The sequence below is a fragment of the Vigna unguiculata genome, chromosome 4 (genome assembly GCF_004118075.2).
Source record: "Vigna unguiculata cultivar IT97K-499-35 chromosome 4, ASM411807v1, whole genome shotgun sequence".
NCBI lineage: Eukaryota > Viridiplantae > Streptophyta > Magnoliopsida > Fabales > Fabaceae > Vigna > Vigna unguiculata.
This window is the reverse complement of record NC_040282.1, coordinates 12,734,048-12,806,136: the sequence shown is the minus strand read 5'-3', so window position 1 is coordinate 12,806,136 and position 72,089 is coordinate 12,734,048. Positions and strand designations below refer to the sequence as shown.

The 72,089-nt window shown below is 36.2% G+C and overlaps 2 protein-coding genes and 1 long non-coding RNA gene across 3 annotated transcripts; 1 reads left to right on the top strand and 2 right to left on the bottom strand.

The window, feature by feature from the left end:
- Nucleotides 1-1,858: 1,858 nt before the first annotated feature.
- Nucleotides 1,859-2,839, bottom strand: LOC114180510. The gene is made up of 3 exons (XM_028066823.1): nt 2,660-2,839; nt 2,188-2,548; nt 1,859-2,124 (listed from the first exon to the last, which is right to left on the bottom strand). Exons 1-3 carry the CDS (start codon nt 2,837-2,839, stop codon nt 1,859-1,861), a joined length of 807 nt encoding a protein of 268 aa, XP_027922624.1.
- A 39,696-nt stretch (nt 2,840-42,535) lies between these two features.
- Nucleotides 42,536-44,751, bottom strand: LOC114181560 (basic endochitinase-like). The gene is made up of 2 exons (XM_028068040.1): nt 44,216-44,751; nt 42,536-43,291 (listed from the first exon to the last, which is right to left on the bottom strand). Exons 1-2 carry the CDS (start codon nt 44,510-44,512, stop codon nt 42,692-42,694), a joined length of 897 nt encoding a protein of 298 aa, XP_027923841.1. The 5' UTR covers nt 44,513-44,751; the 3' UTR covers nt 42,536-42,691.
- A 2,335-nt stretch (nt 44,752-47,086) lies between these two features.
- Nucleotides 47,087-50,119, top strand: LOC114182501. Its single transcript, XR_003604101.1, has 4 exons — nt 47,087-47,259; nt 48,102-48,391; nt 48,804-49,802; nt 49,875-50,119. It is a non-coding gene; the product is annotated as an uncharacterized LOC114182501 (long non-coding RNA).
- Nucleotides 50,120-72,089: the final 21,970 nt, after the last annotated feature.

Sequence of the window (72,089 nt, the reverse complement as noted above, 5' to 3'; positions counted from 1 at the left end):
ATACCCGTCCACCTGAAAGTAGCTTTCTAATCTTTATACATCTTAGTCATACTAGGGCGTATGCTAAGACGACTCTTATGCCCCTCATCTAGGAGCATCTTCCTCAGAACTCTGCTGCTAGGAACACACACTCTCTCCCTGAACCGTAGAATCCCATCTCTGCCCATCCGAAAATCATTCCTCTTCTCAATGCCCAACTCACCAATGATCTGTTATAGCTCCTGATCCTTACCCTGTTCCCCTCGAAGCTCATATAGGAACTCATTCGTGATCCTCAACATGCTACATCGTATCTGTCCAGGCCCCATATCCAACCCCAGATTCATGTCCCTTAACTATTCTATCAGATCTAACTCTCTAATCATCATGGTTGACACATGAATTCTCTTCCTACTCAGGGCATCTGCTACGACGTTAGCTTTACCAGGGTGGTACAATAGCTCAAAGTCGTAGTCCTTTAAATATTCCATCCAACGCCTATTCCTCATATTCAGCTCCTTCTGATCAAACAAGTATTTTAACCTTTTATGATCGTTGAATACTTGAAACTGCGCCCCATACAAGTAATGCCTCCATGTCTTGAGAGCAAACATGACTGCTGCTAACTCCAAGTCGTGGGTCGGATAATTTTTCTCATGCACCTTCAACTGTCTCGATGCATACGCCACAGGTCGTTTATCCTACATCAGCACACAACCCAACCCCTGCTATGAGGTGTCACAGTACACCTCAAATGTTTTAGCCGTGTAAGGGATTGCTAGTATCGGTGCGGTAGTCAATCTCCTATTCATATCTTCAAAGCAGGCTTCACACACATATGTCCATGAGAAAGGCTGGTCCTTTCGGGTAAGCTGTGTCAGGGGACTCACCATCTTGGAGAAACCCTCCACAAATCGTCGGTAATACCCTGCCAAACCCAAGAAACTCCGCACCTCTGAAACTGTTTGGGGCCTCTCCCACTTCACCACGGTCTCGATCTTAGCCGGATCAACTGCTATTCCTTGGGCTGAGATCACATGGCCCAGGAATTGTACCTCCTCCAACCAGAATTCACATTTCGATAACTTCCCATACAACTGGTGCTTTCTGAGAATCCCCAACACCAGTCTTAGATGCTCTGCATGTTCTTCCCTGCTCTCGGAGTAGATCAGAATATCGTCGATAAACACTACCACAAATTGATCTAGATATGGCCGGAAAATCCTATTCATGTAATCCATGAATATGGTCGGCGCATTGGTCACCCCGAATGGCATCACTACATACTCGTAGTGGCCATAACGTGACCTAAAAGCAGTCTTCTGTACGTCCTCCGGCCTGACTAGGATCTGATGGTATCTAGATCTCAAGTCTATTTTCGAGAACACCGCAGCTCCCCTCAGCTGATCCAACAGATGATCAATCCTCGGCAGTGGGTACTTATTCTTTATTGTTAACTTGTTCAGCTGCCGGTAATCAACACAAAACCTGGAGCTACCATATTTCTTTTTCACTAACAGAACCGGTGCTCCCCACGGTGATGCACTCGGTCGGATGAACTTCTTCTCAAGTAGATCCTCAATCTGTTTCTTTAATTTGGCTAACTCAGCAGGCGTCATCCTGTACGGTGCCATAGAATCTGGCCCAACGCCAGGGATGAGATCAATGGAGAAATCCACATCCCTGCTAGGCAGCAACTCTAGAATCTCATCCGGAAATACATCTTCGTATTCATCCACTATCGGAATCCTGTTGATCTTCTCGGTCGTGCTCATCTTCTCCGCCTGAGCCACAATCATGTAACACGTAGCTCCAGCCTCAATCTCCCTCACCGCCTAATTAGACGAGATAAGCTCCAACCCTACCGTATCTGGAAACACTATCCTGCGTTGTCCGCAATCAATAACAACATGGTTGCTCGATAACCAGTCCATGCCAGTATCACATCCAAACCCTCCATTGGCAGGCAAATAAGATTCAGCGTGAACCTACGACCTTCCACCTCCATAGGGCATCCCACGCACATAGAAGTGGTGGATACCTCTCCAGATGCTGGAGTCGCAACTATCAGCTCGCACCCCAGCTCTCGCATTATAAGCCTAAGCCTCCCCACACATTCATTAGACACGAATGAATGGGTGGCGCCTGAGTCAAATAACACCACCACCTCGTGGTCACACAACAAACACATGAACTACAATAAATTACCTGACTGGGTTGCCTCTGTAGTCGTCAAGGCGAACACACGCCCTGGTGCTCTAGGCCGATCTCCTACAGGTTTCTTGGCTGGCGCACCTCCAGCTGGTTTTCTGTTAGAACACTGTCGTGCAAAGTGTCTAGTCTGATCACACACGTAGCACTTACCAGTGCTACTGTCTTCACCTGTACTACTGGCAGGTCTAGTACAATCTCTCCTCAAGTGCTCCCCGCCACAGTTATAGCACTGTAGCCTCTTGGAGGTAGTCGGCGGTCTGCTATAAGGTTTCTTCTGTGATCTGACATCTAGAGCAGTCTTTTGATGTCTCCCTCCCCTGCTAGACCCCGTCTCCAACTGCTCCACAGTCTTGGCCTGCTCGACCAAAACTAGAAACTCTCTAATCCGTAGCGGCACAATGAAGCGACACAGTTCATGTTTCAACCCGCCCTCGAACTTTCTGCACCTCTACTCCTCGGTAACTACAGGTGAGTAGAAACGAGCCAAGTACTCGAACCACTCTATGTATACTTGCACGGTCATAGTTCCCTGTTGGAGGGTAAGGAACTCTGCCTCCCGCTCGTGCCTCGCACTATCGGGGAAATACTTCTCCAGGAACCTCGTCCTGAAGGTAGTCCATGTTACCTGCTCTTCACGGGTCTGCATCAACTACTACATCCCCTGCCACCAGTACTTCGTGTCTGCCACCAGAAGAAATGTGACAAACGACAACTTTTGCTCATTCATGCATTCCAACACTCGACAAATCTTCTCACACTCATGCATCCAAGCATCTTCCTCGTCAAGAGTGGCCTTGCCAGAGAACTTAGCTGACCGATGTTTCATGAAGTCCTCCATAGATACTAGTCTAGCGGGTGCCACTATGGCTCTAGGTGGTGCAGCTATGGGCTGCATCGCGTTCACCATGCGATGAATCGCCTGGGCTATGTCGTCAGCTCCAGCAGCGTTCCTCCTCCTCCTGTTAGCCATAGCTTGCGCGCGCCACATGTTATAGCTATTCATACACACAACTCAAATTAGGATTTCGCATCCAAAATAGTACAATAATACAAATAAACAGTCACGCAAGCGTGACGCTATAAGCTCACTCCCCATAGACCTTGTACCGTACCTAGCCAAACTCGACCAAGTAAACAGTGTGCATTTCGAGACCGCCAAGTACCCAGGCTAGGCCGAGTTAGCACTTCATATCACCAACATAAGCCATCTAGGCAAGTAGTCGGTCTAGACCGACTACTCGAGCATATCTGGTAAGGTTAAAGCCCAGGTCGACTACTCCAATAAACTTAAGCGAAAATCGAAGCCCCCGCATTCAATAGGTCTCAAGGGCCTGGGTTGGGGCCCAGGCCCACTCATGGCCCAAACTAGAGCCCAGGTCAAGACCCAGCCCATGAAATGGTCAACGTCATTAATGTTCTATAAATACACGTGGACCCCATCATTTAAAGGTACGCATTCATTAATCACTGATTTGACTCTCTCAGAGCTTTGACTTACTTGAGCTTCAGAGACTCTTCTGCAGGTAACCCCCCCTGGGTCTAAGCCGACATGTATCGACTGGGAAGAGGCCAACTGAAGAGATAGCGGACTACGTGGTAAGGTGACGCTTGTGCCTAACCTATCTTGTTTGTTCTCTGCAGGAACAATTGGCGCCCACCGTGGGGCACGAGACGAACACCTTTAGTATCCGTTTTTTCTCTGAAGATGGTTTCTACCCGCAGTAGAGCTGGAGCGAACAAGCCAGCGGACGCTGGTCCCTCTGGACCTCCCGGCATCACCCCTGACTTGGCCGCCATCCTAGACGGCCAGGCAAAGATGCAACAAGAACTCGCAGACCTAAAGAAGCGCAGTGCTGAGGAAATGGAAGCGCTAAAACAAGAAAACTCTCGCCTCAGGAGAAGGATCGAGGCAGACGCCAACCTGAAGGGAAACGCCAAAGAAACCTCTGAAGCTGTGAAGTCTCCGGCCTTCCAGCCTACAGAGGAAGAAAGTGAATACAATCCCACCCCCCACACCTTCACCACCACCCAACAGACACCCGTTACCTCTACCCATCCCCATCACTTTCCATCCGGTCAACCAGAGCTCACCGCACCCCCAACTCCCGCCCCCACCATCCCAACCACCCACGCCCCCTACAACATACCCACCGCCCTTCATACCACACATATCCCACCCTACAACCCATAATATCTTCCCACAACCCACATCCCTCCTCACAACATCACCTCCACCTTTCCTGCTATAATCAACCACCCACCCCCACCCCACATGCCCCCCCCTCACCAGCCCAGACGCCGCCACCCATTCACGGATTTTATCGCCAACACCCCTCTCCCGGCCCAGTGGGAACCATTCAACCTGGATCGCTATACCGGCGAAACCGACCCTGACGAACACCTAAAAGTCTACATCACCCACGTCGCCCTGTACACATCCCAGGATGCAGTCTTTTGCAAAGCTTTCCCCACGACCCTCAAAGGCCCTGCCCTAGAATGGTTCACCACCCTCCCGCCCTACTCAATTGATAGTTTCGACATCCTTTCCCACATGTTTTCCACCCATTTCGCTGGAAGCCGCCCACATCAAACCACCACCATATCCCTATTGGGTATCAGACAGGAACCCAATGAACCACTCAGAACGTTCATCGATCGCTTCAGTAAAGCCGCCCTTCGTACACCACACCTCAACCAGGAGATGATACTCCAATGTATGACTCTCACCCTACAGCCCGGCCCCTTCGCCAACAATGTCTACCTCTACCCATCCACCTCCATGCACGAACTCAAGCTACGCGCAGCCGACTACGTCCGCATGGAGGAAATGCAAACTCTTCACACCAAATTCTGCAACGACTACACCGCCAACACCATTAACACCATTACCCTGCCGACCCCCCCCTTACGAGGCACCATTAACACCATCTCTGGTGGCTTCGCAAGTGGAGGCTCCACCTCGTCCGCCAGAAAGAGACACCTCCGCCATATACAATCCATCAACCATATCACTCATTCCCACCACAGACGTCGTATGCCCCCCATCGTATTCACGGATGACGACTTCCACGGCCTCGACCACCAGCAGGACGACCCCATGGTCATCACCGTTGAAATCGAAAATTATGCCGTTAAGAAAGTACTCGTGGATCAAGGCAGCTCAGTTGACATCCTCTACTGGGCCACCTACCAAAAGTTACAACTTCCTGACACCGCCATGATACCATATGATGAGCCCATATACGGCTTTTCCGGCGAACAAGTATCCACCCGGGGCTACATAGACCTTCATACCGTCTTTCGGGAAGGAACCCAAACCAAAACCATCCCAATCCGCTTCCTTATAGTCGATGCGCCAACATCCTACAACATACTCCTGGGTCGTCCTTCCCTCAATACACTTGGTGCAGTCGTCTCTACCCCTCACTTGGCCATGAAGTTCCCAGCCCCATCCGGCGACATCCTGACCATCCACTATGACCAACGCCTGGCACGCGATTGCTATATGGCAAGCTTAAGACCACAACTCCAAATCCAAGAAACAAACCATATCGAACGACCACCTAATTCCTGCATAGCCCTATCCGGCGAGGACCTTGACCCCAGAATAGGCCGGGATGTCCGCCTCGAACCAGTCGAGGACACCACTCCCCTAGAACTCCCCAATGGCCACTCCATCAATTTAGGCACCGGTTTAAACTTTGACGAGCGTGCCACAATCACACCCATCCTCATCAATAACACAGATCTTTTCGCTTGGTCAGCCGCCGACCTCCCTGGAGTAGACCCCTAGGTGGCATCCCACAAGCTTTCGATATATAAAAAAGCTCGCTACGTATCCCAGAAAAAGCGCAAGCTTGGGGAAAAGCGCAAACAAGCGGCCAAAGTAGAGGCCGACAAGTTATTGAGCGCAGGGTTTATAGAAGAAGCTCAATATACCACTTGGCTTTCTAACGTTGTCTTGGTAAAGAAAGCCAATGGCAAATGGCGGATGTCGTAGACTACACAGACCTGAATAAGGCATGCCCTCGCGACGCCTACCCCTTACCCAACATCGATCGACTCGTAGACGGCGCGGCAGGAAACAAGGTGCTTAGCTTTTTAGATGCATATTCAGGTTATAACCAAATCCCCATGGCCACAACAGATATGCACAAAACCGCCTTCATCACAGACGATGCCAACTACTTCTATAGAGTCATGCCCTTCGGCCTTAAAAACGCTGGGGCAACTTACCAACGACTAATGGACAAAGTCTTCAACCATCTAGCAGGACACTGTGTCGAAGTCTACATCGATGACATGGTCGTCAAGTCCCCAAGCCATCATCAACACGCTAAAGACTTAGAGGCAGTGTTCTCCGCCCTGCGCCAATACAACCTCCGCCTAAATCCCGATAAATGTGTATTCGGCGTGGACCGGGGTAAATTCCTTGGTTTCATGCTAACCCAACGCGGCATAGAGGCTAACCCTGAAAAATGCAGGGCTATCATCGAAATGCGCAGCCCCACTACTGTCAAAGAAGTCCAACGCCTAATCGGCCGCCTCACGGCCATTTCTCGCTTCCTACCCAAACTAGCGGAACAAACTCAACCCATAATCCAGCTCCTAAAGAAATCCGTCCGGTTCACGTGGACTGATGATTGTGAACAGATCTTCCAGAAACTCAAAACAACCCTAACCTCACCCCCCATCCTCCACAAACCAGACATCAGCCAACCCCTGTTGGTATATATCACGGCCACCGACCATACCGTCAACGCAGCCCTTGTCCAAGAAGTAGAAGGCACGCAACATCTTGTATATTTCGTGAGCGGAACACTACAAGATCCTGAAACCAGGTACCAAATGGTAGAAAAACTAGCCCTATCCTTGGTCCACACCGCACGCCGTCTACGCCCATATTTCCAAAACCACACCATAACCGTCAAGACCGATTACCCAATCCAAAAAATATTACAAAAGCCGGATCTAGCCGGACGCATGTCATCATAGGCCATTGAGCTGTCAGAATTCAACATTCGCTATGAACCCCATGGCCCCATCAAAGCCCAGTGTCTCTTAGACTTCGTCAATGACCTACAACAAACACCCGTTGAGGACCAGTGGACACTTCATGTAGATGGCTCCTCAAACCCAAGGGGTGCCGGCGTTGGCATCGTATTAGAAGGCCCCAACGACATCCTCATCGAGAAATCTCTTCACTTTGCTTTCAAAACATCGAATAACCAAGCCGAGTACGAAGCTATCCTCGCTGGCCTTTCCCTAGCCCGTGAAGTCGGCGTCAAGAAGTTAACATGCAAAACCGACTCCAAACTCACTGTAGGTCATCTAAACGACGAATTCCAAATCAAAGACCCCATCCTTCAACAATATTACCATCTAGTCCGCGCGATTATTCAATCCGCCTTTGAACAAGTCCGCGTCGAACACATCCCCAGAACCGATAACGTCAGGGCCGACATCCTTTCCAAATTAGCCAGTACCAAACTCAAAAACCATAATCAATCCCTACTACAACAAACACTATCCACACCTTCCATCACACACACTTGCCAAACGTTAACCCACACCCCATCAAACAACATCACCCCCACCCAAACCCAAAACTGGACCACCCCTTACATTCAATACCTCAAAACCGGCAACCCCCCCCCTCGACGTGGACAAAACTTGGCTGGCCAAGGCCGCCAGGTATACTATGGTAGGTGATGACCTCTACAAACGCGGATACGGCCAACCCCTACTTAAGTGTGTCACGGCAGAGCAAGCCCAATATATCATCAAAGAACTACACGAAGGAATTTATGGTTATCATTCAGGCGCACGCACCATGGCCACAAGAGTTCTCAGAGCCGGATACTTCTGGCCCACGATAGAAGCGGACTGCCAGGATCATGTCAGGAAGTCCAAGCCATGCCAGAAGCACGGCAACCTTATCCATCAGAAACAAGAACAACTACACCACATACTGTCCCCCTGGCCATTCGCTAAGTGTGGAATGGACATCCTCGGCCCCTTCTCACTCGGCAAGGGGCAAGTAAAATTCCTAATCGTAGCCGTTGATTATTTTACCAAATGGATCGAAGCTAAGCCATTGACCACCATCACGGCCCAGCAAGTCCAGCAGTTCGTGTGGAAGGACATTATATGCAAATATGGTGTACCACATACCATCATAACAGACAATGGCCGACAATTTATCGACAAGGAGTTAGCCAAATTCTACACCAGCTTAAGCATCAAACACATCACAAGCTCTGTAGAACATCCACAAACCAATGGGCAAGCGGAAGCAGTAAACAAAGTTATTCTCATAGAGCTACGCAAGAGGTTGGATACCGCCAAAGGCCGATGGCCTGAAGAGTTAATAGAAGTACTATGGGCTTACAGATGCACCCCTCAATCATCAACAAACGAATCCCCATTCAGCCTAGTCTACGGCGCAGACGCCATGATACCGGTAGAAATTGGCGAACCATCCCTGCGCCAAGAACTATACGACCCAACTCACAACCACCAAAACATGGCCTTACATCTCGACCTCCTTCCCGAACTCAGAGAAAAAGCCCAAATACGCAATCTAGCCGCCAAACACGAGCTGCCAGGAAATATAATGCAAACCTACACCCACGATCATTTGTCGTCGGGGACCTAGTATGGAGAATGGCCAGCAGTGCTAGAAAGAAGGATGGCAAGTTCTCCGCCAATTGGGACGGCCCGTACCGCATACGAGAAGACGCAGGAGGAGGGGCTTATCGCCTGGAACAATTATCTGGGGAAGAGATTCCCAACACATGGAATGTATCCCACCTCAAGTTCTACTTCAGCTAAATATGTATCATAGTTGAACCAATACTTGTAACCACGGGTGTACTCTTTTTCCTCACTTGGTCTTTTTTCCCTAAGGAGGGTTTTGGCCAAGGAGGTTTTAACGAGGCACCCCTATTCAATAAATCAAAAGAAGGGTTCCCTACTTTATGACTCTATGCCTTTAATCTTGGTTCATTCGTTTAAGTTCCCCACCCTTACCCCAAGTAAGCGGCCTGGGTCGAACACCCTTTAATCTTGGTTCATTCGTTTAAGTTCCCCACCCTTACCCCAAGTAAGCGGCCTGGGTCGAACACCCTTTAATCTTGGTTCATTCGTTTAAGTTCCCCACCCTTACCCCAAGTAAGCGGCCTGGGTCGAACACCCTTTAATCCTGGTTCATTCGTTTAAGTTCAAATAAAACGGTCAGAGTCGAACACCCTCAATAATAAAACGAATTCGCCAAACATCACATACATCAAAACACCCCCTCATAATCATACAATACTGCTAACGCAACACTATCATACAAGTTATCGGCATCTAATAACAAACATAGCATACACAAGGCATTCATCATATTAAGGGCAAAGTAAAATAATGTACGCATTATTACAAACAGAATTCAAGTTCCTACATCCCCTTGTTCTCATCACCCCCCATGGCAGCTCCCGCATCCTTCTCCTCCTCTGCCGCCTTCTCCTCCACCTCCTCAACATCCCCCTCATCCTCCCTCACCAACTTCCCACCAACTACGTCCTTATCTACGTCAAATTTAGAATCCAAGACATCCACATCCGGATGGAAGAAGGCCGCCTGGCGCAACCCCTTCTCGAAACCATTAATATGCTCTTGGATGACGCTGTTCTTCAAATCGTCAAGCTCGCCAACAACCCCATCATACTTATCCTTCAAATCTTCATAGTCTTCTTCCAACTCCCCTATACGCTTGTTTAGATTTTCCTCAGAGTCCAAGCAATGCACCTTCCATGTTGCCAACCTTTTTCTTTCCGCTTCCCAACCTTCTTTCTCCTTTTCTAAAGCCGCCTTCTCCTCCTCAAGCTTATCCACCTTACCCTGCAACTCCCCCACCTCATTTACTTCCCTTCTGTAAAGAGACCCTACACGGCGACTCAGGACTAAGGCCTTGCTCCCAAACTCTACCATTGTTCTCACAATATGATCCACCTCCATGTTATCAATAGAGTTAACAACGGTATCCGGAAGGTCGATCGAGATATCCTTCCTAACGGATATCTCTGGCAACTCGATAAACCCGGCCTCAGGCAACTTCTCTCCACTAGCCGACCCCGCCCCGCTAGCCGTCCCAAGAAGAGCTGCCCTTATCTTCTTCACGTCTTTGCCCTTCTCGGGTCGAGGCGGAAGCTCAGCTTTCCTTTTCGTCCCGCCGTGTACATGCACCTCCACAACCGATTCCTGCAGGTTGGGAACGTCAGCTTTCCCAGCCGCCTTGGCCTTAGCGGCCATTTCCTTCCTCAGTGATTGAAAGAGCGCCAAATTCTTCTTGCCAGATTGCGCCATATGCCCTGCAATAACATATCACGACTCGGATCAAAACAACTTAGCATTATTAACACAGCTTAAGTAATAAACAGATACCTTCAATATCTATTATCGGATGCACCGAATTATAAACCCTAACTAGACCCTTAGTGGGCAACTTATCCACAAACTTCAACAACACCCCCACCACCTCCCTATCACTAGCCGACAACTCCTCCACTCCCATGTCTTTATATCGAGAAGGATTGTTGGTCCAGCTAAAGGGAAGCTTGGTACTCCCATCCACATTCAAAAAATGAGATTTACCCCCTTCCTTGACGACAACTTTGAAGTACCCGTCCTTGAAATGCTTGAATGACTGGGAGAAAGCATCCAGTCTGCTGATGCTGGGGCGACTGATTAAAGAGAGCCAAGTAGCCGGTCTCCGGGGTCTGGTGTCATAAAAATATAAGAAAGCATAGGGAGTAGGCTCCAAATATAAGGACTTGCACAGAATGCGGAAGGCCTGCAAGTAGGCCCAACTATTAGGATGTAGCGGGGTAGATGCCACATTCAACGCCCGCAGCACACCCATAATGAAATCGTCTAAAGGCAGTCGCACGTGAAGCTGAGAGAAGTGGCACATATACATGTAGAAGAATTTTTCGGTAGCCCCCTCCTGCCCGTGGCATACCCGGTCGACGGCACTCACCCTCTCCAGCGAAACAATGTCTCCACTGACACCCCTAGACGTGACGGGTGTGCAGTTTAGCCAAGAGTTCAACAGACGAGACCACCTGAATAAAGATGATTGATCACGGACATCAGCAGCAACCCACCCATAACCGCCTTTCGCCGGCTAGTTACTCTCCTCCAACTCTTCGGGAGGATCCTCTCGAACCTCCCTCACTACCTCCATTGGCATCCCGCTCGTAACAACTCCAGAACTTGTACCCTCTCCGCCAAGTCGTCCATCCTTACTTCTATCTGACTCAGTACTTTCACTACTACTAGACGAAGACACGCTACACCTACTGGACATACCTGATTTCGTTTTTTACGAGAAGATGTCGGTCGAAATAGAGGACTAGTCGGACACTTTTACGCGCACAAGGTCTTTAAATTCAGAATTCACGAATGAAACAAGTAACCCCTCATCTGTTTGCAAACACATATTTATAGCCCACAATCCCAAACGACGAACCTCTTCCCGCCAAAACCAAAACCATACCCCAGACCAATCGACACCATCATTGCAAAAGATATGACACTTCAAAACGACGGCGCCAAAACTTTTTCGATTTGACCAACTGACACCCTTTCACCTACCTTCTGACGATTACAAATTCTAAGCCTTAACACTGTTCACCACACTTAAAGGCTGGGGGACTGGTGTATCACACCTAGCCGATTCTGCTAGCTTATCAACACATATCATCCTTGACCGACAACCCATATCGGACAAGGTTGGGGGACTGGTGTACCGTACCTAGCCAAACTCGACCAAGTAAACAGTGTGCATATCGAGACCGCCAAATACCCAGGCTAGGCCGAGTTAGCACTTCATATCACCAACATAAGCCATCTAGGCAAGTAGTCGACCTAGACCGACTACTCGAGCATATCTGGTAAGGTTAAAGCCCAGGCCGACTACTCCAGTAAACTTAAGCGAAAATCGAAGCCCCCGCATTCAATAGGTCTCAAGGGCCTGGGTTGGGGCCCAGGCCCACTCATGGCCCAAACTAGAGCCCAGGTCAAGACCCAGCCCATGAAATGGTCAAACGTCATTAATGTTCTATAAATACACGTGGACCCCATCATTTAAAGGTACGCATTCATTAATCACTGATTTGACTCTCTGAGAGCTTTGACTTACTTGAGCTTCGGAGACTCTTCTGCAGGTAACCCCCCTGGGTCCAAGCCGACATGTATCGACTGGGAAGAGGCCAACTGAAGAGATAGCGGACTACGTGGTAAGGTGACGCTTGTGCCTAACCTATCTTGTTTGTTCTCTGCAGGAACAGACCCCAAAAATCATTTTGAAAACCATTGCTCTGATACCAAATGTAACATCCCGTCAGGATATTACGGATTTATAAATAAAATAAAAGAATAAATTAAATACAGCGCATTTAATAATACCTCATTTTCCCAAAACGCGGGAAAATTTAAAATTTATTAAATGAACAAGTAAAGTTCATAATCATCTGTTCCAAAAAATAAAAGAGCAATGTTATAAAATCACCCATCAAGGTTTACAACTGTTTTCAAAAGCAATAAAGAAACATAAGAAATTCCCCAAGTCGAACCCCTCTTCGCGACTACGCTTCACCTGAGCCACCTGCATCAACAACATCTGCTCCCGTGTACCGCGTACACGATCATCGCGAAACACACGCAGATAGGGTGAGCTTAACAGATAAAACATACACATAAAGTTACAGATATATATAAGCATATAACCATATGTAACTATACATAACTTAAACATCTCACATTGTTCCATTCTTTAATTCCTATCATCTGACCCCCAATTAGATTATTCGTGTTCTACATCGTCTAATGAATTACTTCAAGGTGACTTGTTGCCATACCTATCGACCACAATTCATAGAGCACGTGCGGGAAAACATGCTACGGATCATACACCGTAATGCCAGGTAGAGTTCCCATATACAAACATAGTCCGTATCGTCCCAAGACTACCAAACTCGTCAGCCAACAACTGAGTAGGGCAATCTATCTGAACCCATCCGTAATGGCCACAACCAGTACACTCACACTGGCAACACTCTCCAACCCGAGCCACAACTCAAGGAATACCACGTGCTTAACCCCTATCCCGAGCCACAACTCAAGGGATACGTTCCGAGCCACAACTCAAGGAACACCAGCAATCCCACCTTTAAAGCACCACTAGATGCCTTGTAGATGACAAGTACGAAACCATAATTCCAAGTTGCAGCAGTATAAATCGCCTGGCGGGGGACACGTGCCGCCAGGCGCTGCCAGCTCCCAGACCGCCTGGCGGGTGCCGCGTACAGCCAGGCGCACAGCGCCTCAAAAACTCCCCTCGCTGTAGGTACCGCCTGGCGGTATTACTCTCACCGCCAGGCACATACGTAACAGTGCCTCACTGTTTGCACAGATATCGCCTGGCGCCACAGACCCGACCGCCAGGCGCTGCACTATCAGGTTCTCTCTGATTTCCTCTCTACCGCCTGGCGGAGTCGTTCCCTCCCACCAGGCGCTATACCAGAACAGCTTGTTTCTGGTTTAACATGTTTTAGTGCCTATAATGATCCTTCATTCCCTTCCACGGACCTCTCCATCCCTTACTCCACACTGAGGCTTAAGATTAAGGTCAATATTACCTGTTATCATCATATTTAATCCACTCCTACCCACACAAAACAGAAATTGTACCTCATAATATACTATTGGTCATGTTGTGCATGTGATTAATCATCTCAATCTACTATCTTAGACTCTGACTGGTTTATGTTCGATACCCATCCAACCTTAGTTGTGCTTTATACTTCATTCCGAATTAAAACCTATTTTCAAACCTCACGACCCACTCGTGATTTTCCATTCTTTATCCTTCACAACGTGTTATCCCACTCAAAATATATCAAAGAGAAGCCTTTTTCATTGAATTACCCTTTATTATTTCATGACCAAATTATCATCGCATCTAACCCAACTTAACGCACTCCAAACTCTCCCACATGCCCCTGATTTCCACGTTGTCACCTAGCGGTATCCTCTAGCCCGCCAGGCGGTACATCAGACCTGGGAAATTCCAGGTTTTGTTACAACCTATCACATTTTCTCTCATTCCCTTGCTGCGTTTCTTGTCAAATATTCTCTGAGTTCACACTCTCACTCACTCGCAGGTAGACACATGTGTAATTCCCCACTCAATCTTTACCACTTTCTCCCTTACAATTTCAACGTCAATTGGTCTAATAGCAAGGTCTACTTTCTTTCCAACCCTAACACTGTTCCATTACTTATGCATATCACTCAAGCCGGAAATCAACAAAATACCACCTCAATTATGTTATAACCACAAATCCCCAAATTTTCCCCCGATTAGAATCCTCCTAGGAAGAACAGAATCAAAAATCGCGTCAACAAACTCGCGGCGCTTGGCGGAAATTCATCACCGCCAGGCAGATCATGAAATAAGCCCAAAATTTAGCCATCCATTTGCATCGCCTGGCGGTACAGGGTTTCACCGCCAGGCGCTACCCCAGAAACACCTCAAAACTCATATAATAGGCATGAGCCGCCTAGCGGCTATGTATGGCCCGCTAGGCGGATTTTGGAAAATTTCCAGAAATCAGAATTTCACAATCAAAACGATATTCATGCATTCATATCATCATATCATTCATGGAGTTTAATATAAGAAAAAAGATAAACGGAGTCCAGCTCCCCTAACCTGGATCCTTTTGGTAAAATTTGGTTTGCTTTGAAGGAGTCCAATGATCACCACGTTTCCCCTTTCTTGATGTGCTCCCTCAACCCTCACCAGAATCTCACTCAAACCTCACCAATCTCTCTGATTTTCGTGCTCTAATTCAGGTTGCTATTCCAGCTTGCAAAACCTTCCCTATGACCACTTTTTACGCTTTTAAACTTGGCTTTTAGTAGGGTTTAATTACCCAACCGAAAATTTACCTAATGGTACTGTTAATTACCATTAAATTGACCTTTAGGATCTGTTTTTCAGCTACCCAAGGCTGCCTCTCAACTATCTAGGGTTTGTCCCAACCTTTCATATTGAATTCAAAGCCAAAATGCCAAAAATAAAGTTTTTAGTTTGGTTCTCCAAGGTTTGAACCCATACTCATTCATTCACCAAACAATTGCACAACCAATTCAAGCAATCATGTTTCATGCTTAACAAATCCAATTCAGACATCATATCATACCAGGACATGATTACATAGATTTAAAAAATAAAACAACCACAAAAGTTAGCATACCTAGGACTCGAACCCAAGTCCTCTCACACAATCAAAGTACTCTAAACCACTTGAGCTAGTACTTTTTCACGTCATATCAACCATAATTTAATGTCATAATCATTTCCCCACGCGCATTTATTAATTAATTAATTATTTAATTAATTAAATTCTACGGGTCTTACAGTAGTTACTGTATGTTGCAGAAGTAATCAAGTAGGATAACAATTACTATTGCTTTGTCTTCCTCTTGCTCTAAACTTCTTCATCTTCCACTGAGGCTCGTTCATTTCACCTCAGATGAAACCCCATTTTCTCGTTTCATTCCTTTCATTCCATTGTTGGCGACGGTGTAGTTGGTGGAGGAGGTGTGGGTTGATGGAGTCATGGAAGTTTCTCGCGGGTAGTTCTCCTTCTCAATCTTGTTCGAAAGGAGGCATTTGTGTCTTCGGTTGCCATGGTGGGTTATGTTGTAGTTAGATTTTTTTTTTGTGAATGGGGATTTTTTTTTTCGTTTAGGGTTGATTTTAATTCCATGTTCGAGTTTTATATTTTTTGTTTTGGAAGAAAGAAATGAGGTTACTTGTTGGGCTTTATTTTTCGTTGGTGAATGCATTTTGGTTTTGGGTGCAAGTTATATGTTACTGATTTGGTTTTTCTTCAAAGCGAAAAGGCTGGGAAACGAAAAAGAAATTCCTCATCATAGAAATTGAAGAAGGATGCAAATAAAGGAAAGGCAACTGGGAGCTGGGGTTGAGACTATTAACTCGCATCCCAGATCACGAGTCGACAATCCCAAATTCTTCAAGCAGTCATGAGATATAAAGGAGTGTGAAGCTCCTGAATCAAATAACACTAACACCCGGTTACCCAATAATAAGCAAAGGTCGAGTATAAGACTACCTGACTGAGTGGCCTCCGTACTGGTCAAAGCAAAGACTCGGCCTGCTGCTCTAGGCCTATCTAATGAAGATGGTGGCGGTCGTGCTCTTGTGGTAGTCTTCTTATTAGGGCACCTATTAGCAAAGTGCCCCGGCTGATCACAAGCATAGCACTTGCGAGTGCTAACACTGTTTCCCCCACTGCCCGTAGGCTGTGTACAATCTCTCCTCAGGTGTTCTCCTCCACAATTATAGCACCTCAATTTCTGTGAGGATGATGGCGATCGACTATAGGGCTTCTTCTATTGTCTGCCTTCAACACTAGTCTTCTGGGATCTGCTGACCCTGCTGGGTCTCGTCTCCAACTGCTCCACACTCTTGGCCTGCTCGACCAAGACAGGAAACTCCCTGACCCTCAGTGGTACAATGAAGCACCTCAATTCATGCTTTAGGCCACCTTCAAATTTCTTGCAACGCCACTCCTCTGTCACAGTCTGAGAGTAAAACCTTGCTAAATACTTAAATCTCTCCACACATGCCTACACTGACATCGACCCTTGCTGCAGGGTAAGGAACTCAACTTCCTGCTCATGCTTAGCGCTGTCGGGAAAGTACTTCTCTAGAAACCTCTTTCTGAAGTTAACCCAATTCACCTCCTCCTCGCGTGTCTGCATCTGTTGCTGCATCTCCATCCACCAGTACTCTGCCTCTGTCACCAACAGAAAAGTGGCAAAAGTACGTTTCTGAGCCTCCGATCACTCTATCACCCCGAAGATTTTCTCACATTCACACAGCCATGCATCTGCCTCATCCGGGGTGGCCTTGCCAGTAAACTTCACCGGTTTGCGGCGCATGAAATCCTCCATCGTCGCAGGCCTAATAGGTGGAATCATCGCTCTCAGCTGCGCTGCAACAGGCTGCATCGCGTCCACCATCCTGTGGATTGCGTTCGCATTCTCATCTGCCCTAACATTGTTTCTGCGCCTCCTATTAGCCATTGCTTGTGCACGCCACATAATTCAGCTGTTTACATTAACCAGCTCAGATTATAACCAAAACAACAATTATTATCATTCAACACCATAACATAAAATCACACACAAACGCAGTAAGCTCACTTCCTATGTTCCCCAAAATCTTAAAACGTTTGCTCTGATACCAAATGTAACATCCCTAAAAGATATTACTTAATTAAATATTTAAAAAATAAATAAAATGAAGCTTGAACGTCGCAACTTTATTAATTCTTGCCGCGGAAACAAAACAAAATTTAATGTTCAATGCGACAATCATTTAATACGTAAAAATAATTCCAAAAGTTATTACAAGTTCCAAATAAAACTTTAAAACATAGTAATTCCCTAGCTCTAATTCCCAACTAGTCCCTTTCTCCATCTCGAGTGTTAGCAGCATTACTTGTATCATCAACTGCTCTCGTGTAAAATTACACGATCATCGCCAAGCACAGACAGAAAGGGTGAGCTCAACAATATATATAAAAATCACATAAATTAAATAATAGAAAACACCCAATCTTAGTATCATAATTACATCTTAGTTACATTCTCAACACGCCCCAAGGCTTTTCAATTACTAACATACAACAAGGTTAGTCATGGACTCAGGATTTCTGATGCTCACACGAACTTGCCCGCTCGTGGTCCTGCCTCTACGAACCTCCCCGCTCGTAGTCCTACTCTACGGACCTACCCGCCCGTAGTCCTACACATGTGACCCACAAGCTACGTACCTCCCCACACGCAACATCTCTCAACTGTGAGCATGGAACATACGAATCTACCTCGCTCGTATCCCCACAAAAGAGTAATCGAGTATGAACCTCCCCGCTCATACCATCACATGTTATCCACCATCCATGTACCTACCCGCTCATGACACACCATCTCTTGATCCATGTTTCATCAAAGCGTACAAACAATACACATAAATTGCACTAAACTCGCTTGGGCTAGAAGCCTTAGCTTAAGCGACCAGGCCTGTCTCGCTTAAGCTAAGCTTCCTCGCCTGAGCGAGCGTGCTGAACTGATTAACCTGCGAAATCTCGCTTAGGCGAGTCCCCCCTCGCTTGGGTGAGCTCACACTTCGCCTAACACCCAAACACTCGCCCAGACGGCAAGTTAAGCAAAACTCAAAATTAGACAAGAGGTCACGCTTAAGCGAGAACCTCTCGCCTGGGCGAGACGCCTTGTCGCCCAAAACCCTGATCCTCTTGCCTGTGCGAGGCACCCCAAAACACAGTCTCACATTCTCGTTTTCTCGCTTAAGCGAGATGTTCTCGCCTGAGCGAAGCAACAGGTCGCCCAAAACCCTGGCGTTCCTCTTAAGCGAGTAGCTCGTCCAGAAACACAATTTTGGCTCTGCAACTCTCGCCTAGGCGAGCCTGGCTAGCCTGAGTGAGACTATTATATTACCTTACTATTACGCTCACACAAAACCCGCACACCATGCCAAAACCTCATACAAACATGATAACCAAACCCTTTCATTGTTCCAACATTATGTACCTATTTTAGACTCCAAAATCTGACTCCCAAACAAAACAATTACCCAAAATCCCATACATTACTAATAACGCCAGTATTTCCATATATTCACACAAGGGTTTAGTCATATACAACAAAACAATCACATACCCAATTCACAACATGTTGGCACGAAAATCTTATGGTAATGGCACATAATTCATTGCATATTACATATTACACAAGCATCTTGAACAATTAATGAAAGGTATGCAAAAGAGCTCCCCTAACCTGTGAATCTTTGCTTTAAAAGGTTGCCTAACCTTGACTTTGTGATAGTTAGAACCCTCCCTTTTTGCTCTCTCAACCACCACCGTTTTACTCTAATCCCAAATCGCTTTTGCACTCAAAACTCGTGATCCTTCCTCACTCTAATTTTTCAAACTTCCAAAACCCTTCTAATGGCCTGATTCTCCCTTTTTATATGGCTCATAATTGTGGTAAAAACAAATAAAACGAAAATTGGCTTTTTAATGTCTATTATTACCTTTCATAAGCCATTATGGACTATTTTTCCAACTCCCTTGGAGGCCCAAGGCCTCTAGGGCTTTCCCACCCTTTCACATTCAGACCACAAGTATTATAGCAAAAATAAAGAGATTAATTTGTTCTCATGAAGGTTTGAACCCACAACCCATCACTTACCAAGTCAATTGCACAACCAATTCAACCAATTCAAATTTGTGATAATTCCTAAAATTTTAGGATTATATTATCACGTCTATCATTCAAATATACTACGAAATAATGCATAAATTAAAATAACACACAAAGGCATACATAAGACTCAAACCCAAATCCTCTCCCATAACCAAAGTACTCTCAACCACTTGAGCTAGTACTTTTCCATGTCACTACAATGAACATTAAGTGCCATAAAGGCTTCCCCTACCTCCATTTATTAAATAATTATTAATTAAATTATTTAAATTTCTCGGGTCTTACAGTAGGCCTGTCAGAGGCTTTCTTTGGAAAATATAACTGGTACAGTTGTCTTCCCTAGATATTTGTCTTGGGCGTTGCTGAGAATGTGGGGAGAAAGAATCATGAATTGTTTTGAACGCAACCAGATGCATTATGTTGTATATAATTGTGCATATAATTGTACTAAGTGTTTAACTGCCAACCTATATGTATTGATTTGCGGAGTATTTGTGTATTTGAACTTTTTATGCTAAGTATGCAGTGTATAACTACGAAGCAATTGGAATTGATTTTCACATAAAGTTATCCACAAAACTGTGATGTTGGTTGTTCAAAAAATGGAATTTTGGGTTTGTTTTTATGACTTCATAATTTAACACTTACCATAATGTGGCATTGCATTAGTGGAATATATTGAGTGCATGTGCAGAATCAATTATGTGGTTGTACAACACTATATATTTGTGAAGCCACATAATATTATTTGCAAAATTGACTTGAATTTTAATTTTACAGCAGGAGGTTCAATATGCGTTCAATGTATTTAATTGCAAACCCATGTTTTAGAACTGCAAATCCATGAAATGTGATATGAACAAGTGTTTGTTTCTTGAGAAATGTGACTTGCCATTTGGATTCAAACTTTGTGTTGGTGCAAGTTCGAATGGATTGGGCATTAACCCAAGAGGAAATGAACCTTCCCATCTTCGCTGATGAGGCACCTCTAGTGGAAAGAAAAGAAGAAAACTGAATTGTTGGACAAGTTTAATACAAATGCCAAATTGCAGCTGGAAATGAAACAAGATTTGGAGAGGATGAAAAGAGATTTTTATAGTAAGGCTGCAGTAGAAAGATTTGATGAGGAGCACATTGCTGCTTCTAATGTAGTTAAGGTCAATGGTGGTAGAGATGATGGTCCACATGTTAATGCTAAGGAGGGCCACATTGAGCCTGACAACACAGCTGCTACAAACCCCCAACAAATGCAATTGATAGTGAACAGATCTTGCCTAATGCAACAAATGAATTGATGAAACTGTTGAAGTTGGTGTAGCATTAGAATTGCATTCTACTGACATTGGCACAACATCTGCATCTAAAATTGCTGAAGGTGATGGAAGTCTTAAAGCACCAAATTTTGGCATTGGGGAAACAACTTGTGATCCATGGACAAGAAGTGTTGGAGCCTCAATCAATGGTGGGCTTAACATTACAGGTCGAACTGCCATTAGTGGTGAAGGTGGTGTATGTGTTGCAGCAGCCCTGACCGGTGAACCTAAAAATACTCCTGAAGTTGCCCCAAGTCCTGAAGAAGTTGAAACTAAGAAAGAGCACAAGGTGACTATTGATTCCAGTTTAAGTGACGATGCATTAATAATTGTCGAGGCACTGACCTTTGTTTCGTAGCAGTTAGGCAATCTAGAAGCTGAAAGCACATATGATCGACAAGTCTGTTAATGTAATAATTTTTAGTTTTAGTAGGAAGGTTATGATGGAGCTCCAATGTGTGGTGGTTGGTAGGAACTCCATAAGCAGCGGAAAATGGCATGGAGACAAGTGTTTAAGGCTCTTGTAGCAATGGAATTTGGAGTGGTGAAAGGAAAACTAGACTAGAAACTAGACTAGTGGAAGGTGGCTAGAGGAAATGTTGTAAACCTTTAGCTTAGGTGCTCTCAAAATAATAGATGGGTGGAGTGATCTCAACACAAACATTCTATTAGAAATTTCAAGAGTAAAATGTACAAATGGTCTACTTTTGGCTTTTAAATGTGAGCCTAAAAGCTAGGCTAATTCTTGGCCCTTAGATCAAGCTTGGAGGAGAAGCTTTAATCATCACCCTTGGATGGTGGCATGGAGAAGGAGAAATCTTCCTAGCCTTTGTATGAAGACTTGGAAAAGAAGACACTCTCTTAGCCCTTGGATGAAGGAGGCACATGGGTGGAGTGTGGACTTGGCTCCATGGGATGCATGATCCTTGAGGAAGTCATGGCCTGAGGGAGACTCTTAGTGGGCCGAGCCCATTTGTACATGTAACACCTATTTTTATGTCTTACACCGTTATTGAAAGCAAAACCCAAATATTGGCCCAATTTAAAATCTAGTCTATTGGGCTTTGATGCACTTCTTCAAGTCTTGTTGATTTCTTTGGGCCCATGAAAATAATGTGACAAGCCCATTAGATTTTTGTCCATCTATTGGGAGGCCCATTTGAATCTTCTTCATCATACTTCTTGTTATTCGGCCTTTTCATGGGCTTGGGCTTGGGCTTGAAGGTGCAATTGGGCTTTGTGGGGTCACATCAGGTTATAACACGTATGAAATTTGGTGCAGATGTGTGATGAACAAGCCCATGCGCCCCTTTCTGAGGTGGCAGATGCTATGTTGAAGGAAGAAAATGTCATGGACATTGAAGTAGGTGATGAGAACCTAGATCGCCTAGCCATTGTGCCTTACGTGAAACCAAGTAGTCCTCTTGCTGAACTACCTGCTCCTTACGTCGAGAAGTTATTTTTGTACCAAGTTGTAACATCAAAAGTGAAAAGGTAATGGGAATTGAATTTTTTTTATCAAGTTGTCATTAAAATTTCTTTTATTTTAATGAATTTAATATAAACTTTTTGACATGACAAATGTATATTTATCGAGATAAATGACCAGATTCTGACCAGTACTAAAACGAGAAACTTTGTGCCTCGTGAATGGATTGACAACATGGAAAGGTTGGTGACTGAAGTTAATTTAACATGACATGTTACCTGTTGACTACTTTGTTGTTGTGTGTGTATGTAGTCCATTTTCTTTGCAGCTAGCCACTTTATGTATAAGGAAAAATGTCAGAAGGGGAGCATCAGGAGAGTAATTTTTAGTCCAATTTACATGGTACGTGTAGTGCTTTATTTATATAGAATTTTAATTTGTTTGCCAAACTTAAATGTATTCATATTTTATGCAGAATAAGGTGATCCATGATTGTGCAAAGAGGAAGGTTAACAAACGGGTTTGGTATCAATTACTTGCTCTTTGTATTTGTTTTGTTATTCATTTTATCTCTATATCTTGGTATTTTTTGAATTGAAAAAAAATAGTTACTAAAATTAGTAGAATGATAAAACTGACAAATAATTTTTATTATGAATAATTATTTAAATTTAATAAATAATAATTAAGAGGATAAAATTGTAAAAATTAAAAAAAAAAGACTTAACAAATGTGTACTCTTTATACATTAAGTTAGTGTATTATTATTAATATTATTATTAAAAAGGTTAAAATATCTTTTTGGTCCCAATTTTTGTCAAGTTTTGTCAAATAAGTCCTAATTTTGGTTGTGTTCAAATAAGTCCCAATTTTCGTCAATTTTGTTCAATTAGGTCATTTTTTTCTAACACCGTTTAAATCATTAACGGCCGTGAACAATGACTGCCATGAGTCACTTTGGGTTTTTTTAAATTTTTTTTTTAAAATGTCCATGTGTCAACCCAGTAGTGTGTCACGTGTCAAAGTCAATGTTCTATATTCAATTTGGTCCTTATATTTGTTATTTTTGTTCAATTTAGTCCCAATTTTGTTTAAAATTGACCAATTTTGTCCTTATCGAAGATGTAACCAAATTTAATATTTATACCAAAGTTATAATGATGTGAATTTTAATATATTATATAAAAATATTTAATAAAAAATGTGAATTAATATAAAAATTAAATTTGGTTTAAATTTGTAGAGGGACTAAATTGGTTCATGTTAACAAAAATTGGGACTAAATTGAACAAAAATAATAAATATAGGGACCAAATCTAATATAGGACACTGACTTTGACACGTGACATGCTACTGAGTTGACACTTGGACATTTAAAAAAAATTTAAAAAAATAAATCAAAAATAAAAAAAAACCACGAAGTGACACGTGGCAATTACTATTCATGATCGTTAATGATTTAAACGGTGTTAGCAAAAAGGGACTCAATTGAACAAAATTGACGAAAATTGGGATCTATTTGAACACAAAACCAAAATTAGGACTTATTTGACAAAACTAGACGAAAATTAGGACCAAAAAGGTATTTTAACCTTATTAAAATAATAAAACTGAAAAATAATTTTTTTATTATAATTAATTATTTAAATTTAAAATATAATAATTAAGAGGATAAAATTGATAAAATAAAAAGGACACAAATTTTTTTTATCTCTTTATATATATAGTATTAATATTAATATTATTGTTAGTAGTAGTATTAATATTTTTATCACTACCCGAAATTATTATTGTGGTATTATTATTATTATAATTAGACATTTATTTTGTTTTTATTTACTATGGGATCATATATCAATTGCTTTCTCTTTTTATTTGTTTTGTTATTCATTTTATCTATATATCTTGGTATTTTTTGAATTGAAAAAAAAATAGTTACTAAAATGAGTAGAATGATAAAACTGACAAATAATTTTTTATTATGAGTAATTATTTAAATTTAATAAATAATAATTAAGAGGATAAAAATGTAAAAACAAAAAAAAGGACATAAAAAATGTGTATCTCTTTATATATCAAGTTAGTGTATCATTATTATTATTATTATTATCACTACGGAATATTATTATAATGGTATTATTATTATTATTATTATTATTATTATTATTATTATTATTATTATTATTATTATAGTTAGACACACATCTTAATTTTATTTACTACGAGATCATATTTCAATTAGTTGTTCTTCTTAATTGTTTTGTTGCTGATATATATCTTTATATATAATTATAGATTATTATTATGTCAACATTAGCCTTGATATATGCATTAACATTAATATTTATAGCATAAAAATTATGATTCTCATCATTTGTTTTTTATTATTAGTATCGTTATTATTTTTATTATTATTATTATTATTATTATTATTATTATTATTATTATTATTATTATTATTCAAAGTGATGTTATTAGTATAAGTGCTTTTTATTAATTATAAAAAATATTATTATATTAAATACTTTTGCTAAATAGATTTTTAATTTTTAAAAATTTTATAATTTATAATTTATATTAATATTAATATTATTATTATTTTTAACGATTAAATAACTATAATAAAAATTATATTATTATTCTAAATAGATTTAAAATAAATAAAAAAGTGCGTACACGCACAGATCATATAGTATTATAATTATTTCGTAAGATCAATTAACTGCACCGTATTGTGATATTCATTTTATTTATTATATTTAAAACTGAAATTACAACTTCATTACATTAATAATAACATTTACAACAATATAACATAATTTTCATGATATTTATTATTTTATGCTTATATTATTGTTATTATTATCAATCATAACTCTAACTATTGTTGTTATTTTATTATTATCAACTCTAATTATAATAATAATAATAATTGTTCTTATTAACTATAATTGTTGTTATTAACTATAATTACTATGAACAAGATTATTACCAACTATAAGTATTATTATTCTTATCATTATTAACTACAATTATTTCTATTATTATATTTCTATTATTATTATTACTACTATTATTATTAATTTGAACTATAATTATTATAATAGTTATTATTATTATTCTTGTTGTTGTTTTTATTATTATGGTTACATACACATTTTACTGTTACTTATTATCTATGAATCATGTTACAATTACTTGACCATTTTATTTGTTTTATTGTTTATTTATCTTTACATTTGAATAATTATTTCAATTCAAAAAAATAGTTACTAAAATTAGTAAAATAATAAAAGTAAAAAATACTTTTTTATTTTAAATAATTATTTAAGTTTAAAATATAATAATTAAGAGGATAAAATTGAAAAAACAAAAAAGGACACCAAGGATGTTTATCTCTTTATATATGTATTATTATTATTATTATTATTATTATTATTATGACTAAGCGATATTATTTTAGTGTTATTATTATTATCTATTATTATTATTATTATTATTATTATTATTATTAAAGTTAAACACACATTTTACATTTATTTACTACGGGATAATATCTCAATTACTTGCATTTTTTATTTCTTTTGCTGTTCATTGTATTTTTATATCTGTGTAATTATTTGAATTAAAAAAAATAGTTACTAAAATTATTAAAATGATAAAATGGACAAATAATTTTTATTATGAATAATTATTTTAATTTAAAAAATAATAATTAAGAGTATAAAATTGTATAAACAAAAGAGGGCACAACAAATGTATATCTCTTTATATATATATATATATATATATATATATATATATATATATATATATAGTTATTGTATTATTATTATTATTTTTATCACTACGAGATATTATTATAATGGTAATATTATTATTATTATAGTTAGACACACATCTTAAATTAATTTACTACGGGATTGTATTTCAATTACTTGTCATTTTTATTTGTGATGTTGTTAATGTATATCTTTATATATAATAATAGATTATTATAGTTGACATTATCCTTAGTGTTACCATTAATATTAATATTTATAGCATAAATATTATTATTATTATTATTGGAAATCATTATTATGTTTATTATTATTATTACTATTCATAATGGTTTCATTATTATAAGTGTGTTTTTTTAACTTTAGAAAATGTTGTTATACTAAATACTTTTGTTAAATAGAATTTTAATCTTTTAAAATTTTTATAATTTATAATTTATATTAATATTATTATTAGTATTTTTAATGGTTAAATAAATATAATAACAATTATATTATTATTCTAAAAAAATTAAAATAAAAAAAACAAAAACAATGTTCACACGGATCATAGGCTAATATAATTATTTCATAAAATCAATTAACTGTATTATATTATGATATCAATTCTATTTATTATATTTAAACTGAAACTATTATTGCATCACTTAGATTTACTATTTAATTACTTTAATAACAACATTTACAATAATATAACTTAATTTTCATAATATTTCATTACATAATACTTTCACTATTTTATTATTTTAATATAGAAAATAAAACCAATATGCCCAGTGCGTACGCACGGGTCAGTATACTAGTTTCATATAAAAAAACTTTCAGTCTAAGTGCAAAGCGGGTATCGTAAGTGCGAACCTGCACTTTTCTGCATTACATTATTTTCTCTCACCCACATGAAAGTAGTAGCCCTTAAGTTTTGAGAATTTAACATGTTTGCTTCGTGGATGAGGTGGGTTGGTATAAGATGAACCCATTTCAATAGATGGTTGTGTCACTCATGATCCCGAATTTAAGTGCAAACCTAGTTGTTCGGTTTTGCTAACTTACGCTATATGATTGGAACAAAATGTTTCCCATTCTTGACTTGACTCATAAGTATCCCATTTGGTGACGTGAGTGATTTATACACTTCATTAATAAAGTTAACTCACACCAAATAATAAGGAATAATATTTATAAATTTTGCAGATTGTGTCAAACGTATTGCATATGAAAAACTTCCACTTTAAGTGCAAAGTGGGCTTATCGTAAGTGTGAACCTGCACTTATCTACATTATATTGTTTTCCCTGACCCACATGAAAGTAGTAGCCATTTAGTTTTTGCAATTTAACATGTGTGGTTCATGGTTGAGGTGGAATGTAATAAGGTTAACCCATTTCAAGAAAAGGTAGTGTCACTCGTGATCCTATTCATGGAAGAAATCCAGCAGTGGAAAGACTTTTTTTCCATCTTGAAGGTGAGCACGGTGTATATTTTAAAGATGAAGATGACATTGATGACATAATTTCTAAGCGAAGTGTTTCACAATCAATTTTTACAGCTTGGATGGAGTGCAACAAAACATTCCAAGAGGCAAGAAATTTAACATACACACAATTTGCTTCCAAGTTTGTTTATGTCAAGAAGAATAGATGTTGGAAACCTAGACAAAGAGGAAATACAATAGGTAGACTTATTTGGGTACCACCAAGTACTGGGGAGCTTTTTTATTTACGGAGGATGCTAACAGTCGTAAAGGGACCTTCGTTCTATGATGACATCAAAACTGTTGATAACATAACATATCCCACATTTAGAGAAGCTTGCTTTGCATCAGGATTCTTAGCCGATGATAGAGAATATATTGAAGCTATTAAAGAAGCAAAGGACTGGGGTTCAGGACATTATCTTAGAAGTTGTTTGTAACTATATTATTGTCTAATTGTGTCAATAATCCACAACTATTTTGGCAAAAGACTTGGGAATGGCTTTCAGATGACATTCAATATAATCAAAGAAAAATAGCCAGATTGCCAGGTACAAAAACTTTTATACTCTTGAGTTAAAATTTTTTATATATTCCATGTACTAACCTATAACTTTTTTCTTTTATGTAGAATTGCATCTAACTGTTGACCGGCTACAAAATTTAACGTTGTTGGAGATAGAAAACCTTCTCCAAATAAACAGAAAGAGCTTGAAGGACTACCCATACATGCCTTATCCTAATGACTATGTTACAAGTCATTTAGGAAATAAATTAATTTATGCTGAACTTGATTATAACATTGAGGATCAAAAACATCAATTTCAATCAAACTTCAACTTGCTTACTAGTAATAATAATACATTGCAAATATCCTATATTACCTACTAAATTACTTTATTATAGTAATATAGACTGATATTAATTTACTTTTCACAAACTATATAGATGAGCAACGACAAATTTTTGAGAAGATAATGCATGCAGTGACAAGTAAAAAAGGAGCTATGTTCTTCCTATATGGCTATGGTGGGACAAGAAAAACATTCATGTGGAAAATATTGGCTTCAGCTTTGCGTAGTCAACGAAAAATTGTCTTAACAGTCACATCAAGTGGAATTGCATCTCTATTGTAACTAAGAGGAAGAACGACGCATTCAAAATTTAAAATTCCAGTACCAACACTAGATACCTCAGTTTGTAATATCCAACAAGGAAGTGAGGTTTCTGAATTATTACAGAAGGCTGAGTTAATTATATGGGATGAGGCACCAATGGCACATAAATTCTGTTTCGAAGCACTAGACAGAACATTGAATGATATAATGAGAAAAGAAAATAAATCTAACTCTATATTTGGTGGAAAAATAATAGTTTTTGGTGGTGATTTCAGGCAAATTCTACCTGTTATTCCTAAAGGAAACATATCAGATATTGTTCATGCAACAATTAATGCTTCCTATCTTTGAGACCAATGTCAGATATTAACACTGACAAAGAATATGCATTTATTGCAAAACGGGTGACAAAAATCCGATGCAAGACAAATTCAAGAATTCTCTGAATGGATAGTGAAACTCGGAGATGGTAAATTATTTGAACCCAATGATGGTATAGCTGAAATACAAATCCCGCCAGAATTGCTAATCACAAACTTTGTTGATCCTGTTGAAGCGATAGTTGCTAGTACTTATTCAAAATTAATTGAAAACTTCAGAGATCTTAATTTCTTACAATGCAGGGCAATATTGGCCAGCAGAATTGAAATAGTTGATCAAATCAATGACTATGTTTTATCATTAATACCTAACTTTTACATGACATATCCTAAAATTTATTTTATTTAATGATATACATATTTATAAAATAGTATTCCATATCAATAACTTTTATTGACTATTTTTGCAGGATAACAAAAGGAGTATCTTAGCTCTGATATAATAGACAATTCTGAAGGAATAGAAGTCGATGCTTTTGATCAAATTACTCCAGAGTTTTTAAATTCATTAACCACATCAGGTATTCCAAACCATAAACTTAAGTTGAAAATTGGAACACCAATAATGCTCTTGAGGAACTTGGATCAAACTCAAGGTTTATGTAATGGAGGTAGATTGATAATAACAAGGCTAGCAAATCATGTTATTGGTGCAAAAGTTATCACAGGAAGCACAAGTGGTGATGAAATATATATTCCGCGAATGTCTATGTCTCCATCACAATCACCATGGCCTTTTAAACTTATTAGAAGACAATTTCCTATCATGGTATCATATGCTATGACAATAAACAAATCCCAAGGTCAATCTTTAGCTTCAATGGGACTATATTTACCAATACCAGTTTTTAGCCATGGACAATTGTATGTTGCTGTGTCTAGGGTTCAAAATAAATCTGGATTAAAGATTCTTATTCATGACAACAACAAAAGGGCTTTGGACTCTACAACTAATGTGGTTTTCAAAGAAGTTCCCCAAAATTTATAGCAAGTAAGTACACACCAATAACTAAACTATTCTTGCATAGTGTAACACTAATATAACTTGATTGACAATTTTTGTTCTATAGGTACAGGATTTTAAACAACTTCAACATTTACCAACATCCAACAAACACTACATGATGCTCTTCTATTCAACCTTAGGTTATTTTATTCACATCATTAGACTATTTATGACTGTCTTTCAAATCCCTTGCTCATGAATCTTTGTTTGGTTTATATATACTTACCATTTACCATGTCTTATGCCTATACAAACTTAAAGATCCCCTTATTCTAATATGTGTAAAAATATTAAATAAAAATTAATATAATTATTGTCAATAAAATAACAGTAATATAGTAATAATAATAATAAAAATAAAATATATTAATAAGTGAAAAAATTATGTTTTTTATACCTACCAACATCTTAATATTTTCTGAAAATTTGGAAAAAGTAGATTGATCGAAGCATGTTAAAAATATATGAAAAGAACTTTACCAAAAAGAAACGACGAGAAGAATCGAGTAAATCAGAAATCAAAACCTGAGAATCCAATATAATAGACTTGCTTCCATGTATGATGCATTCCCAGTTGCTGAAATCCAAATTTTTTGGTTTGGGTGATTCTTTCAGCAACGTTTATTCGAGCAAGATGGGGGAAGTGTTTTGCTTTTTACCTTTTTGAAGGAAGACCGAAGGATGCGCATAATATATATATATATATATATATATATATATATATATATATATATATATATATATATTAAAATTACTATTTCACTTTTTATACAATTACTTTTATATACTTATACACTTAAATGTTTATATACCGTGACATAATTTTTATACACTTACAAATTATAATTCTTAATGTAATATAAACTAAATTTAACATAGTGTTATACAGATTTTAAGCAATATGAAGATTATAATGTCACAAATTATTATTTTTTATTTCTTTCTTTCCCAAATCTCATTTAATAAAATATATATTATAAACAGAATTTAATATAATACAATACAAATTTTAATATAAATAATTATTTCTAAAATTACTAATACAAAATTGGTATTATTAAATTATAACAAATATTTACTATTAATATCTAACTAAATTACTCTTAATAAAAACTAGCGAACACACAACCGCTGTTGTGTTCGCATTTTTTAATTTTTAAGAAATTTAAGTTAAGATTAATAATAAATATATAATTAATTTTTAAAATAGTTATTAAATATAAAATTAAAAAAAAATATCTGTATAAAAAAATTAAAATAATAGTTTAAAACAAAAGAGTGTTTTAGAATAACAGTTAAAAGTAAATTATTTATAAAATAATTAAGGGTAAAACTGGTATTATAAAATGTGGACACAAAAGAGGGAATCTTTTATATATTATTTTAGGTTATAACATACAAAGCCTATATCATACAACTAAAACTCACATATTAAAGTTATCAACAGGATTGACTGTTCTAACTCCTCTTAAAAGGACTTTGATATTATATATTATATATTATCACAAAACCAAATCGATACAAAGAGTCAAAACTTAGTTGATGCTACAAAAATACAATACACAATGTTCCTGTAGAGAACAAACAAGATAAGTTAGGCACAAGTGTCACCTTACCCATGTAGTCCGCTATCTCCTCAATTGGCCTCTTCCTGGTTGGTACATGTCGGTTTGGACCTAGGAGGGGTTACCTGCAGAAGGGACTCCGAAGCTCAAGTGAGTCAAAACTCTCAAAAGGTCAAATTAGTGATTAATGAATGCATACCTTTAATTACTGGGGTCCATGTGTATTTATAGAATATTAATCATGTTTGGTTATGCCATGGGTCAGGCCCTGGCTTGGGCTTTAGTTTGGGCTGTAAGTGGGCCTGGGCCCTAGCCCAGGCCCTTAGGACTTATTGAACACTGAGGGGCTTTAATTTTACTAAGTATATTGGAGTAGTCGGCCTAGGCCGACTACTTTCCTCGACGGTTTATGCTATCGGTTTAATCTGGTAAGGCTTAGACCAACTCGGCCTAGGCTGACTACTTGATCGCCTTGGCATATATGTATCGTTTACTTATTTGGTCGAGTTTGGATAGGTGTGGTACAATATCATTTACTCATTTGGTCGAGTTTGGCTAGGTGTGGTACACAAGTCCCCCAGCCTTGGCCGATATGAGTTGTCGGTCAAGGGTGATTATGTGTTGGTGTGCTAACGGGATCGGTTGGGTGTGGTACACACAACAAAGCCTTAAGTGCTATAACCCAGACTCTAACTCCTTCTGCGGAATTTGACATTATTGCATACTAAATTGATACCAAGACCCTAAATTCAGTAGCTCTAAGGCACAAATAGCAAAAGCCTTGCAACCCAATTAACATAAAACTAAGCAGAACTAACAGCCTCAATAGAACAAAAACCCAAAACCATGGATCAGAACAAATATTCCAGCAACGAAATTCATGCTGAAATTTACCAACAACAACATCAAAGAATATGATTCTTTTTTACCCCAAACGTCACAAGAAACCAAAACAAGATTGATTGTTCTAACTCCTTTTAAAAGGACTTTGATATTATATATTATATAGGTTAAAATACCTTTTTGGTCCCAATTTTTGTCAAGTTTTTTCAAACAAGTCCTAATTTTGGTTTTGTGTTCAAATAGGTCTCAATTTTCGTCAATTTTGTTCAATTGAGTCTTTTTTTGCTGACACCTTTTAAATCATTAACGACCATGAACAGTGACCGCCACGTGTCACTTCGTGGTTTTTTTGAATTTTTTTATTTTTTTTATTTTTTTTTATTTTTTCTATTTTTTTTATTTTTTTTATTTTTTTTTAATTTTGTTATTTTTTTTAAATATATACGTGTCAACCTAGGAGTGTGCCATGTGTCACTTCGTGGTTTTTTTAAATTTTTTTTAAAAAAAAATTAATTTTTTTTAAATGTCCACATGTCAACCCAGTAGCGTGTCACGTGTCAAAGTCAATGTTCTAAATTCAATTTGGTCCCTATATTTGTTATTTTTGTTCAATTAGGTCCCAATTTTTGTTAACATTAACCAATTTGGTCCCTCTCAAAATTAAAACCAAATTTAATTTTTATATTAAAATTCATATTTTTTATTAAATATCTTTATTTAATATATTAAAATTCACATCATTATAACTTTGATATAAAAATTAAATTTGGTCACATCTTCTATAGGGACCAAATTGGTTAATCTTAACAAAAATTAGGACTTAATTGAACAAAAATAACAAATATAGGGACCAAATTGAATATAGAATATTGACTTTGACACGTGGCACACTATTAGATTGACACGTGGACATTTAAAAAATAATTCAAAAAAATTCAAAAAAATAAAATAAAAAATTCAAAAAAACAACAAAGTGACACGTGGCACACTCCTGGGTTGACACGTGTACATTTAAAAAAATTTTAAAAATTTAAAAAAAAAATTAAAAATTAAAAATAAAAATAAAAATAAAATTCAAAAAAACCACGAAATGACACGTGACAGTCACTGTTCATGGCCGTTAATGATTTAAACAGTGTTAACAAAAAAGGACCCAATTGAACATAATTGACGAAAATTGGGACCTATTTGAACATAAAACCAAAATTAGGACTTATTTGAAAAAACTTGACGAAAATTGGGACCAAAAAGGTATTTTAACCTATTATATATTATCACAAAACCAAATCGATACAAAGAGTCAAAATTAGTTGATGCTACAAAAATATAATACACAACAAAGCCTTAACTGCTATAACCCAGTTTAAATACAATTAAGAAAAAATAGGCTTAACAAAAAATATAGAAATAAAACAATAAAGAACAAATCATCCATCAAACAAACAGGGTAAACGACTCTAACGCCTTCAACGAAATTTGGCATTATCTCAACGTACCTCTTGAAAATCTACAACAAAGATAAAAAAAAAAACAAAAACAAAGAAACATTATTTCATTAAAACTAGAAAATCCAGGTGCAGAAACATGCAAGGTAGATAGAAAGTGTTAAAGGGTTGATCAATGGAAACTCGCCATTTTCGGCTACCAGGATACTGTGACTACTGAAGTGATGAGAAAAGAAGTGAAGGTTTGAACTTAAGGTTTTGACGAGGATACAAATGCCAAAACCCACATAATAATAATAATAATTATTCTAATTACTAGCGTCCACACATTAATATTATTATTATTATTATTATTATTATTATTATTATTATTATTATTATTATTCTAATTACTAGCATCCACACATTAATAATAATTATTATTATTATTATTTTAATTACTAGCGACAGTGCCTGTGTACACATTTTTTAAATATGAATGATATTATATTAATAGGTGTTGATAATATAATATTATTAAGTTAATATATAAAATAAAATTATATTTATTAAAAATAAAATGAAATATATAAAAAAAAGATGAGAGAATAATTGTTAATAAATAAAGAAATTTTTTTTATAAAAATAACGGTCAATTAAAATTATATTTATTAAAAATAAAATGAAATATATAAAAAAAGATGAGAGAATAATTGTTGATAAATAAAGAAAAAACATTTATAAAAATAACAGTCAATTTTCAAAAATTTAATAAATAATTATATTTTAATGAGTAAAATCGGTATTTTAAAATGTGGACACAAAAGAGGAAATCCTCTTTATTATTGTTATAGATTATTATTATTATTATTATTATTATTATTATTATTATCATTATTTTTATTTTTCTAATTATTATTATTATTATTATTATTATTCTAATTATTATTATTATTATTATTATTATTATTATAATTATTATTCTAATTATTATTATTATTATTACTAGGGTAAATATAGGCATGTGTATATGCATTTTTTGAATATACATTATATTAGTTGATGATATTGTAATGTTATTAAGTTAATAAACCAAATAAAATTATATTTATAAAAAATAAAGTGAAATGTATGGAGAAAATATGAAAAAATAATTGTGGATGAATAGAAGAAAAAAGAATAAAGAGATAAATAAATAGTTGTATAAAAACTTGTATAAAGAACCGTTAATTTTTAAAAATTTAACAAATAATTATATTGTAAAGGGTAAGATTGAAATTATGAAAAGTGGACACAAAAAAAGAATTTTCTTTTTATATATAATTATAGATATCTTAATAATTAGATGTAAAATATTTAAACAAAATCAATAAATAAAACATGAATGACTCGTGCGTAGGCACGGGTTCAAAACACTAGTTTCATATAAAAGAAACTTTCAGTCTAAGTGCAAAGCGGGGTTATCGTAAGTGCGAACCTGCACTTTTCTGCATTACATTATTTTCTCTCACCCACATGAAAGTGGTAGCCGTTAAGTTTTGAGAATTTAACATGTTTGCTTCGTGGATGAGGTGGGTTGGTATAAGATGAACCGATTTCAATAGATGGATGTCTCACTCGTGATCCTAGATTTAAGTGCAAACCCAGGTGTACGGTTTTGCTAACCTACGTTATATGATTTGAACAAAATGTTTCCCATTCTTCACTTGGCTCATAAGTATCCCATTTGGTGGCATAAGTAATTTATACACTTCATTAATGAAGTTAATTCACACCAAGTAATAAGGAATAATATTTATAAATTTTGCAGATTGTGCCAAACATATTGGATATGAAAAAGTTCCACTTTAAGTGCAAAACGGGGTTATCGTAAGTGCGAACCTGTACTTTTCTACATTACATTGTTTTCCCTCACCCACATGAAAGTAGTAGTCCTTAAGTTTTGAGAATTTAACATGTTTTCTTCCTGGATGAGTTGTGTTGGTATAAGATGAACCCATTTCAATAGATGGTTATGTCACTCGTGATCCCGGATTTAAGTGCAAACTCAGGTGTCCGGTTCTGCTAACCTACGTTATATGATTGGAACAAAATGTTTCCTATTCTTGACTTGGCTCATAAGTATCCCCTTTTGTGGAGTGAGTAATTTATACACTTCATTAATAAAGTTAACTCTCACTAAGTAGTAAAGAATAATATTTATAAATTTTGCAGATTTTGCCAAACCTATTGCCAAACCTATAAAGTGGGATTATCGTAAGTGCGAACCTACACTTTTCTGCATTACATTGTTTTCGCTCACCCACATGAAAGTAGTAGCCCTTATGTTTTGAAAATTTAACTTGTTTGCTACGTGGATGAGGTGGGTTGGTATAAGATGAACCCACTTCAATAGATGGCTGTGTCACTCGTGATCCTGAATTTAAGTGCAAACCCAACTGTCAAGTGCTGCTAATCTATGTTATATGATTTGAACAAAATGTTTCCCCTTTTTGGCTTGGCTCATAAGTATCTCGTTTGGCGGCGTGAGTAATTTATACACTTCATTAATAAAGTTAACTCACACCAAGTAATAAGGAATAATATTTACAAATTTTGTAGATTGTGTCAACCCTATTACATATGAAAAACTTATAGTTTAAGTGCAAAGTGAGATTATCGTAAGTGCGAACCTAAACTTTTCTGCGAACCAATATTTAGGTTCACAGCAATAACTACCTATCTATGAACCAACATTAAATCTTTTGCCCAACCACAGTACAAGGAATCACATAACTAAATTAGAGGCATCACTGCCCTACATTGAACAGAAAGACAACTTTTGGAGTTGTTGTATATCGTTCATTATGACATGGTGGATGAAGGTTGATTGTGCATTTCTGCTGTTATGTCAATTTTTTTTTGTATCAGACAGTAACCCCAGACATCATTGTCAACGTAGGTTAGCACTTAATATGTTGTAGGTTTGCATATATTATCCTATCTGCACTTTGTTTGTATATTTTGGATTAGTGATTTCATGACATTGTATGGTGCTATACCTCACATATTCAAACGTTTAAGATTACAGGCAAAAAGTTATTCATGACAAACTTGTTATATTTAAGTTCACATTACCGAAATAATTGTAAATCAGCTTGGCACTAACTTAGGCATAGGTTCGCAATTATTCCCCGCCAACAAAATATTGCTAAATAAAACGTGTGTCATTTTGGTCAGAGGAAAAGATTTGTATTTCACCTTATCCACGTCAAACAATTGAAAAAAAAATGGCTAAGCTTGTTTTTTTTCCTTTAATTTTTTTAACTTCAATATGGATATGAAAGAAAAACAAGCCATACAAATTGGCACTTATGCACGCACAGGTTAGCAAATAAACTGCACACTGTTATTTGGCAGCACAAATTATCTCTATTTACAGTAAGGTCACACAGTAATAAAATTATTAATATTCTTCATACCATGAAGCACACTATTAAAAGTATAACTTTTAAACATCATTAACAACGAATAAGGTTTCTTTAAAAACCATTGACCTGGGTTAGCAGTAGTTATGTCATTGCTTTGCACTTCCAGATCCAATGAAGACAAACATACACATGCGCATATATCACTCTAATGTATTGCAGGATGGAGTACCATCAATATTAAAGGCCTCCTGACAAAATCAATATTACTGAAAACCAAGTACTACTACTTAGTACTTATGAAGCCACGGGTTAGCACATAAAATATGCTCTGCAATTTAACAGTACATAACAAAAAATAAGATATTCCTGCAGAACATGCAACAACTTCTAAGTAACCTGCTTCCTCCTCCTCGCATAAGTCATCAAAAGAAGTTTGTATCGCTTTGCTCTTGAAATACTTCCTCGATTCTTCCTTTATTTGGTGGTACAAATTACTACTTTCAACTTCATCCCTGTGTAGGTTCGCACCAACCTTTTGGCCATGTTGCTGCGGAGGAGTACTTTCAACAACTTCAAACCTGTCTTGCTGCCCATATTCATCAAAGTCTTCTTGTCCCCCGTAATGATGTGGTTCGGCTGGAAACTCCTGTTTCAAATTCTTGTTCGATGTATCATTCATTACGACTTTAAACTCTTTTTGCCTTCCGTAGTTCCAAAATCTCAGCTTCTTGTTTACCTATTTCTATACTTAAATGTTCCTCGTCTTCTTCGTCCTCCTCAAATCATGTACCATATTCAAAGCAATACCACATTCATTACACCCAAAATTTACTTCAAAAATTTGAACTAAATAACTAAAAGTAAGTAGTCACACTAAATCCACTTTCATACCTTGTTGTTATTCAAAGCACTAGTTATTTATTCCTCAGCCACTTTCATATCCATACATTGCAATACTCGGGGGAACATTGTGCTTGACTTAGCAATATCAAATTTTGGAATCAAGAAGTCTCAAAAGACCATATCTAAAACATCTAAAAATAAATAAATTAACTTAATATATTTCTTCCTATTTCAAAGAAAACAAATTTGAATTCAAACAAATTAATTACAAATTACCTGTAACAAGTACACACAACATAGAATGTGTAAGTGTCTCTTCTTTCCTTTCTCCTTTAAGAACATGGATGCATTGCACATGCTCCCAACTAAGTATTCATAAACAAGTCCACCCCAATTGTATTTCCCAACACTACTAAGGTCATCCACAATGGTAAATAAGATGGGGAAAATTGTTCCCTTGCGACTTGGACAAAGGAACTCTGATATTCCTAATACAATATATAGCCTACAGTAATCCTCTAAGCTAACCTTGTCCCTACATCTTGCTAGGAAATCATATAACATCTCAACATCAACACTTTCGTTATTCGATACTTTCTTACACTCATTCTCCACATAAACCTCATATAAGTTAATACTCTCACCATCAACCTGTAATCTCAGTCCCAAACAAACATCCAATAAAGATAAACGAACAACTTTACTACTTATTAACCCCCCCTCCTTTCAACCCACAAACTAATTAAGGAACTAATAAGTTTCATACTAATTTTTAGAATTCCTTTCAATATGTTGAACCATCCAAATTGTGACCCTTCAATTACGGACCTTTGTTCTCTAGTTAAATTTTAATTTAAGGAAGCAATGTACTTTGTCCGACAATAATGCCTAAAAGTCTACACATATTCATCAACAAAACTTATGAAATGTCATTCTATAAATTAATGAATAATAACAAAAAATTAAGTCTGCACACCTTAACCTCATGCTTCTTCTGACAATCGCATTCACTGTTGTCACTATAATCATCCATTATACTATTGCTTATGTAAACAACTGTTGTCGCGTCCTGTCATATGTGCAAAAACAATACCTTGGCTTAGCACTTACAGACTAAGAGGTTAGAAAATCATTTTTTACAACATCAAATTAATTTAAACCAATCAAAGTAATACATGGTGTACAGATCAAGTGAATAGCAGTTGTGATGTGCAGACACTATACATATACAATCCCATTCATTAACAATTCACAATCCATATCACTCATCCACAAATGCAACCAGATTGGACATCATATGTGCAAAAATAAAAGCATGGCTTAGCACTTAAAAAATAACAGCTTACCAAATATTTTTTTCCCACTTAACATAAATTCAAACCAATCAAACTAATAAAGTGAGTAACAGCTGTTATGTGCGAACCCTATAAATATACCATGAAAACTCATTAACAATTCACAATCCATATAACCCATCCCCAACTGAACTAAAGTGGACATCATATGTACAAAAACAATAACCCCACTTACAACTTAACATCTAACAGGTTACCACAATTTTTTGTTTCCCAACCTACCTAAACTCAATCAAATGAAAGTGATTTATGTTGAAGTAATAAAGCGAATACCAACTCTGTTGTGCAAACAATATAAATATTCAATTCCAACTCATTAGTGTAAACTGGACAACATTTGTGCAAAAATAATACCTTGGCTTACCACTTCTATAATAACATGTTAGCCTAAATTTTCAATCCCACATTACATACATTCAAACCAATCTGACTTCGTATAGAAAATCAACCTTGCAAACCAATATCCCAATAAATGAATTCCAATCCAATAAATTCATTCCAATAACAATAATACATTTATGTTACGTTAAATTTGTTTTCATTACCACACCACCCACCAATGGGTTGGGTTAAAGAATGACTTTGCTTACCTCTTAACCAATGTAGACCATAGCAGAACGAAAAACACCAATCCTGTAGATTCTTATGAAGTATCAAATGATGTGTTATCAAATGGCACAACAATCTATGCTTGTGATAAAAATGAAATTTTGGAAAATTAATTATAAAAGACACATGAACTAGGTGTGCTCTCATTGTCTTTACTCTTTCATCCTTTTTTTTCTTTGTAAACTAATCATCTACTTCAACTGTTTTTGTAGGCTTGGCTACTCGTCTTAAACAACCTCAAAATCTTATGAAGTATGGTGAGAGTTACATGTATACTCCTGTATACAACAACTATCGGTGAATGGGGACAACTTCTAGGGCTTAACCCAATTTAAGATGGGCTCTTTTATTGAATATTTTTCTTTCTAAGATGGATTTGTGGTGTCCTTTTTAATATAAGTTGAAACGTTTGTATATTATTTTTTAAATAGATTCTAAATTTATAAAAGTCAAATTTTTATGAGTATACAATGAATTCATGGTATAAGAATTTGTTTGACTTTCTATGATAAAGGAAACACTTCATTTATGGTAGTAATATTTATATTATAACTAAATAAAAAAAATATATTTATATTTAAGTTGAGAATATAAAAAAACATAGCTATTTTATTATTAATAATGACTTTTATAAAATATAAATTATTAACCAAGTTTAGTGACTTAATTAAAATTAACAATGAAATTTTCAAGTAGAAATTCCTTTTTGTTATTAGTTTAAAGTTTTTTTTTATAGGTTTCAAATCCCTTGATTTCAGATTATGTAGTATCTTATAAAGGAGTTTGTTTTGTATGCTTTTTAACATGGATTTATTTAGATTTCACATGTTTTTTTATATTTATTTTTAATGAATTGTTTTATATGATGGCATATGTGAAAGTTGTCATTGATACTTAACATGAATTATTTAAAAAAATATATAAGTTTCATGCTTTAATTAAAATTTATGATGAGAGTTTTAGATAAAAAATGATTTCAAGTAATTACTTTTAAAATTATAAAATTTAATAATGCATGTTATAATAACTATTAAAGTTTTTCCTCAAAACTATTTTTTTAAATAAAATAATAAAAATAACAATTCTAATAAGGAAGTATTAGCATAGATTAAATTATATATACATCTCTATTTTTTTATGTGTAAGATTAGGGATGTCAAAAATATTCGTACCCGCGGGTATCCGCGGATAAAACCCGCAATGGGTAGGAAACGAATATTAAAAATGGATACCCGCTATCCGCGGGTACGGGTATTTTTCATACTTGCATGTTAACGGGGCGGGTACGAGTATCATAGTATCCGTACCCGTGGATACCCGTACCCGCTAAACTTTAATTCACAAAAATACCCTTATATATATATATATATATATAAAATATTCTGACCTATTTTTTCTAAGTTGCACATCTTGTCTTCTGTCTTCATTCTTCCATCTTCAAATATTGGTATGTGACATTTATGGTATGTTTGTTGTCAAATGATGGAATCAGAATAAGAATACATGGCACGTGACAGTTGAGGTTTATTATTTGATTATTTTTTAGGAAAGAAGTGAGTTTGTTGATCAAAGCACTAATTAAAGAATTTCCATTGTATTAAACGTTATTTTATATTTATTTTTATAATTATTTGAACTTGTATGGACTTGAGTTTGTTTAAAATTTATGACAGTGATGTATTTTATTTTATTTTTTTTGAATTTATGATTAAATATTTATTTTTTAAACAATTTTGTAAATACCCGCAAATGTGAAAAAAATAGACGGATACCTGCATAACGGATACCCGACGGATATGAGTACGATTATGGGGCAAATATTTATCCAGCGGGCGATACGGGAGAGCTACTACTCGTACCCTACCCGCCGTGTTGATATCCCTATGTAAGCTACAACATTTTAAAAATATTAAAATTTAATAAAATAAGGATAACTTATCGCTAACTTAAAATATATCGCTGCACAAATGTATTGTTAAACAAATGTATTGTTAAAAGACTTTAAACAAATCAAATTTAATCACACTAATGCTTTGCAAACCTACCTTAATTCCTATAAGTACTTTCTATACAGTTAATATTTTAATCAAAATAAAAATTGTTTCATATTTACAAAATTGTTATATTATGCCGGATTGTGATTAGCGTGTAGTTGAAGAAGGGAGTGAAGGCGACGGTACAAAGGGCACCCACCTGCACAAATCTAGGAAACATCTTTAAGAATCTAGGTGGTTGAATTTGGTCTAAAATTTTCATGTTTTGGTTTAGAACTGGTTGGGAAAATTAATGTAAAACAATCTAATATTCATAACATAAGGTTGTTAAAGAGAAGACGTGGATTTCACTCTTCCATTAACAAAAAACGGAATAACTAATATTTATCGATAAAAAAATACTAAATAATTTAATGTTTATATCAGGATTAAATAGTTAAACAATCCAATGTTAATTATGAGATGTTGGACTTGCAGAATTAAGGAATTAGAAGTGCCCCGCAATCCGTTTTGTCACAACTAAATCATAGCACTAGAATTAACTCCTTAGCCTAGAACAATTATTCGAAACACCTAAGAACTTCTCAAACCTTTCTTCTAATTTTGCGACTATATCCAGATTGCAGATCATGGAACCTATCCCACAGCATGACACCTCCATATTTAGGAGACAGAACAAAGGGCAGCAATTGATTTATGAGAGCATGTGGTGGCACAAAACCAGTTCTAGCTGCTGCATGTGAAGCAGGAAGTCCAACAAAGAACTTGGCAGCATTAATTGATGTAGTCCACTGGCTCCATGCACTCTTAAATCCACTGGGGTCGTTTGAAGAAAACTCACATTGAGGATTGTTGTAGAACTGAACCCAAACATGGTCAAAGAGATCGGTAGAAAGTGCCCCATGGAGCAAGTTGTCTTGGAACGGACACTGTGGTGCAGCGGTTAAGTAGAACTTTTTGTTAGAAGTAGCATAATGGTCATGCAGCCTATAAGCAAGTGCAGCATAGTGAAGTTCTCCACCTTCAATGTCAAAATCTACCCCATCCAATGTGGCTCTCCCAAAAGGTCTCTTCTTTGATTTCCCTCCCAAGAAGTGATTCCATATGTAGTCTGCAACATTTCTAGCATCATCTTGGGATGACAGTGAGTAGTTGTTGCTGCCACCCCCGATTGAAAGCATAACCTTAGAATGAGACAAATTCAAAACCTTAGTGTACTTAGATATAATTTTATACAAATCAGGGTATATGATTTACACATTCTTAAAGATGTCATTTTCTTCCTGTCTACCGTCTCGACCTTCAACTAAATTGGTGAACTAAATTGGTGAGGATTGACCTTCAGCTTGAACAAGTCCATCTAAAATTTTGGTATAGATTGATGTGTCTCGAATTTCAGCATGGATCAATCATAAATGACCTTTAACCTGAAGAGCCGATTAGGCAGAATTTGACCAAATTTCATCAATTGAGTCGGCCTGGCCATTGTCCAGACTGGTCTGTCTTGTCCGTTGGCCCGTCTCATTTGGGATTGGGTTTCTTTTTCTCTCTCTCATTTGGAGATTTCAAAAGAGTGCTTAATGAATGATGGGCTAAAATTGGTCCATGATCATTGGGCAAATTGACACTTCTACACATTCTATGTGACGGATCTTTCACTATTTATCAAAAAGTGACCATACTAATGAGATCTCAATCCAACTCATTTAAAAATTGACACCATCTTAATTCAAAAATCTTAAAACACAATAAATTTATGGAATTTTGTTCAACTTTTCCATTTTTACTTGCATTTATGAAATTTAGACTCGGACTTAGATTTGGAACAATATAAAACCTATACTTGTTGGGAATAGTCCAAGTGTGAGTCAAAAAGTCCCACATTGGATAGAAAAGACAAAGTTAAACACTATATAAGAATAAAGACTCATAACAACATTGTCTTAATGTTTTGGTGTCAAAGTAGTGTCTAAGATCTTATATGTGTAAGATTAATGTCATATAATCATATAGAACCACAATCTCTCAATGACCGTAACTATGACTATAAACCAAACTATATGAAAAAAATATATATAAAAAATCCAACAGTTGGTTCTGTGACATACCTTAATGCCTCTCCTCTGACAGTACCTTATGTCTCTTCCAACCCTTTCGCAACCGTTTGATGAAGGAGAACAATGGCCTGCTAGGTTCATCAGAGGCTGACTTCCATTGCCAAAGGTGGAAAGGAATGCTATGTTCACAATGCGGAAGAGTCCAGTTTTGCAAGTTCTTGACAAATGGCCTTCACCTGCATTTTGGCCCCAGTAAACCCCAAGGCTTCCTGCATCAGATTTTGAAAACAACAAGCTCAGTGAAAACAAAAGGAAAAGACCCAAAGCGTGTGCACGTTTGCTCCTCATTGAGACTTTGGTGTAGAGCTACGTATTGTTAATTGGTTGCTGAAGTCATTTGGTTTGTGCTCATATGTGGTGGCCTGAAAAGTTACCGAGAAAAACACTAAGAAAGAAAGAAAGTTACAGCTGAAGCTTGGTTAGCTTCTCTCTGCTTTTTCTGTTGGCCAGAAGTGAAGTCAACCAATGAAGACTGAAAGAAGGAAGTATATGTCCCACACTGACAAAGAAAGAGAAAGGCGTTGAGAAAATCAATGTGTGCGGTGGGGGAAAGGAATCATAACATAGTACATTTTGATTTTAAAATATTAAAAAGAAAAAATATAAATATATAAAATGAGATTTTAACAATGGAATTTTTCACACCATCGTTTATCAATAACACATCTTACAGCTGTTTTTCCTAATAAAATATTATATTATAACATATTATAATAAAATATTAATTATTTAAATATAGGGTGAGTGTAAAAACGAGCATGGATATCAATGATATCAATGCTCCTTAACAATTTAGTCCATTTGTTAATTCTTTTAAAAGAAAAAGAAAACGAAATGTAGTAAATGACAATTTAGTACACTATGTGAATTTTTTTAAAAGAAAAGGAAAAAAAGAAGGAAATGTGATAAATGATCTTGTAAGAAAGGTTGATGAAGCATTTATTCCCTATTAAAACTAGAGACAAAAATGGTGCTTCAATTATATTGCATTTGTAACGTGCCGATAAGTAACTAGTGTCATTTTGATAAATAAATTAATGCATTTTGATAAAAGCAGTACAGAAATAAAATAAATGAGAGATGCGTTTGTCTATCTAAATTTACGAGAGAAGAGAAGGTGGAGCACTTATTTATTTTTTAAACAAAAGTACAAATCGTATTTCAACATAATAATGCATTGATTGGGTTTAAAAGAATAAATAAATTAATATAATTAAATAAAAACTGTTGACGATATAAGAAAAATCTTTCAAATTTAAATAAATATTTTTTAATATATTAACACATTTTAATATAAAATTCCTATCTAACATATAAAATAAAGTTTAATTGTAGTCTAAGATAAAAATTAAAATAAATTTTCTAAAGAAAGATAACTTGGTTAGTTTTATTTCCATAAAATTAGAATTATAATGAGATTCAAGATCAAATAGCAAAAGCAAATCAGTAAGAAGTGAATTTTAGTGTAACTTAAATTTACAAAATCGACTTATAAGTGAGGTTTGCATCCACTTATATATACTGTAATTTTTTTCTTATCTCTAGTGAATGTGAGATCTCCAATACACATTTTTCATTCTAAGACATATATATCTCAAACATGAAATAAGACACCAATGGATTATCTGATAGCAACCTGACCTTTAGCAAATGAAATGATAGGCCTAACAAAAAACAAATCTCGTTAGATTTTGGATAACTCTGATAGTATCTTAAAAAAAGTAAAATTTAAGTCTAACTCAATTTATGAAATCGGTTTTATAAAATTGAATTAGATTTATAGTCTATTTATTAAGACAAATTTGTAAAAGTTTCCAAACACCCACCTTTTAAAATTGTTCATTTTCTAAACAAGTATCTTGGCCAGTGATTTATTCTATTTTGAAAAAAAAAACAATTTTTTACATTAAAAAAATTACTAAAAGAGATTTTTTTAGTTTTAAACAAAAAATTTTGTCATTTTAATGGTGCCAAAAATTATCAGTTAAATAGAGAATAGAAAAGAAACATATTAGTTAGAACATGATAAATATAAAGAATACATAATATGTAAAGAGACTTGTGACATTATAGCATAAAAAATAAGAACAAATGTATCAAAAGATAAAAAAGAAAGAAATAACAAACTCTAATAGTTTCATAAAGTGTGCAAATTAAAATGTTTATTAGAGGCCAAACCCGATAAAATAAGAAAATACTCTCATAAATAATTGTTCTGTATAATGGTAAACTCTTATACCATGCTTATAATTTGTTGGCCCCAAATAATCTTCTTTAGTTATACTTTACTTCGACACCAATTTTATTGGAATGATATTTTTTAAAAAGAAAAATTATGATTATAAATAAGTTGTATCAAGTAGATATGATTTCATAAAATAAAAAAAAAAAGACGTGTTATAAGCACATGACTTTTTCCTAGTTCGTCAATTTTTTTTTTCATTGAGATTAAAGTTTGGGCCCTTATGGCACTATTTAAATTGAGTTGGCTTGTTGCTAAAGTGACGCACATATGGGACAAATCCATGCCAAAATTATTTGTGTACAAGTCATGTGCCACTGCCCAACTTCTCAACTACTTTATTTTGAATTGAAATCATTTGGGCCTAGCCAATGTTATTTTGTTTGAACAAAGTTGTGACCTTGTTACGACTTGAGCGATTCTCCATGCACCCCTAACCCTTTCTCCTATACCTCCAATACTTTCTTTATTTCCCGCTTTGCCCCACAGTAAAAGATAACTAAGAAAGAGTAAAAAATTAAAAACTCTGCACCCCCTACCCCTACATTGCTTCACCCCAAAAAAAGGGAATCTGCTTTTCTCTGTAGCCCTGCACCCCAACGAGTCACGTGAATTTGACCTAGCCATTTAAAATACGAGCCATCCCTCTTTGTCTTCACTTTTGTAAATTTGCCTTTGCCTTCACTTGGAGTAGATACGAGACAGCAGCAAGCAAGCAACGAGGAGCAACAGCAAGCCCTTTTTTTTGCCTTCACTTTGCATTCACATATCATTCAGACACCATTCGCATCCAGTTAAGGTTTTCTCATTCATATTTTGTTTGCTTTTTTGTGAATGATGATACGTGTGAATCACTTTAATCCGCAACCCTTATAATTTGAATACCCATTTTATTTTTTACTGAATTTTGCCATAACAGATGTCGAGATCCATTTCAGGAATTTGTGAAACGGATGTCGACATCCGTTTCGTTATTTTTTTTTTCTGAAACGAATGTCGAGATCGTTTCGTTAAATTGTGGAACAGATGTCGAGATCTGTTTCGATCTGTTTCGTTAAATTGTGAAACAAATGTCGAGATCCGTTTCGTAAAATTTTTTTGTTTTTTTTGAAACAAATGTCAACATCCGTTTCAGGAAATTGCGAAACGGATTTTGACATCCATTTCCTTTTTTTTTAGTTTCAATGTTTTTTTTTTTAGTTTCAATAATTGAGTTTGAGTTATAGAAAACAACATTTAAATTAAAGAAATAGAGTATATATTGAGATTATGCAGAGTTAAATGGTTGGAATATTTTTGAGTATATGAAAGTTTGAAGGCTCCCACCACCACTTGGCACAGTAGCAGAGTTACAACTTACAATTACAGAGAGGATCGGCATGCGCATGCATATATGTTGTATTGATGCACATTTTATCTCTCATAATTGACCCAACTTTGACTCTAAAATCAAACAAAGCTAGGGAATGAGCTGGCGACACTAACAGATCATTCCTTGAAATTCTGAATAGTGTTGTTGAGAAGGTCCCTGTCATTGCAGATAGTCTTGTTCAAACCAGAAATCTCGTAGTTGCCTATACCTTACTTGTTTTATGATTTATGTTTGATTGTAATGTTTGAAACTTTGAATTATAGATATGGTTAGGACACGAGGTAATTTATCTAGACGCGGTTCACATGATGCACCCGAGAGTTCTGCACAAGGTGCTACACAGAGGAGACCGACCGCTTCAGCTCATAGAAAGAGTCAGCACGAGGCTGATGTACTTCAGGATGATGTTGTTGAGCATGAGGTTTCTGATGTTCCTTAGGACGAGGAACATGGTATTGATAACGATGGTGCAAGATTTCCAAGTGGTCCGTCTGATACATCTTTATTGACTCGGTACCAGGATCATGTTGCACAGATCATATGGGATGGTCAGGTTAGTAAGAAGTTTTTATAAATTTTTTATTTTATTGTTGTTATGTATTTTTTTTTGTTTTATGTTTCTTTTTTCTTAGGATAGAGTTGGGAAAGTAGTCTCCCAAATTAAAAAAGTGAAAAAATTAGGACATCCTTACCCTTCTGTTCTCCCCTTTGTGGTAGCTTCTGGATTATCGCCTTTGTGCAATATTTTATATGAATATCCTGATATTGGGTTCATATTGGGTTCCGTGGAGAGATGGCATCCCGAGACTAATACTTTTCATCTACCAATTGGTGAGATGACCATCTCTTTAGATGACGTTTGGTCGCTCCTTCATCTTCCCATCACTGGAGAGTTTTGCTCCACTGAAAATCTTGAATATGAAGATTTAGTTTAGATTTTGATGACTCTTCTTGGTGTTGATCAGGTCATGGCTTGCGATGAGTTGAATCAAAGTCGGGGTGGACAGGTCAGACTTAGCTGGTTGAGAGAGTTGTATGATAACTGTTGTGATAATGAGCTATGGGAGTTTGTTGCACGTGCATATCTTTTGCACCTTGTAGGGTGCATGATATTTGCTAATAAAAGCGCCACCTATGTTCATACCCATTACCTCGAGTTATTTAGAGATCTCCCTACATGTCGTAGATATGCTTGGGGAGTTGTTGCTCTTGTCTACTTATATGAGCAGCTAGAAGATGCCAACTTTGCAAATACAAAGCAATTAGTTGGATATCTACCTCTTCTACAAGTACCCTTTTATATTACACTTTGTTCAATATTTTACTTGTTTTATCTTTTATATCAGAATAGTTAAATGAAATGTTATTTGATACATGCTTATATATACGAGCACTTCCCTACATTGGGAAGGAAGCAATTACGGGATACATATGTGGAGATCGAACCCCGTGCCAGACATTATGTCACTAGACGCGCTACTTCCGCTATAGCTGATGTTAGAGTCCGGTTGGATGCCTTAACATATGATGGGGTGATTTGGAACCCATATGGAGCACATAGGGCTGATCGACCACTTGTTGTATCTGCCATGTTTTCTGGCTTCCTCAGGCTTGATATCCTCGTACACCGTCATATTCTAGAGCGTGTGCTACGATAATTTGGCTTCATGCAACCTATTCCACAACCGTCGAGTTCGCTTCCCATGTTGTACTTTGCGACTATTGATGATCGATGGAGAGACCATAATCAATTTGTCGTAGTTCAGGTGGTCCCCACACCAGCTCCTTTTTCATGTTCGGATGGATATTTGTAGTGGTTTAGGAGGGTCTCCCATCCTTACATTTTACGCGGAGTTGAGGCCGACCGACCCAGCCTTGTGGTTATGCCCCGACTTCGTCAGAATTTTCCAGATGACATACTAGTTTAAAGGAAGTCAGAGTCATCATCTTCTTGTGGTTTATTGGTATGTTACAAATTTATTTGTTCATATTATTAGTAACTTATATATTTGACATTAACTTGGTATTATCGCAAGGTGCCATGAAACACATTGTCAGTGGTCTTTAACGGATGATAGACTGCAAAGACGTTAGTGAGGGCACAGTTACTTGGGATCGCACGCATGAGTTATTACAAATAGCTCGTGATGCAATAGAAGAGGAAGAGACTAGAGGAGGAGGTAGAGTTCGAGGTCGACACCATCTACGTCTGGATAGTTGATTTACTTTATATTTGTATTTGATGTTACAATTTACATTTTTATTGGATTTTATATTAAGTAATTTCATCTATATATGATTACAAATTCAAACGTCTATTTTGTTAGCAATAAGACCAAAATATATTCATCCCTTGGCTAGAAGAGTTAGTATTTTATATATTAGTAAAATAATTACAAACGTATTTTTTAAAAGTACATTACAATATGAAATGTCCTAAAATAAACTACACTAGTCAAATATATAATACAATTAACAAATATCAGTCTTTCATAAGATCTACATAACTACGATCCACTACGTGTAAATCTATGATGAAGGATTATCTTGTTTCATTTTAAGATTATTGAATATGGTGTGAGTTAATTAAGAAAGCTAAGTGAAATCCCCACTCGACATTAAGATAGCAAGCTATCTAGATGTGAAGGTTCCTTTCATAAAGCTCAAGAGAAGAAGATGATGAATTGATTCAAAATGAAAAGGAAATGGAAAGCACATAAATCATAGAAAACCAAGAACAATTAAAGGAAGAAGAAAACATAAAATGGAAAGGAAAGAAATGGTAAAAATGTGAGAAGCACGCCACTACAAGGCTAGGCTAGAAGCCATGACAACCTTGAAGATGAGTGGATGTGTGCCGCCACTTGCTATGCAAGATAAGGCTTAAAAGTATTCACTCCCTAGGGAGGAAACTTTCACAAATGGTTGAGACACAAGAGTATTTTTACTTCAAAATGTTCAACCCTTTTACATGTCTAGGAGCACCCCTTATATAGAAGAGTTTAGGGGCCTCTAAGCAAATAAAAGATACCTAAGGATGTCTCTACAAAAACCTAACCCTAGCTTCTAGAAACTAGGTCAAATAAGATTACAAAAATGAGAGACAAAAGAGCCAACTTTGGTGTGTGCAAGGCTAATTTCGTTCTAGCACAAAAGAAGACAAAAAATGTGTCTCATATGTCTCCAAAAAGTGCCAAAGTGTGCTAAAAACAAAGGAGACCAAAGGTACATAGGTACACTTGTTTTATGCCTTTTACTTTATCCTTTATGCCTTTGCTTTACTCTCTCATCTACATCATTTATGCTCCCACATCACCATGCACCACCTAGCATTGCTTTCTTACTCCTAATTAACCTACAAAGCAAATAAACATAGATTAGCATGTTGGCTTAAGTCAAGTCAACTATAGTCAACAAGTCAAACCTAGTCAAAGGTCAACAAGTCAACTAAAATTGATTCAACTAAGTCAACTTAGGGAATAAAAAATAACAAACATAAATGAAAGGGATGAAGGATTAGTGAACTTCCTTTCTAAACATGCTTAGTCTTCTTAAGCATGTGCCTCCATCCTTGGTTGGGGTCAATTCTTCATCATCCTCCCCTTCTTGGAGAGAATTTGACCACAAAATCTTTAAGCTTTTGTAGATGGAGCTTGACTTGATTTAGGGGAGGTTTTGCGCCTCCCTTTTATAAGCTCTTGTTCCATCCTTTCTAAGTGTACTACCCCTAGCTTTTGTTAGGCCATCCCTCTTTTCTAGACCACTCTTCCTCTCATGCTTGCGCATTGGGTCTTCCTTTTGAGCCTTGCATGATACGGAAGAATGGTGATGTCCATCTTGCTTTGGAAATCTTTTTTTGGAGGTAACTTGCTCTTTTTCTTTTTCATCTTTTCTCTTATCTTTCACTTTATTTTGGTCCTCATTTGCTTGATTGGGTGAGAGAGGTAGGAGTGTGAACTTCTTGCCTTGGAAGGAGAAAGCATAGGTGTTAGCATGGCCATCATAAAAGACTTTTCTATCAAATTGCCATGGCCTACCTAGTAAAATATGAGTTGCTTCCATAGGCACAAAATCACATAACACCTCATCTTTAAAATTTCCAATTGAAAAGTTAATGAGGAGTTGTTGAGTTACTTTAATGTCTTCTTTCTTAAGCCATGATAGCTTGTAGGGCTTGGCATGAGGGATAGTTTTCAAGCCAAGCTTGTCCACAACCCTTGTGCTAGCCACATTTACACAACTTCCATTATTTATGAGGAGGGGACATAGTTTGTCATTGATATGACACCTTGAATGAAAAAGGTTTTATCTTTGAGAAGGGTCAAGTTTCTTGAAAACTTGTCTTAATTGGTGCCTTATCATTAACAATCCACCTTCAAGGGGTTTAATCCTTTCACTTGAAGAAGAAGTGTGGGAAGAAGTACTTTTGGGGGAAGGGGGAGAAAAATGTTCACTCTCTACTTCTTTTTTAAGGTTTAAGGCCATGGTTCTTTTGGTAGGACAATTTGAAGTTATGTGCCCATATCCCAAACACTTAAAACATTTTATAGAACTTGTCCTTGTACCTTGAGAAGAATTAGGAGTTTCATTAGAAGGCCTAAATGAATTAGTCCTAGGAAGTGGGTCTTGGGAACTCTTGGGTGGTGATTTATCATGTTTTCTTTCTTTATATTTCCAAGTACTACAATAGTAGTAATTATATGAACCACTCCTCTTGGCCTCTTTTTTCTTTTGCAATTGAGTTTCAACTTTGGTGGCCAAATGTAAAACTTTGTCAAGAGAGGAATACTCATATAACTCTACTAAATCTTGTATGTCCCTCCTTAACCCACTCACAAATCTAGCTACCTTTTCCTTTTCACTTTCAAATTGGAGTCCTACTTTAAAAAGCATGGACTCCATCAACTTGTAATATTCATCCACACACATGGATCCTTGTTGAAGCCTTTGGAGCTTCAAAACAGTCTCCCTCCTATAGTAGGAAGGAACAAATCTAGCGCGCATCAAATTTTTAAGGTCCCTCCAAGAAGTCACGAGTGACTCTTGGTTAATATTGTCCATACATAATTGATGCCACCAAGTCATGGCATAATCCTCAAACTCTAAGACTACCAAATCTACTTGCTTTTGATCACTAACTACATGAATGGTAAAAATTTGGTCCACTTTTTGTTCCCACTCAATGTAGATGTTTGGGTCATTTTCTCCTTTGAACTTGGGAATCTTTGGAGTTTGCTTCTCTTGTGATGGATTGCGCCTAGAATGCCCTCTTTTCCTAGCCTCTCTTTCTTGCTCCCTAGCTTCAAGCCTTTGAATGTGCTCTTGGATTCTTAGGTCACTTTGCTCCTTGTCCTTTCTCAATCGTTCAAAGGCCTCCTTCCTAGACAACTCCAAATCCCAAAGCAATCTCATCAATGTATTGTTTTTGTTTGGTGTAGGTGCATTTGATGAACTTGCCATCATTCCTAAAACAAAAATACTCAAATCCGAGACAAAATAAATGGATTAGGGGTTAGACAACATGAAAATCGAGACCAAATCCAACCCAAAATGCAACCCAAGTGTTTAGATCACACTCCCAAAGTAACAAGGCAAAGATAGCACTCAAAATCCAGCAAAGGAGTGAAACAAACACTTTTAAAAACTTGCTCAAAACCTTTCAAATGCAAGACAAGTGATTCGGCCACAACACCCCAAGAGTTTCAAGAAAAGAAAACTACTAAGACAAAACAAAGAACACCTAGTGACAAGCAAGAAAAACACAAAAACAAGGAAAGCTAAACTCTAAGGAAAGAAAAAATATTGGTGAAAAAACTTTGAACAAGATTAACACAAGAAAAACAAATTTTAAGACTCTATGGAAAGTACTTGACAAGCATCTTCAAGTCTTAAATCATGCATGCACCAAGAAAGATCATAATCAAGTTAAAGCATGGAATTAATTAGCCAATATCACCCAATTCTCAAGTATGAAAAACTAGTAGCATAACACCTAGTGAAAAACACACTTTTAGTTCACCAAGGAGCAAGGTTGCTCTCGGTTTTTAGGCAAAAATTGGTGCAAAATTTTCTTCTTTCCACAACTAGTTTCATAAAATGGTGAGAAAGAGTTTTAGGTGGCTTGGACACTTAGTTCCTCAAGTTTTAGGCCAAAATCAATTTCATGGAGCATACATCAAGCAAGACATAAAGTGAATGCAAGATTCAAATACTTGAAAAAACAAGAACAAGAAAACTTCAAGTTAACATATGACATATGACTCAAGCAAAAGTTAGGCACATTTGAAGACACAACATGACATACACAAAGACACAAACTTGTAGCTATCATGCATTTAAACTCATGGACTTGAGGCTCAAAGACTAAGCATCTAAAGACATGTTATACAACCACATTTAGGAGCTTAAGGAGGTGCAAAAACCGTAGCCAAACTGCCACAACAAAACCTGAAAACGCTGATTCACGTATTCTTGGCAGATCTGACCTTTGATCACTAATTTGATCATAACTTTCTCCACAGAACTTCAAATGCATTGGTTTTTTTTTTCTGGAAACTAGACTCAAAGAGCTTTCTTTTGACACCAAAAACGTAATGTGTGTCATGGAAGTGGATTTTAATGTTTTAATATCGTCAAGTTTTCAGTCAACACTGTTTTTGTGTGTCATGGAAGTGGATTTGAACCATACCAAGATAGCTACAACAAGATAAGGTTAGCACATGAAAAACACCATATTCAAGATAACCTAGGCTCTAGATACCAAATGATGAAGGATTATGTTGTTTCCTTTTAAGATTATTGAATATGGTGTGAGTTGATTAAGAAAGCTAAGTGAAATCCCCACTGGACATTAAGATAGCAAGCTATCTAGATGTGAAGGTTCCTTTCACAAAGCTCAAGAGAAGAAGATGATGAATTGATTCAAAATGAAAAGGAAATGGAAAGCACATAAATCATAGAAAACCAAGAACAATTAAAGGAAGAAGAAAACATAAAATGGAAAGGAAAGAAGTGGTAAAAATGTGAGAAGCACACCACTACAAGGCTAGGCTAGAAGCCATGACAACCTTGAAGATGAGTGGATGTGTGTCGCCACTTGCTATGCAAGATAAGGCTTAAAAGTGTTCACTCCCTAGGGAGGAAACTCTCACAAATGGTTGAGACACAAGAGTGTTTTTACTTCAAAATGTTCAACCCTTTTACATGTCTAGGAGCACCCCTTATATAGAAGAGTTTAGGGGCCTCTAAGCAAATAAAAGATACCTAAGGATGTCTATACAAAAACCTAACCCTAGCTTCTAGAAACTAGGTCAAATAAGGTTACAAAAATGAGAGACAAAAGAGCCAACTATGGTGTGTGCAAGGCTAATTTCATTCTAGCACAAAAGAAGACAGAATGTGTCTCATATGTCTCCAAAAAGTGGCCAAAGTGTGCTAAAAACAAAGGAGACCAAAATTACATAGGTACACTTGTTTTATGCCTTTTACTTTATCCTTTATACCTTTGCTTTACTCTCTCATCCACATCATTTATGCTCCCCAATCACCATGCACCACCTAGCATTACTTTCTTACTCCTAATTAACCTACAAAGCAAATAAACATAGATTAGCATGTTGGCTTAAGTCAAGTCAACTATAGTCAACAAGTCAAACCTAGTCAAAGGTCAACAAGTCAACTAAAGTTGATTCAACTAAGTCAACTTGGGGAATCAAAAATAACAAACATAAATGAAAGGGATGAAGGATTAGTGAACTTCCTTTCTAAACATGCTTAGTCTTCTTAAGCATATGCCTCCATCCTTGGTTGGGGTCAATCCTTCATCAATCTACGAATGCCTGCATTCTATCTCTATAAAATTATGCGCACCCCTTTGCCTTTGGGTAACAATTGCTAAATGATACGATATCCACCATCGGTAATGGATAACCTTCTTGTAGACGAACTTGTAAATATGTAATTAGTCAATAAAGAAATAAAGTTCTTTGAAAAAAAAAATATACCTGCACAAAATGAGAACCGTAAACATGTTCGATACAAATTGGTAGATGTTGAGTTTGCGAAATAGGTGGGGATGTACGAAGTGGGAATATCATCAAATTCTGAACTGATGACAAGCATACGAGGATTAGCACACTTGTCTCGATTAGCCTGTATATAATTAATTAGATTATTATCAAACAAAATCATAAAAAACTTTTAATAAATAAGTTTCAACATTAGTGTGTAGAAGTCATACCCTTGATGGTGAATGAACTATCAAAAACTTTCTCAGTTCTTCCAGATGATCATAGCCTCCAACTAATGTTGCATATTCATCTCGCCATTGACTAAGTTCTTTGTATAAATCATGTCTGATTAGAGGCCATGACTCCTCACCCATACCCAACAATGCAGCAATGCATCTATACCCACAATGACCATCTGCCACTACATCTACAACATTCACTATATAAGGCTGAAAAATAGGATTGAACTGTTCTAGCATGGGTATTATTTTCTTAAATTACACCTTTGGTCTTCAACTTGTTTTTTGTTTTTGCAACACATGTGTCTTGTCTTGATGACTCAATGAAGGTGTCAACATGCTCAAAATATGAGGGATCACGTTTGGTTGACTTCTTTTATCGATGACTTTTAGGTGCACCCTTCGTCTTAATTTTCCTTGCTAGCGGCAACATCGATGTCATCGAAGGGCAAACTATGTCAAGTAATTTATGTTTAATGGTGACTTTTCCTGCAATCTCAACTTCTTTGAAAAGATTAAGCACAAGATCAACCTCCCTCTGAATAGATAATTGCCCTTCGGATTGTGAAGAGGACACATTTGAGAAGCTCAACCTAGTCCACATGACATGAATTTCTTGGAGAGGAATCATCCTAGGGTCATATCGTCCTAATTCACACGCACATGGAAGACCATTAACATATTCAGAGAATTCAAACCATGACTGGCAAACAAGCTCAAGACGATTAACATAATTGTTAAACTTTAACTCATCTTCACAGTCCATAACATTCTCACATGCTTGTAGTACAACATCCCATGCATCAACAGAATTCACTAACATTTTGCACTTTGCCTGCACATTTTTTTTAATATGGAAACAACATAGAAGATGATAACACTCATGGAACTCAATGCCAACAACATTCATTAGAGTCAGATCCCTGTCAGTTACAATACTTGTAGACCACCTCAGACGTTATAAACAGACCTCTTAGCCTTTCAAAAGCCCAAGTGAAATTATTTTGCTTTTCACTGGATAAAAATGCAAATGCGATTGAGAAAGTTAATCTTGTTGAGGTCACACCAACAATCTCAAGCAATGGCAACCGATATTTGTTGGTTTTGTAAGTACTATCCATTAAGAACACAATATTGAATGAATTTAACAACTTTACAACATCAGGATGGGTCCAGAACATATCGCTAACCACATTAGATTCATCAACATATATACTAAAATGGATATAGTGATCCCATTCCAACATCAACATTGACTGTTGTAACCTTGTCCTTGAACCTCTTACTAAACGTTTGTACCTATATCTTGCATTATACTTGCTTCAAAGTTGTCAAATTACATGCATCTTTTTCTTTGAGAGTGACAAGTATATTTGCAGGTTTTACTTGACTTTTAGTCATATCAACAAGCAATGAGTGTTCAGTGGACTTTAACCTACCCGCATAATGGTGACCAACTAGAGTAGATGAGACATCGTGATTATGGTAACCACATTTTACGTTCAACACCAATCCCTCCCCTTGAGAGATGGGTTGACCTCTCAATCTAAAGGGACAATCACATTTTCTTGTCCCAGATAAACTCATTTCTGCATCACATTTGTATTTTCTATATTTTACCTCTTTCACAACCTAATAATACATGGGTCTTTCTTCCTGGTTGTCCATTATATTTATCTGATCTTAGAAAAATAACAACAAATTCAAGATTAAAAGCAACCCCTCTAACCCACTTAATTAAATCTTCACGTGTTGGGAATATATCATCAGTTGTAAAGTGAGATGTATAATCTTGTTCGCAGATATCATGAACGAAATAAAAAAAGTTTGACATGAGACTACAATTTACTTGAGAATCCATTTGAGAATCTAAGAAACTCAAATAACTAAAATGATGATCTTCCATAATAAGCTATAATAAAAAGAAAATATTTTAATTCGTGAAAGATATAAACTCATATCATGCAATTTATATCTATATGCAATTTTAATTCGTGATAGTGTATCACTTGCATGATAAATCATGCATATGAGTATGATCCAAATGATAGAACTCGATTAAGGGCAAGCACAGAAGCAAAAGATGCAAGCAGATAAGCAAAATATGCAATGCACCAGGAGAAAAAATTGATCCTTAGCTCAAACCAAAAGAAACCAACACAAACAACGAAGAGATGAATTATGAAACCACAAACTCACTAATGCAGACACTAAAACAACATTCATTGTACTCTCTCACCAAGCACACAACACAAACTATTTCACAAACTCATGCACACCACTGCACCTCACTCACCCACACACTAAAATCACACTCACTACACTCTCTCACCAAGCACACAACACACTACCTCACAAACTCACGCACACCACTGCACCTCACACACACACACACACACACACACTAAAACCACACTTATTGCACTCTCTCACCATGCACACAACACACACTACCTCACAAACTCACGCACACCACTGCAACTCACTCACGCACACAACACACACTACCTGCCTCACAAACTCACACACACCACTGCACCTCACTCACTCACGCACACAACACACACTACCTCACAAACTGACTACACCTCACTCATGCACACATAAAACCACACTATTTTCTGCATACACTATTTTTTGCATACCTTTACCATTGCCAGTAAAGCCACCATCAACATTTTCATTCGTTGAGTCTTGCTTTTGCCTTTGTAGTTCTTTGCCTCACCAATTTTGTGTGACATCTGTAACAAGCAAAAAGAAAAAAATACTAAACAGATGTCGAGATCCGTTTTAGAAAAATGTGAAATGAATCTCGACATCCGTTTCATTAATTATCAATATGAAAAATGTTCATTTGATTTGGAAACATTCTTTCTTTTGAATGTAATTATCAAGTGATAATTTTTAAACGTTGTAGCTTTTTTAATATTTTGATTTCTAGTAATCGGATAAAAAAAATTCTTTCAAATAAACTAAATATTCAACTAGTAATTATACGAAAGAAACAACTTAGCCACATTAATCAAGATGTATCAATCGTGTTAAGCTGAATATTCAACTAGTAATTGTATGAAAGAAATAACTTAGCCATATTAATCAAGATGTATCAAGCATGTCTAATGAATGTAGTCGTCTAGTGCTTTTATTTGTTCAGTGACTTGTCTGATGACTTCACTTATATAGTCGAAATGACTCATTTGGCCAACATGACTTGTGTCATAAGTTTTGACTTGTATCAATGTACTCGTTTAGTGAAGTTCTTTTTGTTCAAACTCATCTGGTCAACTATTTTGACTTGACTCGTCTACTATTCACTTCTAGACGTTTTTCATCAAATCTTTATATTTCATTAGTCTCTGATAATTATGCTTCTAACAAAGCTTGCTTGAAACTTATGAACACACATTAGATCATCTAGTATATAATCATAATTTATATTTGGTTGATTATTAGACAACATCTAATCAATTTGTTATCTTAATCTCATTTAACCAATGTGTTTTCTAGTCTGATGATGTTTTGTTATCATAAAAAACATTCTCAAATGTTTGTCTGGTTTCAAAAATCTTTCATTTTTTATGATGACAAAACTCATAAAATAAATTATATATATATATATATATATATATATATATATATATATATATATATATATATATATATATAATCATATTGTGCAATCATCATATGTCAATGACCAATTAAATCAAATAATTAGAGTTATTAATAGATAGCATCAACTAATAATCAGGCAAACATTCATATTGCCTATACTTAATCATTTAGCAATTGGACTAAGTAGACATTCCTCTGTGAGTGCCTTGTTCACTATCTCATTCATCTTGTAAATGATGTGCTTGGCCCTTTGTGCTACATTTGTAGCATGTTATGAATGATGGGCAAATAATTTGATGATGTTGAAGGTGTTGATGTGGGAAGTTGGGTTGAAGAACTTTGGTTTTGAGCAATAGATGGTTTTCTATGAATGAGCCTCTTCTTGAAGGGAATACTAGAGTTAGGAAATAAGCGTTTAGCACACATTTTTTATTTATGAGAGAAATATGTCTTACAACTAGGACTCATGATTCAAAAATGTCAGAAGTTTTGAATATTTATTTGACTTGAGAGTGAAGTATGACATTAGGGTTGACAAAAATTATGTATAAATAGGTAATGGATAAAATCAAGAAACATTTGGAGCTCAAACATTATAAGAAACATTTTCTAATTACAACAATAATATTTTTGAATTTCTTTTAAAACTGAAAAAAAATTTAAATGTCAAAATATTTTATAATCTATAACTTGAAACTTTCAAAAATATTTGTAAAATGATCTTAGAAAAGAATTTTGAAACTAGGAAATAAAATATGCAGTGAAAGGGTTTTTGCAAACTACGGTAGTAATATTTAGAAATATGTTTAAAATTAAACTCTTAAATTATTTAATATATGGTAGATTCGAAAATAATTTGTAATCAACAATATATTGTTTCATATTTCAAAAATGCGAGTAAAGAAAAATTACTATTGTGTCACTCAATCAAGCATGGGAATGTTTAATATGCACGTGAGCGTCTAATGCTTTTGTGACGTCTAATGCTTTGATGTGTCTAATGCTTAAATTTGGCTAATGCTAAATTCATTCACAAAAGTCATGCCTAGTAAGGTTTTGAGATGATTAAATCACTCTTTAGTGAAAGTTTTTGTAAAGATATTTGCAAGTTAATCATCTGTTGGTATAAATTTTAAATAAAATATACCTTTCTGAACATAATCTCTAATAAAATGATGTTTAATTTCAATGTACCTGGCCCTATCATGAAGGATTATCGTGTTCCTTTTTAAGATTATTGAATATAGTGTGAGTTGATTAAGAAAGCTAAGTGAAATCCCCACTGGACATCAAGATAGCAAGCTATCTAGATGTGAAGGTTCCTTTCACAAAGCTCAAGAGAAGAAGATGATGGATTGATTCAAAACGAAAAGGAAAGGGAAAGCACATCAACCATAGAAAACCAAGAACAATTAAAGGAAGAAGAAAACACAAAATGGAAAGGAAAGAAATGGTAAAAATGTGAGAAGCACGCCACTACAAGGCTAGGCTAGAAGAGTGTTTTTACTTCAAAATGTTCAACCCTTTTACATGTCTAGGAGCACCCCTTATATAGAAGAGTTTAGGGGCCTCTAAGCAAATAAAAGATACTTAAGGATGTCTCTACAAAAACCTAACCCTAGCTTCTAGAAACTTTGTCAAATAAGGTTACAAAAATGAGAGGCAAAAGAGCTAACTATGGTGTGTGCAAGGATAATTTCGTTCTAGCACAAAAGGAGACAAAGAATGTGTTTCATATGTCTCCAAAAAGTGGCCAAAGTGTGCTAAAAACAAAGGAGACCAAAGGTACATAGGTACACTTGTTTTATGCCTTTTACTTTATGCTTTATGCCTTTGCTTTACTCTCTCAACCACATCATTTATGCTCCCCAATCACCATGCACCACCTAGCATTGCTTTCTTACTCATAATTAACCTACAAAGCAAATAAGCATAGATTAGCATGTTGGCTTAAGTCAAGTCAACTATAGTCAACAAGTCAAACCTAGTCAAAGGTCAACAAGTCAACTAAAGTTTATTCAACTAAGTCAACTTAGGGAATCAAAAATAACAAACACAAATGAAAGGGATGAAGGATTAGTGAACTTCCTTTCTAAACATGCTTAGTCTTCTTAAGCATGTGTCTTCATCCTTGGTTGGGGTCAATCCTTCATCATCCTCACTTTCTTGGAGAGAATTTGACCACAAATTCTTTAAGCCTTTGTAGATGGAGCTTGACTTGATTTGGGGGAGGTTTTGCGCCTCCCTTTTATGAGCTCTTGTTCCATATTTTCTAAGGGTACTACCCCTAGCTTTGGTTAGGCCATCCCTCTTTTCTAGACCACTCTTCTTCTCATGCTTGCGCATTGGGTCTTCCTTTTGAGCCTTGCAAGAGAAGGAAGAATGGTGATGTCCATCTTGCTTTGGAAATCTTTTTTTAGTGGCAAGTAACACTTTGGAGGTAACTTGCTCTTTTTCTTTTACATCTTTTCTCTTATCTTTCACTTTATTTGGGTCCTCATTTCCTTTATTAGTGAGAGAGGTAGGAGTGTGAACTTCTTGCCTTGGAAGGAGAAAGCATAGTTGTTAGCATGGCCATCATAAAAGACTTTTCTATCAAATTGTCATGGCCGACCTAACAAAATATGAGTTTCTTCCATAGGCACAACATCACATAACACCTCATCTTTAAAATTTCCATTTGAAAAGTTAATGAGGACTTGTTGAGTTACTTTAATGTCTTCTTTCTTAAGCCATGATAGCTTGTAGGGCTTGGCATGAGGGATAGTTTTCAAGCTAAGCTTGTCCACAACCCTTGTGCTAGCCACATTTACATAACTTCCATTATCTATGAGGAGGGGACATAGTTTGTCTTTAATATAACACCTTGAATGAAAAAAGGTTTTATCTTTGAGAAGGGTCAAGTTCCTTGGAAACTTGTCTTAGTTGTTGCCTTATCATTAACAATCCACCTTCAAGGGGTTTAATCCTTTCACTTGAAGAAGAAGTGTGGGAAGAAGTACTTTTAGGGGAAGGGGGAGAAGAATGTTCACTCTCTACTTCTTTTTTAAGGTTTAAGGCCATGGTTCTTTTGGTAGGACAATTTGAAGCTATGTGCCCATATCCCAAACACTTAAAATTTTTTATAGAAATTATCCTTGTACCTTGAGAAGAATTAGGAGTTTCATTAGAAGGCCTAAATGAATTAGTCCTAGGAAGTGGGTCTTGGGAACTCTTGGGTGGTGATTTATCATGTTTTCTTTCTTTATCTTTCCAAGTACTACAATAGTAGTCATTATATGAACCACTCCTCTTGGCCTCTTTTTTCTTTTGCAATTGAGTTTCAACTTTGGTGGCCAAATGTAAAACTTTGTCAAGAGAGGAATACTCATATAACTCTATTAAATCTTGTATGTCCCTTCTTAACCCACTCACAAATCTAGCTACCTTTTCCTCTTCACTTTCAAATTGGAGTCCTACTTTAAAAAGCATGGACTCCATCAACTTGTAATATTCATCCACACACATGGATCCTTGTTGAAGCCTTTGGAGCTTCAAAACAGTCTCCCTCCTATAGTAGGAAGGAACAAATCTAGCGCGCATTAAATTTTTAAGGTCCCTCCAAGAAGTCGCGAGTGACTCTTGGTTAATATTGTCCATACATAATTGATGCCACCAAGTCATGGCATAATCCTCAAACTCTAAGACTACCAAATCTACTTGCTTTTGATCACTAACTACATGAATGGTAAAAATTTGGTCCACTTTTTGTTCCCACTCAATGTAGATGTTTGGGTCATTTTCTCCTTTGAACTTGGGAATCTTTGGAGTTTGCTTCTCTTGTGATGGGTTGTGCCTAGAATGCCCTCTTTTCCTAGCCTCTCTTTCTTGCTCCCTAGCTTCAAGCCTTTGAATGTGCTCTTGGATTCTTAGGTCACTTTGCTCCTTATCCTTTCTCAATTGTTCAAAGGACTCCTTCCTAGACAACTCCAAATCTTGAAGCAATCTACTCAATGTATTGTTTTTGTTTGGAGTAGGTGCATTTGATGAACTTGCCATCATTCCTACAACAAAACACTCAAAGCCAAGACAAAATAAATGAATTACGAGTTAGACAACATGAAAACCGAGACCAATTCCAACCCAAAATGCAACCCAAGTGTTTAGATCACACTCCCAAAGTAACAAGGCAAGGCTAGCACTCAAAATCCATTAAAGGATTGAAGAAAACACTTTTAAAAACTTGTGCAAAACCTTTCAAATGCAAGACAAGTGATTCGGCCACAACACCTCAAGAGTTTCAAGAAAAGAAAACTAGTAAGACAAAACAAAGAACACCTCGTGACAAGCAAGAAAAACACAAAAACAAGGAAAGCTAAACTCTAAAGAAGAAAAGTTTGAGACAAAACTTTTAACAAGACTAAAACAAGAAAAGCACATTTTAAAGACTCTATGGAAAGTACTTGACAAACATCTTCAAGTCTTAAATCATGCATACACCAAGAAAGATCATAACCAAGTTAAAGCATGGAACTAATTAGCCAATATCACCCAATTCTGAAGTATGAAAACTAGTACCATAACACCTAATGAAAAGCACACTTTTAGTTCACCAAGGAGCAAGGTTGCTCTCGGTTTTTAGGCAAAAATTGGTGCAAAATTTTCTCCTTTCATAACTAGTTTCATAAAATGGTGAGAAAGAGTTTTAGGTGGCTTGGACACTTAGTTCCTCAAGTTTTAGGCCAAAATCAATTTCATGGAGCATACATCAAGCAAGACATAAAGTGAAAACAAGATTCAAACACTTGGATAAACAAGAATAAAAAAACTTCAAGTTAACATATGACATATGACTCAAGCAAAAGTTAGGTACATTTAAAGACTCAACATGCCATACACAAAGACACAAACATGTAGCTATCATGCATTTAAACTCATGGATTTGAGGCTCAAAGACTAAGCATCCAAAGACATGTTATCCAACCACATTTATGAGCTTAAAGAGGTGCAAAAACCGTAGTCAAACTGCCACAACAAAACCTGAAAACGCTGATTCATTTATGAGCTCACTAATTTGATCATAACTTTCTCCACATAACTCCAAATGCGTTGGTTCTTTTTTTTTCTGGAAACTAGACTCAAAGAGCTTTCTTTTGAAAGCAAAAACGTAATTTTTGAACCGCTGAGCTGGTGCAGTTTAATGTTTTAAAATCGTCAAGTTTTCTGCCAGCACTGTTTTTGTGTGTCATGGAAGTGGATTTGAACCATACCAAGATAGCTACAACTAGACAAGGTTAGTACATGAAAAAAAAACCATATTCAAGATAACCTAGGCTCTAGATACCAAATGATGAAGGATTATTTTGTTTCTTTTTAAGATTATTGAATATGGTGTGAGTTGATTAAGAAATCTAAGTGAAATCCCACTGGACATTAAGATAGCAAGCTATCTAGATGTGAAGGTTCCTTTCACAAAGCTCAAGAGAAGATGATGGATTGATTGAAAACGAAAAGGAAATGGAAAGCACATAAACGATAGAAAACCAAGAACAATTAAAGGAAGAAGAAAACACAAAATGGAAAGGAAAGAAATGGTAAAAATGTGAGAAGCACGCCACTACAAGGCTAGGCTAGAAGCCATGACAACCTTGAAGATGAGTGGATGTGTGCCGCCACTTGCTATGCAAGATAAGGCTTAAAAGTATTCACTCCTTAGGTAGGAAATTCTCACAAATGGTTGAGACACAAGAGTGTTTTTACTTCAAAATGTTCAACCCTTTTACATGTTTAGGAGCACCCCTTATATAGAAGAGTTTAGGGGCCTCTAAGCAAATAAAAGGTACCTAAGGATGTCTCTACAAAAACCTAACCCTAGCTTCTGAAATTAGGTCAATTAAGGTTACAAAAATGAGAGACAAAAGAGCCAACTATGGTGTGTGCAAGGCTAATTTCGTTCTAGCACAAAAGGAGACAAAGAATGTGTCTCATATGTCTCCAAAAAGTGTCCAAAGTGTTGGAGACAAAGAATGTGTCTCATATGCCCAATCACCATGCGCCACCTAGCATTGCTTTCTTACTCCTAATTAACCTACAAAGAAAATAAACATAGATTAGCTTGTTGGCTTAAGTCAAGTCAACTATAGTCAACAAGTCAAACCTAGTCAAAGGTCAACAAGTCAACTAAAGTTGATTCAACTAAGCCAACTTAAGGAATCAAAAATAACAAACACAAATGAAAGGGATGAAGGATTAATGAACTTCCTTTCTAAACATGCTTAGTCTTCTTAAGCATGTGCCTTCATCCTTGGTTGGGGTCAATCCTTCATCACCCTAGAATGCCAAATAGGATTTTTCGTTAAATTGATTGCAAATTATTATCATAAAGGATAGGCATTTTACTCTTGTGAATGTTGTAGTCTTCCAATTGATTCTTTATCCATAAGATTTGACAAGAACAATTGAAAACTGGTATATGCTCTCCTTTAACAGTTATAAGGCAATTGTGACTTGCTTTTTACTACACTGTGAGACTAAATTCCATGCAATGAAGTGACATCCTACGATAGTTATTGACTGTTTCACAAAAACTATTTCCCAACAAGAGTACTGGTACGTAGTAGTATCAACAAGTGTCGTATCCACAAGGATTTAACAAGTATTTTGGTAGTTAGATTTTTTTTTTGTTTGCGATAGAGAGTGCAAGTAAAAATAAATAGTAGTTATTAGATAGATTGAGTGGAGTAGGGACTATGAATTGATTTCATCTCATCTTTTTCTATTACACCACTACCATCTTGTTTACTTAGCAAATCATTCAATGTCTTGGGAGTACTTTTTCTATGTAGATCTAGGTTCATCCTTAATACACTAGAACCTAAGGACTTCAAACCCAGTGTGATTTCTCAACTCCTGGTAGAATGAATCCTTGCTTTAATGTGCAAGACTCTTTCCTCCAGCATCCCCTCTGTAAGACTCAAGAAAATTAAGTAAATAAATAAATATTTTTTAATAATTGTAAGGGAAGGAATCTATAAAGTAATTAGTGTGGAGAACTATGACAAAGGAGCAATGGTAGCTTGAGGGGTTAGACACGCTTGGTGCATTTGAGGGAGGGCTTGGGTTCAAGCCTTACGTATGCCATTAATGTTATGTTTTAATTATTTAATTTATTGTGGGCGCATATATGAACATGTGCCATGATGTTATGACTATATGTGTGCATGATATGTCAAGAAACATCTATAGGCTGATGATTCTTCTTTTTTGACTTGCCAAGATGTTTAGAGTTTTTTTGACACAATTATTATTATTATTATTATTATTATTATTATTATTATTATTAATAATATTATTATTATTATTAATATTTTATTTACTATTATTATTAATATTTTGTTATTATTATTTTATTTTATTTTATTATTATCATTATTACTATTATTATTATTATTTATATTATTATTATTATCATTTATATATTATTATTAGTTATTATTATGTTTATTTTTATTATTATCACTATTATTATTATTATTATTATTTTATTTTACCATTATTATTAAAATTTTATTGTTATTCTATTTTATTATTTTTATTTTATTTTTATTATTATTCCTATTATTATTTTTATTTTTATTTTATTTTATTTTACTATTATTTTATTATTATTTTATTATTATTGTTATTATTATCATTTTTTTTATGATTTTATTATCATTATTATCTCTTTTTATTATTGCTTTATTTTGTTATTATTATTATTATTTTAATATTATTGTTTTAATTTATTAGTATTATTATTTTATTATTATTGTTTCATTTTATTTCATTTTATTATTGTTTTCATTATTTTTATTTTTATTATTATTATTCCTATTATTATTATTATTTTATTATTATTTTTATTATTATCATTTTTTATTTTATTTATGATTTTATTATCATTATTATTGTTTTATTGCCCGTGCGATATTTTGGGACAATGGTTATGTATTCTTCCTGCATTTGTATATTGTTTGGTTGTTCAGGATTGTGTTAGACTATGATCCAATCATGTGATTATGATTGGATAAGCATATTTCATGTTATGGATTGTATGTATAGTGCTTGGGGTTCTTTGGAACTTGCTTCAAAGTGCCAAAAACTAGTAGTAGTGACGCTACTGGTGTGGCGCCTAGCGGCTTGAGGTGTGCTACTTGGCGGCTTGGGGTGTGCTGCCAAGTGATAAGGGAAAACCAGAGAAGCTTGGAATGCATGGCGCCCGATGGAAAATGTGACCTCGCCAGGTAGAAAAGATCTGGTAAAGGCTCTGGAAAGCGTATGGCACCTAGCGGCGTGAGGTGTCTGCTAGGCGGTCTGGATCCAATTTCCGCCTAGTGACGCGAGAGGTGCGCCAGGCGGTTTTGTGTGCAAAGTTGGATCGCGATTAGGATTCCTGCACCGCTTTGGATAGAGGTCATGAGGCGATGCTTTGCTAGGGGCTCAGTTACGAGTGTTACTTGTATTTGGGTAACATGTGGCCACTCAAGGTTGTAGCCTGGTGGTTTTGGAAGTCCAGTGGAGTGTGTGATATCGTGGCTCGTACGAAGAGGTTTCAGAAGATTGCCCTCTTCAGTGTAACTGATTGAGTTTGGTAGTCTGGGGAGAACTACGAAATGTGATTCGTTTTGGGGAACTCCAGTTGGTGTCGCAAATTGTGGTCGTGGCAATTTATTCCCGCGTATGGACTATTAGGTGATGGCCTGTAGTCGGAGGGCCAAGTAGACACTCGTGCAGCAAAGATCGATCAGTGTACTCATCAAAGGGTGTAAAATCAAGATGCGTCCAATATAAGGTTTGGGAGTTGAGGATTGGGGTGCTAACCTGGGTCATAGTTTGAATTGCTTTATTACTTATGTTGTAATTATCTTTCTTGTATTTGAGCTCACCTTATCTATGTATGTTTGGCGATGATAATGTAAGTTGTTAATGGGAGCATATGTGGATGCAGGTGAGCACGTGGATGCTTAGATTCGGAGTGGGGCCATCTATGAGAGTTTTTACTAGTTTTCTTCATGAACTCTTTTGTAATGAATATTATGAACAATTAATCTTTGTAATAATTGAACGCTGTATGGATTTTATAATTGGCGGGTTGAAATAAAGTTTTAAATTTTCCCATGTTTTGGGAAAATGAATTATCATAAATGCCATTTTATACTTATATCCCTATTTTAATTATTTAAATTAGTAATATTCGGTCGGGATGTTACACCCTCAGCTACTGAATCAGCATTAGTAGAGGTATGATGATTAATTGGACCTTAGTTTGAGATTAGTCTTTCAGCTCAATCCCCAACCAGTGAAATAAGATGACTCGTCAATTAATCCATACAAGTTGAGACCAGTCTTCCAACTTAAATCAAACCCATGAAATAAGATGAGTGATCAAGTCATCATTAAGCATAAATCAAACCACAAACAATTGAATGAAAGAAAAGATAAAAACCCAAGAAATAGAAGTGAATAAAATTTGAATTCATTACATGAAACCTGGACACGTGGGAGTTTAGCTACTCATAGAATATTACAATGTAATTCCAGTAGCATTTACACATAAGATTTACACTAAAAGCATCTCCTCGTGCCTTATAGACCCTATTTTATCCTACTGCTACATTGTAGAGCCTCCACTCAATGCTTGAAATGAGAACCCAAGGTCTTTATTTATAGAAATTTTTGGGCGGTGCTCAACCCAACTTTTGGGGCTCAACCATGTATTGCTTTAAGTGCTAAGCACATTTTCTTATGACTCAGTCATGCACCGCCTTAAGTGTTGAGCACGTTATCTTGTGACTCAATCATGCACCGCCTTAAGTGTTGAGCACGTTATCTTGTGGCTCAATCATGCACCGCCTTAAGTGCTTATCACATTCTCTTGTGGCTCAGCCATGCACCACCTTAAGTGCTGAGCATATATCTCATGGCTTAGTCATGATCCGCCTTAGGTTTTGAGCACCATTTTGTTGTGGCTCATATCCAAAAGTCATATTTTGGATCCTTTCTTGACTACCTTACTAGAGCTCAGCTGTGAATTTTGGGGCTCAGCTGCATCATTTTTAATTCTTCGAGAAATTGCTGCAAAATCATCAAAATTCATCAATTTCTTATTTTTCTTCTTTAGTGACTCATTCTGTAATTATAAGCTAAAATGGGTTGTTTACTTACAAAATATGATCAATTAAAGCATGATAAGTGTCAAGTTATATAGAAAGTTTACGTATTCTAGACACTTATTAGTAGTGTTTTTTCTTTTAATGTTTTCATCTGCTTAATCTGCATCACAATATTGATAATTGGCATTATCATGTTTTTATTTTATTTCTTTTTACATTTAATTCTTATTTTATTTTTGGATTTTATTTGATATTTCAGGATTTATTCAATAAAATGGAAAAGATAAATGATAGGGATATATTTCGCAAATAAGTGGAAAGCTCAAAGATTTGGGAAGATTATCAAAAAAATGAGTGAAATATTGACTAACCAAAAATTATCAATCGTATCAGTTATCCACAAAGTCAGTTATTCAAGTTCAAGTTAGAAGAATTAAAGATAATTCAAAAATATGGAGTTCTAAAAGATTAAAAAGATAAACCCAATAGGGATATCTAATACAAAATCATGATGAAGTTTTTATCTTATATTTTTCTCAATCAATTCTTCTACAATCCAGAGATTGAAAGAACAGCTTGGAGAAACAACATTATCAAGAGAAGACTATTCAAGGAAGCATAAGAAGTTTCCTCTACAACCGTAGAAAGTACAACAAATTTCTCTTATCATGCACATATCAAACCATCAGATCACGAAGAAGAGGTAGATATGGTTGGAGGAGGTTAAGGACAACGTACTTTGGCAGACTATGCCACATTCATGGGTCCACTTAATTTTAATAGTATTGTCAGGCCAACAATAGCTGCACCAAATATGGAGATGAAACTGCCCTTATACATTTGGTGTTGAGTAATCAATTTCATGGGTTATCACATGAAAACCCATATATTCACTTCGTTGTGTTCCTAGAAATTAGAAACACGGTGAAAATCAACCAAGTACTTAATAATGTTATTCGCTTGAGTTTGTTTCCTTTTTCTTTGGCTGGGAATGCAAAGGTATTGTTGCACTTTTTCCCTGAAATTAACCTGATTAAATGGGATGATTTGGTCCAAAAATTCTACAATTTTTTTTCTTCAATCTAAGGTTAATTAGGGAAGGTAAGAGATAATATTGTTCCAACAAGACTATGAAAAATCACTAAGCCAATCCTAGGAATGATTCAAAGGGCTACATGACTTATTTTTGCAACCTCCTCAAGAGCCCATGACCCGGGAGATGTTTGAAGCCATTGTTCCTTGGCTGGAGATGACATATCCTCCAATATCTGATAGCTTTGAGTCTAAAGATCAAGGTAGTGGTGGTGCTGATGAACCAAAAGCTGAAGCACTGGAGCAGCAAGTTGTTGGTTGGAGGTCATGGTCTTAGATCAAGGTGTTTTCTTATTTGTATTGTTGCTTTGAGTCATTTTAATTTATTTTATTTTTGTTTCTATATTGTATTTTTGTTTGAGTGTGTCTGCCATTATCTTAAGCTTCATTTGAGCTAATCATGTTCTCATGTAGTGCAACTGATGTAATGATCAAACTAAATTGAAATATACATGAAGCATTGACTGTCTTGCATTCTAATTATGTATACAAATTGGAATATTTTATGACATACTTTGAGTGAAAGATAGTTTGGTATGATGGCAAAATAGTCAGTCCTTTCTCAAATATGAGAGTGAGACCAGACTTTTGAAAATTGTTAAGTGTTGTAAGCATGTGTAGAAAGTTGTGAGGAAACAGTTATTGCCATGAAATTGATTTTTGCCTTATTCTTGTTAATGAAATCACATACTTGGTTAGAAAGGATAAAGGCATTGTTTTGTATGTTAAAGCCACTTAACCAAATAGCCAACCTTAAAGTCACTTATCTATTGTTATCCTTTTTTAGCTTAATTGTTTCATTATTTACCCAGAGCTTTTAAAGAAAAAGAAAATAGGCTTAATTAGTCGGATGGTACCCACTTTCGTTCGGATGTTTTAGTTTAGTCCTTGCTTTTAAAAAAGTCTCAATTATGTCCAAACTTTTCAAAAAGTGCCTCAATTAGGTTCCTTTCAGAAAAAATTATTAATGTTGTTAACAATACACCATGTATCAGTCTCTGATTTTTTTATTATTTTTATTATACTTTTAAAATTTTTTTTTAATTTCTTTTTTTTTGCCATGTTTCGGGTCTCTGGTGTGACACATGGCACTAACAATGCCACATGGCACTAACAATGCCACATGGCAGTGTGTCACTACTAAGGATCATTGTCTTGATTTC

Bases quoted from the DNA above. Each gene is read 5' to 3' on its own strand.
- LOC114180510 (XM_028066823.1), bottom strand. From the start codon at position 2,839: ATGCAGACCCGTGAAGAGCAGGTAACATGGACTACCTTCAGGACGAGG. The intron at 2,549-2,659 runs GTAGTTACCGAG...TTGGTCGAGCAG, and splicing joins TGGCTCGTTTCTACTCACCT to GCCAAGACTGTGGAGCAGTT. The intron at 2,125-2,187 runs GTAATTTATTGT...TATTTGACTCAG, and splicing joins TACAGAGGCAACCCAGTCAG to GCGCCACCCATTCATTCGTG.
- LOC114181560 (XM_028068040.1), bottom strand. From the start codon at position 44,512: ATGAGGAGCAAACGTGCACACGCTTTGGGTCTTTTCCTTTTGTTTTCA. The intron at 43,292-44,215 runs GTATGTCACAGA...TCTCATTCTAAG, and splicing joins GTCAGAGGAGAGGCATTAAG to GTTATGCTTTCAATCGGGGG.